The sequence below is a fragment of the Oncorhynchus gorbuscha genome, linkage group LG09 (genome assembly GCF_021184085.1).
Source record: "Oncorhynchus gorbuscha isolate QuinsamMale2020 ecotype Even-year linkage group LG09, OgorEven_v1.0, whole genome shotgun sequence".
NCBI lineage: Eukaryota > Metazoa > Chordata > Actinopteri > Salmoniformes > Salmonidae > Oncorhynchus > Oncorhynchus gorbuscha.
The window spans coordinates 1,424,546-1,496,634 of record NC_060181.1 but is presented as its reverse complement, the minus strand read 5'-3'; the positions used below and the strand labels follow the sequence as shown (position 1 = coordinate 1,496,634).

At 47.3% G+C, this 72,089-nt stretch overlaps 1 protein-coding gene across 5 annotated transcripts; it reads left to right on the top strand.

Moving 5' to 3' along the window:
• The first annotated feature begins 21,663 nt into the window (after positions 1–21,663).
• Positions 21,664–65,547, top strand: spire1a (spire-type actin nucleation factor 1a). 5 transcript variants are annotated; one of them, XR_006840273.1, is made up of 17 exons: positions 21,664–21,691; positions 26,031–26,300; positions 30,583–30,708; positions 33,354–33,428; positions 34,534–34,698; positions 38,909–38,992; positions 40,195–40,324; positions 46,526–46,671; positions 47,442–47,523; positions 54,058–54,200; positions 55,413–55,448; positions 55,809–55,946; positions 57,860–57,930; positions 60,188–60,215; positions 60,572–60,726; positions 61,980–64,853; positions 64,892–65,547. XR_006840273.1 is itself a non-coding variant. In XM_046361338.1 (16 exons), the coding sequence occupies exons 2-16, from the start codon at positions 26,052–26,054 to the stop codon at positions 62,224–62,226; spliced, it is 1,872 nt and encodes a 623-aa protein (XP_046217294.1). In that variant the 5' UTR covers positions 21,664–21,691; positions 26,031–26,051; the 3' UTR covers positions 62,227–65,547. The 5 variants fall into 5 exon arrangements, 4 of the variants coding, with proteins under 4 accessions (XP_046217294.1, XP_046217293.1, XP_046217295.1 ...); XM_046361338.1 differs by having other exon boundaries at positions 60,575–60,726; positions 61,980–65,547; XM_046361337.1 differs by having other exon boundaries at positions 61,980–65,547.
• The last annotated feature ends 6,542 nt before the right edge of the window (positions 65,548–72,089 follow it).

The window sequence follows — 72,089 nt, the reverse complement described above, 5'->3', positions numbered from 1 at the left end:
TATAGCAGTGAGGTTTTAATGGGTTAGTTGGTATAGCAGTGAGGTTTTAATGGGTTAGTTGGTATAGCAGTGAGGTTTTAATGGGTTAGTTGGTATTGCAGTGAGGTTTTAATGGGTTAGTTGGTATAGCAGTGAGGTTTTAATGGGTGTAGGGTTAGGTGGTATAGTGGGGAGGTTTTAATGGGTGTAGGGTTAGTTGGTTGCTCGAGACTGAGTTTCCACGGAGATGGAAGTCATGTCGGAGGACTGGACAAGGAAGAGGGCGGATGATGAGAAGAAGCAAGGCGGGAAGAGGGGCGCAAGCGTAAACCCAAACCCAAGACTAGTACTTTCTCCTTTTGGGTCAAGTACAGGGAAGAAAAATACATGTTATGTTTCTGAAGACCCTGAGCAGTCGATGGAGAGGAAACTTGATCCTGACAATAGTGAGGAGGGAAAACCTGCATGGTGAGGTGAGCCAGACTCACCCCAATGATCAGGAAAATGCCTGAGATGACTCTGGCCCAATGAGAGTACGATTCTTGTAGAAAGTGGATCCATGTTCTTCTGGCTGATCCTCTCTGTGGTATCAGACTGGGTGAAGGAGTTGATCATCTCTGTGGTATCAGACTGATGAAGAAGGAGTTGATCCTCTCTGTGGTATCAGACTGATGAAGAAGGAGTTGATCCTCTCTGTGGTATCAGACTGGGTGAAGAAGGAGTTGATCCTCTCTGTGGTATCAGACTGGGTGAAGAAGGAGTTGATCCTCTCTGTGGTATCAGACTGGGTGAAGAAGGAGTTGATCCTCTCTGTGGTATCAGACTGGGTGAAGAAGGAGTTGATCCTCTCTGTGGTATCAGACTGGGTGAAGAAGGAGTTGATCCTCTCTGTGGTATCAGACTGGGTGAAGAAGGAGTTGATCCTCTCTGTGGTATCAGACTGGGTGAAGAAGGAGTTGATCCTCTCTGTGGTATCAGACTGATGAAGAAGGAGTTGATCCTCTCTGTGGTATCAGACTGGGTGAAGAAGGAGTTGATCCTCTCTGTGGTATCAGACTGGGTGAAGAAGGAGTTGATCCTCTCTGTGGTATCAGGCTGATGAAGAAGGAGTTGATCCTCTCTGTGGTATCAGACTGGGTGAAGAAGGAGTTGATCCTCTCTGTGGTATCAGACTGGGTGAAGAAGGAGTTGATCCTCTCTGTGGTATCAGGCTGATGAAGAAGGAGTTGATCCTCTCTGTGGTATCAGACTGGGTGAAGAAGGAGTTGATCCTCTCTGTGGTATCAGACTGGGTGAAGAAGGAGTTGATCCTCTCTGTGGTATCAGACTGGTGAAGGAGTTGATCCTCTCTGTGGTATCAGACTGGGTGAAGAAGGAGTTGATCCTCTCTGTGGTATCTGGCTGGGTGAAGGAGTTGATCCTCTCTGTGGTATCAGGCTGGTGAAGGAGTTGATCCTCTCTGTGGTATCAGACTGGGTGAAGAAGGAGTTGATCCTCTCTGTGGTATCAGACTGATGAAGAAGGAGTTGATCCTCTCTGTGGTATCAGACTGGGTGAAGAAGGAGTTGATCCTCTCTGTGGTATCAGACTGGGTGAAGAAGGAGTTGATCCTCTCTGTGGTATCAGGCTGATGAAGAAGGAGTTGATCCTCTCTGTGGTATCAGACTGGGTGAAGAAGGAGTTGATCCTCTCTGTGGTATCAGACTGGGTGAAGAAGGAGTTGATCCTCTCTGTGGTATCAGGCTGATGAAGAAGGAGTTGATCCTCTCTGTGGTATCAGACTGGGTGAAGAAGGAGTTGATCCTCTCTGTGGTATCAGACTGGGTGAAGAAGGAGTTGATCCTCTCTGTGGTATCAGACTGGTGAAGGAGTTGATCCTCTCTGTGGTATCAGACTGGGTGAAGAAGGAGTTGATCCTCTCTGTGGTATCCGGCTGGGTGAAGGAGTTGATCCTCTCTGTGGTATCAGACTGGGTGAAGAAGGAGTTGATCCTCTCTGTGGTATCAGACTGGGTGAAGAAGGAGTTGATCCTCTCTGTGGTATCAGGCTGATGAAGAAGGAGTTGATCCTCTCTGTGGTATCAGACTGGGTGAAGAAGGAGTTGATCCTCTCTGTGGTATCAGACTGGGTGAAGAAGGAGTTGATCCTCTCTGTGGTATCAGGCTGATGAAGAAGGAGTTGATCCTTTCTGTGGTATCAGACTGGGTGAAGAAGGAGTTGATCCTCTCTGTGGTATCAGACTGGGTGAAGAAGGAGTTGATCCTCTCTGTGGTATCAGACTGGTGAAGGAGTTGATCCTCTCTGTGGTATCAGACTGGGTGAAGAAGGAGTTGATCCTCTCTGTGGTATCCGGCTGGGTGAAGGAGTTGATCCTCTCTGTGGTATCAGACTGGGTGAAGAAGGAGTTGATCCTCTCTGTGGTATCAGACTGGGTGAAGAAGGAGTTGATCCTCTCTGTGGTATCAGGCTGATGAAGAAGGAGTTGATCCTCTCTGTGGTATCAGACTGGGTGAAGAAGGAGTTGATCCTCTCTGTGGTATCAGACTGGGTGAAGAAGGAGTTGATCCTCTCTGTGGTATCAGGCTGATGAAGAAGGAGTTGATCCTCTCTGTGGTATCAGACTGGGTGAAGAAGGAGTTGATCCTCTCTGTGGTATCAGACTGGGTGAAGAAGGAGTTGATCCTCTCTGTGGTATCAGACTGGTGAAGGAGTTGATCCTCTCTGTGGTATCAGACTGGGTGAAGAAGGAGTTGATCCTCTCTGTGGTATCCGGCTGGGTGAAGGAGTTGATCCTCTCTGTGGTATCAGACTGGGTGAAGAAGGAGTTGATCCTCTCTGTGGTATCAGACTGGGTGAAGAAGGAGTTGATCCTCTCTGTGGTATCAGACTGATGAAGAAGGAGTTGATCCTCTCTGTGGTATCAGACTGGGTGAAGAAGGAGTTGATCCTCTCTGTGGTATCAGACTGGGTGAAGAAGGAGTTGATCCTCTCTGTGGTATCAGGCTGATGAAGAAGGAGTTGATCCTCTCTGTGGTATCAGACTGGGTGAAGAAGGAGTTGATCCTCTCTGTGGTATCAGACTGGGTGAAGAAGGAGTTGATCCTCTCTGTGGTATCAGGCTGATGAAGAAGGAGTTGATCCTCTCTGTGGTATCAGACTGGGTGAAGAAGGAGTTGATCCTCTCTGTGGTATCAGACTGGGTGAAGAAGGAGTTGATCCTCTCTGTGGTATCAGACTGGTGAAGGAGTTGATCCTCTCTGTGGTATCAGACTGGGTGAAGAAGGAGTTGATCCTCTCTGTGGTATCAGGCTGATGAAGAAGGAGTTGATCCTCTCTGTGGTATCAGACTGGGTGAAGAAGGAGTTGATCCTCTCTGTGGTATCAGACTGGGTGAAGAAGGAGTTGATCCTCTCTGTGGTATCAGGCTGATGAAGAAGGAGTTGATCCTCTCTGTGGTATCAGACTGGGTGAAGAAGGAGTTGATCCTCTCTGTGGTATCAGACTGGGTGAAGAAGGAGTTGATCCTCTCTGTGGTATCAGACTGGTGAAGGAGTTGATCCTCTCTGTGGTATCAGACTGGGTGAAGAAGGAGTTGATCCTCTCTGTGGTATCAGACTGGTGAAGGAGTTGATCCTCTCTGTGGTATCAGACTGGTGAAGGAGTTGATCCTCTCTGTGGTATCAGACTGGGTGAAGAAGGAGTTGATCCTCTCTGTGGTATCAGACTGATGAAGAAGGAGTTGATCCTCTCTGTGGTATCAGACTGGGTGAAGAAGGAGTTGATCCTCTCTGTGGTATCAGACTGGGTGAAGAAGGAGTTGATCCTCTCTGTGGTATCAGACTGATGAAGAAGGAGTTGATCCTCTCTGTGGTATCAGACTGGGTGAAGAAGGAGTTGATCCTCTCTGTGGTATCAGACTGGGTGAAGAAGGAGTTGATCCTCTCTGTGGTATCAGGCTGATGAAGAAGGAGTTGATCCTCTCTGTGGTATCAGACTGGGTGAAGAAGGAGTTGATCCTCTCTGTGGTATCAGACTGGGTGAAGAAGGAGTTGATCCTCTCTGTGGTATCAGGCTGATGAAGAAGGAGTTGATCCTCTCTGTGGTATCAGACTGGGTGAAGAAGGAGTTGATCCTCTCTGTGGTATCAGACTGGGTGAAGAAGGAGTTGATCCTCTCTGTGGTATCAGACTGGTGAAGGAGTTGATCCTCTCTGTGGTATCAGACTGGGTGAAGAAGGAGTTGATCCTCTCTGTGGTATCCGGCTGGGTGAAGGAGTTGATCCTCTCTGTGGTATCAGACTGGGTGAAGAAGGAGTTGATCCTCTCTGTGGTATCAGATTGGGTGAAGAAGGAGTTGATCCTCTCTGTGGTATCAGACTGGGTGAAGAAGGAGTTGATCCTCTCTGTGGTATCAGGCTGGTGAAGGAGTTGATCCTCTCTGTGGTATCAGACTGGGTGAAGAAGGAGTTGATCCTCTCTGTGGTATCAGACTGGGTGAAGAAGGAGTTGATCCTCTCTGTGGTATCAGGCTGATGAAGAAGGAGTTGGGTTTTTGTAAATTTGGTCAAAGCATCCAGAGGTTGTCTTTTTTTGTTGTCTGCTGACCCAGAGTGTGCTGTGCATTTCCAGATTTAAAATCAAATAAAATGTTATTTGTCACATAGTCAATGTGGAGGCTATATACAGGAGGTACCGGTGCAGAGTCAATGTGGAGGCTATATACAGGGGGAACTGGTACAGAGTCAATGTGCGGGGGTACAGGTTAGTAATGAGGCTATATACAGGTGGTACCGGTGCAGAGTCAATGTGGAGGCTATATACAGGTGGTACCGGTGCAGAGTCAATGTGGAGGCTATATACTGGGGGTACCGGTGCAGAGTCAATGTGGAGGCAATATACAGGGGGTACCGGTACAGAGTCAATGTGGAGGCTATATACAGGGGGTACCGGTACAGAGTCAATGTGGAGGCTATATACAGGGGGTACTGGTACAGAATCAGTGTGGAGGCTATATACAGGGTATTACGGTACAGAGTCAATGTGGAGGCTATATACAGGGCGTACCGGTACAGAGTCAATGTGGAGGCTATATACAGGGGGTATCAGTACAGAGTCAATGTGGGGGCTATATACAGGGTATTACGGTACAGAGTCAATGTGGAGGCTATATACAGGGGGTACCAGTACAGAGTCAATGTGGAGGCTATATACAGGGGGTACCAGTACATTTACATTACATTTAAGTCATTTAGCAGACGCTCTTATCCAGAGCGACTTACAAATTGGTACAGAGTCAATGTGGAGGCTATATACAGGGGGTACTGGTACAGAGTCAATGTGGAGGCTATATACAGGGGGTACCGGTACAGAGTCAATGTGGAGGCTATATACAGGGGGTACCGGTGTCAATGTGGAGGATATATACAGGGGGTACCAGTACAGAGTCAATGTGGAGGCTATATACAGGGGGTACTGGTACAGAGTCAATGTGGAGGCTATATACAGGGGGTACCGGTACAGAGTCAATGTGGAGGCTATATACAGGGGGTACTGGTACAGAGTCAATGTGGAGGCTATATACAGGGGGTACCGGTACAGAGTCAATGTGCGGGGGTACAGGTTAGTAATGAGGCTCTATACAGGTGGTACCGGTGCAGAGTCAATGTGCGGGGGTACAGGTTAGTTGAGGTAATTGTTAAAGTGATTATGCATAGATAATAAATAGAGAGTAGTACCAGCGTAAAAGAGAGGGTGGTCAATGCAAATAGTCTGGGTAGCCATTTGATGAACTGTTCAGCAGTCTTATGGCTTGGGGGTTAAGGAGTCTGTTGGTCCAAGACGTGGCACTCCGGTACCGCTGGCTGTGTGGTAGCAGAGAGAACCGTCTAGGACTTGGGTCTATTTGGGGCCTTCCTCTGACAAGCCTATTATATAGGTCCTGGATGGCAGGAAGCTTGGCCCCAGTGATGTACTGGGCCGTACGCACTACTCTCTGTAGCGCCTTTTAAATTGTTTTTCAAACATTTCATTTAACTAGGCAAGTCAGTTAAGGAAGAAATTCTTATTTTCAATGATGGCCTGGGAACCGTAACTGCCTTGTTCAGGGGCAGAACTACAAATTTGAACTTGCAACCTTTCGGTTACTAGCCCAACGCTCTAACCACTAGGCTACCCTGCCGCCTTTTCGTCAGATGCCGAGCAGTTGCCATACCAGGCGGCGATGCAACCAGTCCAGATGCTCTCGATGGTGCAGCTGTAGAACCTTTTGAGGATCTGGGGACCATTGCCAAATCTTTTCAGTCTCTTGAGGGGGAAAAGGTGTTGTTGTGCCCCCCCTTTGTTTTTACACTGCTGCTGCTCGTTGTTTATTATCTATGCATAGTTACTTTACCCATACCTACATGTTCAAATTACCTTGTATATAGCCTCGTTACTAACCTGTACCCCTGCACACTGACTCGGTACCCCCTGTATATAGCCTCGTTACTAACCTGTACCCCTGCACACTGACTCGGTACCCTCTGTATATAGCCTCGTTACTAATTTGTACCCCTGTATATAGCCTCAATACTAACCTGTACCCCTGCACACTGACTCGGTACCCCCTGTACATAGCCTCGTTACTAATTTGTACCCCTGTATATAGCCTCAATACTAACCTGTACCCCCAACACACTGACTCGGTACTCCTTGGATATAGCCTCAATCCTAACCTGTATCCCCTGTATATAGTCTTGTTATTTTATTGTTACTTTTTATTTTATACTTTATTTTATTTAGTCTTTCTTCAACTCTTTCTTTCTTTCTTTTTACCTGTTTTTCTCCCAATTTCCTGGTTTCCAATTGGTAGTAATTACTGTCAACTCCCGTACGGACTCGGGAGAGGCGAAGGTCGAGAGCCGTGCGTCCTCCAAAGCACAACCCAACCAAGTCACACTGCTTCTTGACACAATGTCCACTTAACCCTGGAGGCCAGCCGCACCAATGTGTCGGAGGAAACACCGTACACCCGGCGACTGTGTCATCGTGCACTGCGCCCGGTCCCCCACAGGAGTCGTTAGTGCAGGATGGGACAAGGACGTACCTTCCCCTAAATGGGTTTCTCGGTCGCAGCCAGCTGCAACAGAGCCCGGGCTCCAACCCAGTATCTCTGCGCCATTCGGGAGGACAATTTAACTCTATTTCTTGAACTGCATTGGTTAAGGGCTTGTAAGTAAGCATTTCACAGTAAGGTTGTTGTATTCGGCACATGCGCCGCCAACACTACCGCAAAATTTGTTGACATTTTGTTGAAGACCCCTTTCATTCTCTGGGGTACAAGGAAAATGTGCGAATTAAAACCGAGGGTCGACTTCTGCCTGAGATCAGTTTCATGAAGATGGATGAAAAGGAGAGGGCATTTGTTAAAGGAATATAAGAATTCCTATAACAATTCCAATATGTGTTCATTAACAAATTAAATTTAAATCACTCTGTCTGATTCTATGAATTCGTAAGATCCTTATTTGCATAAAACGGACAGAGACCAGTCTACCAAGATTAGCCAATAGCATTTATTCTCGAGAGTGCTGCTCATAATACCATGTACATTAGTTTATATATCTCACATTTCATCATAAATGTCTCTCCTCCTCTCCGATACAATGGCAATATAGTTCACAAGCCTTCTCACATTGTTTAACAGGTGGTAGACAATCTACCACAAGCCCAAGGTCTCTCCCCTCCCTGGGTAGAGACAGAATGTCCTGTAAGGAACACAGTATAGCCCAAGGTCTCTCCCCTCCCTGGGTAGAGACAGAATGTCCTGTAAGGAACACAGTATAGCCCAAGGTCTCTCCCCTCCCTGGGTAGAGACAGAATGTCCTGTAAGGAACACAGTATAGCCCAAGGTCTCTCCTCTCCCTGGGTAGAGACAGAATGTCCTGTAAGGAACACAGTATTCCAGCCGGTCTGACGTTAGCTCCATTTGTTTCTAACAAGGAACAGAAAGTCCTTGTTCTAATTCTTGACTAAAACTACACATTATATTCAGTATTATGATTATAATAAAGATTCATACAGTAACAGAGTAGTAATTCTGTTTAGTTTTAGTTCTAAGTTAAATGTATACATAATTTAGTCATTATTCATAAAAATCCCATAACAGCATTCAATACCAATTGGTATGAAAAGTATAGCTGGTTAACAGGGAGCCTTTCATCAAGTCGCGTTTATTGCTGGCCTTGCCTGCTTTTTGGAATTGGCTAAAGGGGTGGGGGGGTACAGTGACCTGAAGAACATGGATCGTTCAGCTAAACGGCAAAACACAAACAGGGAATAAATGCCCACATCAGATTCAAGCTTCAGGCCAAAAGCCGCGTCGATCAAACAGGGAATAAATGCCCACATCAGATTCAAGCTTCAGGCCAAAAGGGATCAAACAGGGAATAAATGGATTCAAGGTACAGGCCAAAAGCCGCGTCGATCAAACAGGGAATAAATGCCCACATCATGGATCGTTCAAACAGCTAAAGATTCGGCCAAAAGCATCAAACAGGGAATAAATGCCCACATCAGATTCAAGCTTCAGGCCAAAAGCCGCGTCGATCAAACAGGGAATAAATGCCCACATCAGATTCAAGCTTCAGGCCAAAAGCCGCGTCGATCAAACAGGGAATAAATGCCCACATCAGATTCAAGCTTCAGGCCAAAAGCCGCGTCGATCAAACAGGGAATAAATGCCCACATCAGATTCAAGCTTCAGGCCAAAAGCCGCGTCGATCAAACAGGGAATAAATGCCCACATCAGATCATGACAAAGGTCTCAAACAGGGAATAAATTCAAACAATGTAAGAAGAACCAGGCCAAAAGATAACAAAGGTCTACGTATTCAAACAATGTAAGAAGAACCAGGGATAAACCCAAGCGGCTTATCAACACCATTCATTTTGGGCCTGAAACAACTGGATTTTAGAGGACTTGACGAGAGTGAAAGTTCCACTAACAAGGGCAACTACAAGGAGCTTGCAGCGCTCACGTTACGATGCTTCCTGAAGCTTTCTACTGTCTTTTCTGGGATGTCTAAAATCAATTCAGAATGATTCGATAGCTTCCATCGCATCATCCATTTAAAAGTTACATAAAAGAGATGAGGTCGATGCGTAATTTAGTAAAGATGATAACACACAGGACAGACACAAGTAAAAACATAATCCAGAAATGCTTCACCTAAACATTAGAGATCTGACCTCCTGTATGGGATGAAAACGAGACCCTTTTTCAGTCTGATCAACTGTAGGCCACTAATGAGAGCAGCTGCATACAGCCTATGTGTGCTCTCCATTTGGTCCAGGGTAACTAATTAGTAACGTTATGTATTTATAGTTCATTTGTGTGTCAAATTTGGTTAATATTTAAAAAAAAATTGGGCTGGCTAGGCTGCCTATACGTTTCCAATCCAAATTGGAATGAATCATTAAAAACCTTCTAGTGATGACAGATGTGTTTTTATAAGGCCTACAGTGGCCTGCATGATGAAAACATACGTAAATCAAGTACAGCCCTGTGTTCTATTGTCTATCAGTTGTCTCTGTTTCTGGGTAGAGGAAATGCCCCTCCTGATCTAGTCTCTGGGACCTATGATGTTGCTACCAGTCTGACCACTCTGGGACCTATGATGGTGCCACCAGTCTGACCACTCTGGGACCTATGGGGCCACCAGTCTGACCACTCTGGGACCTGCCACCAGTCTGACCACTCTGGGACCTGCCACCAGTCTGACCACTCTGGGACCTATGGTGCCACCAGTCTGACCACTCTGGGACCTACGGTGCCACCAGTCTGACCACTCCGGGCTGGAGACACGCACCTCAAGGCAAGTGTCGAGGAGCAGGAACAGGGCGTACTGGACCCTGGAGGCGCACTGGAGGCCTGATGCATGGTGCCGGAACTGGTGGTACCGGGCTGGAGACGAGCACCTCAGGGTGAGTGCGGAGAGGAGGCACAGGATACACTGGACCGTGGAGACGAGAACATAGAGCTGGATCAATACGTCCTGGCTGGATGCCCATTCTAGCCCGGCAAATGCGAGGAGCTAGATTAGAGCACACCGGGCTAAAATAGCACACTGGAGACACCGTGCTCTCCACCTGACCAGTAACACACTCCCCACAGTAAGCACGAGGAGTTGGCTCAAGTCTCCAGTCTCCGACCTGACTCATGTCATCTCAGAACGCTCTGATCAACCAGTGCGCTCTCTGAACACCCCGAGAGCGAGAACGCACTGAATTTATAAACTGACAAGGCTCTGAATTTATAAACTGACAAGGCTCTGAATTTATAAACTGACAAGGCTCTGAATTTATAAACTGACAAGGCTCTGAATTTATAAACTGACAAGGCTCTGAATTTATAAACTGACAAGGCTCTGAATTTATAAACTGACAAGGCTCTGAATTTATAAACTGACAAGGCTCTGAATTTATAAACTGACAAGGCTCTGAATTTATGAACTTCCCAGATCACACTCTGGCACTCCAGACTGAATTTACAAACGCACCATATGATTGGCGGTAAAGATGGTTTATTATATTGACAAGATACCCGAGTGACCGCCCTAACAATGGAAATGCATGTCCTCAATGGGTGAAGAAAAGTAAGATCAGGTGGGACCATTCTAGCCAATGAGTGGGCAGATATGTGTGTGAACAACAGGTAAGTCGTTTTTCTCAAAGTTGCCGGAATGACACGTCTCCACTTATATCAGTACATTTGTAAAAAGCTAAACATTACGAAACGTATATTCAATAAAATAAGCCTAATGTAATTCGATACACTATAATAGCACTCCATACAAAAAAAGGCTTATCTCACGCGGACAGATTTTGGGCAGAGTTTATCCTCTCGCTTCTCCTCTTCCTCTCTACTGGCGGCTATAATACATTGCTGTACGTGGACTCAGTGGACGAGACAGTTGAGGAATACGGACATCACAACGCGGTTCGACGTTTATTTCGTTCTGTAGCGATACCTGTTTCGTACGCCTAAATACATATTTATTTTCTGTCGAAGACTGCCATTATTTACGTGGCTATAATAATGGTGTGAAGGTGGATAAACGGCCGGGGACCAACGCTTCTCCAAGATTTCGGCGTTAATCAGTATCTGAACGCCGGTGCCGTGAACATGGATATCGACGATGGAGCAGAGGAGTTTTCCTTGGAGGAAATCTTATCGTTGTACAGCCAGCCGATCAATGAAGAGCAGGGATGGGCTGTTTGTTACCAATGTTGCAGAACGTTGGTTCAGAAACACCGGAGGATTAATTCCAAGACCTCCAGCGCTTCAGTTTGGGATTTACCGAGAAGGATCGAAGGACCTGGCGATGTACGGATTCTGAGAGATGGAACCGTTCAATTGTACCACCAAGACAGCACAGGTAAACAACACAATGTCTGACAAAAGCGGACCTACTTTGAAGCTTATCTAGGCTCCCCTATTTGCATGGTTCACTGAAGTGAACATAACTAATGGGTTAGGATACACACGTGTATAGACGCCATGCTTCTCAGAGATTGGATCGGATTTCCACTTTTTTACTGTGGCAGAGGCCTAAACTTGTCAATTCACTGATATTACACATGGAGCTTGAATATACAGTATTTAGGCCTACATATTTGTATCGTTCATATTTGTATCGTTACTAACAGCCTTAGTAATGCCTGTTAATTATGAATGTAATTATTTGTTCATGATTAAACACTGTATCAATCATTTTTGATTACAAACATATGATTTGATTACTAGGCATATTGCAAACAAGGCCTTTGGTCAGGATCCATCGCTCAACGGGTATTTGGCCAGAGGTTGGCTGCATCCCAATCTCTCCTTTCACCCGCAGAGTTGACTTGTTCACTTCCTTTCATTTGATTTTAAAGGAAATGACTGGTATCTGGAAACTTCCTGTAGGCTAGCTGATGCCTACACCATGCTTTTCCATGTGTGGGGAGTAGTGAACGAGTGCACACTTCGGGAGGAAGGAGAGATTATTGGGACGCAACTGTGGAGGTAGAGCGGCTGCTTACCTGTGTAGTGGAGGTAGAGTGGCTGCTTACCTGCGGCTGAGCCTGTGGCAGAAAGCTGTAGTCTGTCTAGCATATGTTTTAATGTCTGAGTAGGTAAGGGGAAGTAGTTGACACCACAGCCGCTGGCACTGGGTTTGATTTCCTTTTCACTGTTTATCTTATTACCCTCTGCCACACACACACGCACAACCTCTACTCTCTCTCACTGTCGGAGGCCATTAGATGCTGATAAGTAATGGGCCCCTGGCTGGGATCGGTTGTGTTCTGGTTTGGTTTGTCAAACCTGTGTAACGTCACATTAATGTGTCTCACACTTCTCATCAGGAAATGCAAAAACAACCCTCCTGTTTGACTGAATCAGAACTTGAGTGGTTGGGTCCTGCAGATTTATAAGGTGAGGTATTTTGGGAAAGAAGGTCTGCCTGTCCTGCCTCTTATGGCGGGATGGCAAACACGTGAGGTCTATTAGGCTGATGGGGAGCTTACCACCGGAGGGGAGTGTTGTGCTTAGGTATTGGGCCTTAGACCTATCTGACCAATGACATACTCACTGGCTGTCACTGCAAAGGCCTGTCGTTCAGACAGAATAAGGCAGTGTTTGGTCCAGTTCCCGCTGGCCTGAATCAGAATGCGATCAGCCTTGCAGTTTCTTCCAGTAGTATGGCAGTATGTAGTGATGTAATGAATGTGTACACATATAGCTGCTCTGTAGCTCAGTCTGGATAATAACTACTACCAACCAAGCCGCTCCATTTGGAGACGTTATTAATGGAGACTTTATTTCATTAAGAAATACATTGAGGATCTGATGAACACAAGGCTTCAAGGCCTGGTTCCTTTTCCATGAGTAGTGTTGTGTTTTTCATCACAGAAATGCATAGACAAACAGTAGATGTATGTACGTAGTATGGTTACAACGAAATGATAGGGGAGGTTCCCTAGTGGGCTAAACCGATATGACAGTTTGGTGGACAAAGGGGAGTGGGTGTGGACAAAGGGGAGTGGGTGTGGACAAAGGGGAGTGGGTGTGGACAAAGGGGAGTGGGTGTGGACAAAGGGGTGTGGACAAAGGGGTGTGGACAAAGGGGAGTGGGTGTGGACAAAGGGGAGTGGGTGTGGACAAAGGGGAGTGGGTGTGGACAAAGGGGAGTGGGTGTGGACAAAGGGGAGTGGGTGTGGACAAAGGGGAGTGGGTGTGGACAAAGGGGAGTGGGTGTGGACAAAGGGGAGTGGGTGTGGACAAAGGGATCACTACACACAGTTGATTATATGAATTGAAATGCTAATCCTTTGCATATAGACGCTCACTCATTCGGGAATAATCGATTTGTATATTTACACCCAGGTGTGATCTTCTCTGGTGGAATCCAGTCTGGAGTTCATCAGTGTCTCTCTCTCTCTCTCTCTGTCTCCTCTCTGTTTCCCTGAAATATTTTGTGGTTATAATGGATACTTCACTGTACCATTCAGAAATATTCTCATAGAAAGATGTTTTGTCGGTATTCCCGTCTCAGGTTGACCTCATTTCTAGCTCTACTTCCGGCGCCGACAGAGATGGCCGCCTCGCTTCGCGTTCCTAGGAAACTATGCAGTTTTTTTTTTTTACGTGTTATTTCTTACATTAGTACCCCAGGTCATCTTAGGTTTCATTACATACAGTCGAGAAGAACTACTGAATATAAGATCAGCGTCAACTCACCATCAGTACGACCAAGAATATGTTTTCCGCAATGCGGATCCTGTGTTCTGCCTTACAAACAGGTCAACGGAATTGATTCCATGCAGCGACCCCAAAAAACGACTCCGAAAAAGAGGGAAACGAGGCGGTCTTCTGATCAGACTCCGGAGACGGGCACACCGTGCACCACTCCCTAGCATTCTTCTTGCCAATGTCCAGTCTCTTGACAACAAGGTTGATGAAATCCGAGCAAGGGTAGCATTCCAGAGGGACATCAGAGACTGTAACGTTCTTTGCTTCACGGAAACATGGCTCACTGGAGAGACTTTATCCGGGGCGGTGCAGCCAACGGATTTCTCCACGCATCGCGCTGACAGAAACAAACATATTTCTGGTAAGAAGAGGGGCGGGGGCGTATGCCTCATGACTAACGAGACATGGTGTGATGAAGAAACATACAGGAACTCAAATCCTTCTGTTCACCTGATTTTAGAATTCCTCACAATCAAATGTAGACCGCATTATCTACCAAGAGAATTATCTTAGACTATAATCACAGCCGTATATACCCCCCCCCCAAGCAGACACATCGATGGCTCTGAACGAACTTTATTTAACTCTTTGCAAACTGGAAACCATTTATCCGGAGGCTGCATTCATTGTAGCTGGGTATTTTAACAAAGCTAATCTGAAAACAAGACTCCCTAAATTTTATCAGCATATCGATTGCGCAACCAGGGGTGGTAAAACCTTGGATCATTGTTACTAACCCTAACTTCCGCGACGCATATAAGGCCCTGCCCCGCCCCCCTTTCGGAAAAGCTGACCACGACTCCATTTTGTTGATCCCTGCCTACAGACAGAAACTTAAACAAGAGGCTCCCACGCTGAGGTCTGTCCAACGCTGGTCCGACCAAGCTGACTCCACACTCCAAGACTGCTTCCATCACGTGGACTGGGACATGTTTCGTATTGCGTCAGATAACAATATTGACGAATACGCTGATTCGGTGTGCGAGTTCATTAGAACGTGCATTGAAGATGTCGTTCCCATATCAACGATAACATCCCTAACCAGAAACTGTGGATTGATGGCAGCATTCGAGTGAAACTGAAAGCGCGAACCACTGCTTTTAATCAGGGCAAGGTGTCTGGTAACATGACCGAATATAAACAATGCAGCTATTCCCTCCGCAAGGCTATTAAACAAGCTAAGCGTCAGTACAGAGACAAAGTAGAATCTCAATTCAACGGCTCAGACACAAGAGGCATGTGGCAGGGTCTACAGTCAATTGCGGACTACAAGAAGAAACCCAGCCCAGTCACGGACCAGGATGTCTTGCTCCCAGGCAGAATAAATAACTTTTTTGCCCGCTTTGAGGACAATACAGTGCCACTGACACGGCCTGCAACGAAAACATGCGGTCTCTCCTTCACTGCAGCCGAGGTGAGTAAGACATTTAAATGTGTTAACCCTCGCAAGGCTGCAGGCCCAGACGGCATCCCCAGCCGCGCCCTCAGAGCATGCGCAGACCAGCTGGCCGGTGTGTTTACGGACATATTAAATCAATCCCTATACCAGTCTGCTGTTCCCACATGCTTCAAGAGGGCCAGCATTGTTCCTGTTCCCAAGAAAGCTAAGGTAACTGAGCTAAACGACTTCCGTCATCATGAAGTGCTTTGAGAGACTAGTCAAGGACCATATCACCTCCACCCTAGACCCACTCCAATTTGCTTACCGCCCAAATAGGTCCACAGACGATGCAATCTCAACCACACTGCACACTGCCCTAACCCATCTGGACAAGAGGAATACCTATGTGAGAATGCTGTTCATCGACTACAGCTCGGCATTCAACACCATAGTACCCTCCAAGCTCGTCATCAAGCTCGAGACCCTGGGCCTCGACCCCGCCCTGTGCAACTGGGTACTGGACTTCCTGACGGGCCGCCCCCAGGTGGTGAGGGTAGGTATCATCTCCTCCCCGCTGATCCTCAACACGGGGGCCCCACAAGGGTGCGTTCTGAGCCATTTACATTACATTTACATTTAAGTCATTTAGCAGACGCTCTTATCCAGAGCGACTTACAAATTGGTGCATTCACCTTATGACATCGAGTGGAACAGTCACTTTACAATAGTGCCTCTAAATCTTAAAGGGGGGGGGGGTGAGAGGGATAACTTATCCTATCCTAGGTATTCCTTAAAGAGGTGGGGTTTCGGGTGTCTCCGGAAGGTGGTGATTGACTCCGCTGTCCTGGCGTCGTGAGGGAGTTTGTTCCACCATTGGGGGGCCAGCGCAGCTAACAGTTTTGACTGGGCTGAGCGGGAGCTGTACTTCCTCAGTGGTAGGGAGGCGAGCAGGCCAGAGGTGGATGAACGCAGTGCCCTTGTTTGGGTGTAGGGCCTGATCAGAGCCTGGAGGTACTGAGGTGCCGTTCCCCTCACAGCTCCGTAGGCAAGCACCATGGTCTTGTAGCGGATGCGAGCTTCAACTGGAAGCCACAATCATCTCCTTAGTTTTGTTGATGTTGAGTGTGAGGTTATTTTCCTGACACCACACTCCGAGGGCCCTCACCTCCTCCCTGTAGGCAGTCTCGTAGTTGTTGGTAATCAAGCCTACCACTGTTGTGTCGTCCGCAAACTTGATGATTGAGTTGGAGGCGTGCGTGGCCATGCAGTCGTGGGTGACGCACGCCTCCAACTCAATCATCAAGTTTGCGGACGACACAACAGTGGTAGGCTTGATTACCAACAACTACGAGACTGCCTACAGGGAGGAGGTGAGGGCCCTCGGAGTGTGGTGTCAGGAAAATAACCTCACACTCAACATCAACAAAACTAAGGAGATGATTGTGGACTTCAGGAAACAGCAGAGGGAACACCCCCCTATCCACATTGATGGAACAGTAGTGGAGAGGGTAGCTAGTTTTAAGTTCCTCGGCATACACATCACAGACAAACTGAATTGGTCCACTCACACAGACAGCATCGTGAAGAAGGCGCAGCAGCGCCTCTTCAACCTCAGGAGGCTGAAGAAATTTGGCTTGTCACCAAAAGCACTCACAAACTTCTACAGATGCACAATCGAGAGCATCCTGGCGGGCTGTATCACCGCCTGGTACGGCAACTGCTCCGCCCTCAACAGTAAGGCTCTCCAGAGGGTAGTGAGGTCTGCACAACTCATCACCGGGGGCAAACTACCAGTAATGTACTGGGCCATACGCACTAACCTCTGAAGTGCCTTGCGGTCGAAGGCCGAGCAATTGCCATACCCGCCATTGATGCAACCGGTCAGAATGCTCTAGCTGTAGAACCTTTTGAGGATCTCTGGACCCTTGCCAAATCTTTTTTTGTTTCATGAGGGTGCCCTCTTCACGACTGTCTTGGTGTGTTTAGACCATTATAGTTTTGTTGATGTGGACAACAAGGAATTTGAAGCGCTCAACCTGCTCCACTACAGCCCCGTTGATGAAAATGGGGGCGTGCTCGGTCCTCCTTTTCCTGTAGTCCACAATCATCTCCTTAGTCTTGGTTACGTTGAGGGATAGGTTGTTATTCTGGCACCATCCGGCCAGGTCTCCCTATAGGCTGTCTTGTAGGTGATCAGGCCTACCACTGTTGTGTCGTCAGCAAACTTAATGATGGTGTTTGGCGTCGTGCCTGGCCATGCAGTCGTGGGTGAACAGGAACTACAGGAGGGGACTGCGCACGCACCCCTGGGGAGCTCCAGTGTTGAGGATCAGCATGGCAGATGTGTTGCTACATACCCTCACCACCTGGGGGTGGCCCGCCAGGGAGTCCAGGATCCAGTTGCAGAGGTGTTTAGTCTAAGGTTCTGTAGCTTAGTGATGAGCTTTGAGGGTAATATTGTGTTGAATGCTGAGCTGTAGTCAATTAATAGCATTCTCACATAGGTGTTATTTTGTGAGAGAGGGGAAGCCACTAGCTATACCCAAAAAGGGCCACTTCATGACCGTAGTATTCTTAATTATCTATGTTAAAGCTACAGCGGTATGTTACGAGGCCCCTGGTCTCAGCTATACAACTGAGAGATGGATGGATTGCACAGCAGGTGTAAGAAATGGGGTGTGGGAGGAGTCAGACCAATCTGCATAATAACATGCCATCTCTTTTTAACACCAATGGCTGGGCCTGGAGGGACCTCCTCCTTCAAGATAATGTCATTCTGACTGCCCTTGTTCTGAACACCTCCAAAACACTCTGGATAAGAGCGTCTGCTAAATGACTTAAATGTAAATGTAAATGTTTGGTAAGATCGCTCCTCTTTCACCCCCAGCTGCCAAACGGGTGTGATTACTACCTCTGAGGGTTTAGAGCTTGAGGTAGTCACCTCATACAAGTACCACCTAAAACTTCTCAACTGGGAATATTGAACCACCAGCTGATTCAGATGACTATCCTACCCATGCTAGATTACGGCGACGTAATGCTTATAGGACACATCACTGCGCTCTGTACTCCTCTGTAAACAGGTCATCCCCGTCGCAAGACCCACTGGTTGACACTTATTTATAAAACCCTCTTAGGCCTCACTCCTCCTTATCTCATACTGCAGCCCTCATCTTCCACATACAACATCCGTTCTGCAATCTGTCCCTCATACATTAGTCACCTAATCATCCCCAACTTACAATTGGCTCATTCACCTCCCATGTAACTACTCTCCAAGTTGTTGCTATAAATGAGAATGTCAGTCAACTTGCCTGGTAAAATAGACAATTTTAGCTCTTCTTGCCATAATAGGGACTTGGTCTTTTATCAAATAGGGCTGTGATCTGTATACCACCCCTACCTTGTCTCAACACAACTGATTGGCTCCAATGCATTAAGAAGAAAAAAAAATCCGCAAATTCACTTTTAACAAGGCACACCCATTAATTCAAATGCATTCCAGGTGACTACCTCATGAAGCTGGTTGAGAGAATGCCAAGAGTGTGCCAAACATGTGTTATTTTTTTTATATTTCTTTCTCCGTATGGAGTCGGGAGGTGAAGGTCAAGCCGTGCGTCCTCTGAAACACGACCCAACCAAGCCGCATTGCTTCTAGACACAATGCCCACTTAACCCGGAAGCCAGCCGCACCAATGTGTCGGAGGAAACACTGTGCACCTGGCGACCGTGTCGGCGTGCACTGCCCCTGGCCCGCCACAGGAGTTGCTAGTGTGCGACGGGAAAAGGAAATCCCTTCCTACCAAACCTGGATGACGCTGGGCCAATTGTGCGCTGCCCCATGCGTCTCCCGGTCGCGGCTGTCTACGACAGAGCCTGGGCTCGAACCCAGAATATCTAGTAGCGATGCAGTGCCTTAGACCACTGCGCCGGAGGTCCCTTCTTATTTCTTAGTTTTGATGTCTTTACTATTATTCTACAATTTAGAAATAAAGAAAAACCCTTGAATGAGTAGGTGTGTCCAAACATTTGACTGGTACTGTATGTATGAATGCTGCAGTGCTAGGGTCTACAGTTGAAGTCCGAAGTTCACATACACTTAGGTTGGAGTCAAAAAAACTAGTTTTTCAACCACTCCACACATTTCTTGTTAATTAACAAACTATAGTTTTGGCAAGTCGGTTAGGTCATCTACTTTGTGCATGACACAAGTCATTATTCCACCAATTGTTTAGACTGATTATTTTACTTATAATTCACTGCATCAGAAGTTTACATACATTAAGTTGACTGTGCCTTTAAACAGCTTGGAAAATTCCAGAAACTAAGCTTCTGATAGGCTAATTGACATCATTTGAGTCAACTGGAGGTCTACCTGTGGATGTATTTCAAGGCCTACCTTCAAACTCAGTGCCTCTGCTTGACATCATGGGAAAATCAGCCAAGACATCAGAAAAATAATTGTTGATCTCCAAGTCTGGTTCATCCTTGGGAGAAATTTCCAAACACCTGAAGGTACCACGTTCATCTGTACAAACAATAGTATGGAAGTATAAACACCATGGGACCATGCAGCCGTCATACCGCTCAGGAAGGAGACTCGTTCTGTCGCCTAGAGATTAACGTACTTTGGTGTGAAAAGTGCAAATCAATCCCAGAACAACAGCAAAGGACCTTGTGACGATGCTGGAGGAAACGGGTACAAAAGTATCTTTATCCACAGTAAAACGAGTCCTATATCGGCATAACCTGAAAGGCTGCTCGGCAAGGAAGAAGCCTCTGCTCCAAAACCACCATAAAAAAATCCAGACTACAGTTTGCAACTGCACATGGGGACAAAGATCATACTTTTTGGAGAAATGTCCTCTGTTCTGATGAAACAAAAATGGAACTGTTTGGCCATAATGACCATCGTTATGTTTGGAGGAACAAGGGAGATGCTTGCATGCTGAAGAACATCATCCAAACCATGAAGCACGGGGGTGGCAGCATCATGTTGTGGGGGTGCTTTGCTGCAGGAGAGACCGGTGCACTTCACATAATAGATGGCATCATGAGGTTGGAAAATGTATGTGGATATATTGATCCTCTATATGTCGTGTTGGAGGTCAATGGATTATGATTTTTCAACGCCGATACAGATTTATTGTAGGACTCCAAAAAAGCTGATACTGATTTAAAAAAATAATATATATATATATATATATATATATATATATATATATATATATATTAAAAAAAAAAAATCATTTTCTCTTTTTTAATTAAACTTATATATATATATTTTAATGAGAATTACAACAATACTGAATTATTATAATTATTGCTCTTACATTGCACAGCCTTCAATATTATGTGAAATTCTGGCAAACTAATCAATATCTTTGTTAGGAAGAAACACAGTTCGCAACGTGCCAGGCAGCCAAACTGCTGCCTGCCTGCTGCAGTTCACAACGTGCCAGGCAGCCAAACTGCTGCATATCCTGACTGCTGCAGTTCACAACGTGCCAGGCAGCCAAACTGCTGCATATCCTGATCCTGACCAGGCAGCCAAACTGCTGCATATCCTGACTTCTGCAGTTCACAACGTGCCAGGCAGCCAAACTGCTGCATATCCTGACTGCTGCAGTTCACAACGTGCCAGGCAGCCAAACTGTTGCATATCCTGACTGCTGCAGTTCACAACGTGCCAGGCAGCCAAACTGCTGCATATCCTGACTGCTGCAGTTCGCAACGTGCCAGGCAGCCAAACTGCTGCCTACTCCCTGACTGCTGCAGTTCGCAACGTGCCTGGCAGCCAAACTGCTGCATATCCTGACTGCTGCAGTTCGCAACGTGCCAGGCAGCCAAACTGCTGCCTACTCCCTGACTGCTGCACCGAACGCAAGAGAAGTGACACAATTTTCCTAGTTAATATTGCCTGCTAACATGCATTTATTTTAACAAAATATGCAGGTTTAGAGATATGTACTTCTGTGTATTGATTTTATGAAAGGCATTGATGGTTAGGTACATTCGTGCAACGAATGTGCTTTTTTTCCCGCAAATGAGTTTTTGGTAAATCATCATCCGTTTGGCAAAGTTGAAGTAGGCTGTGATTCGATGATAAATTAACAGGCACCTCATTGATTATATGCAACGCAGGACAAGCTAGATTAACTAATGATTATGTGAAGATTGATTGTTCAAAAAAATTTTTTTAATGCTAGCTAGCAATTTACCTTGGCTCATTACAGCCACAAGGTCCTTTTGACGAGGCACTCGCGTAGCGGGCGGTCGGCCTGCCGTAGCGGGCGGTCGGCCTGCCGTAGCGGGCGGTCGGCCTGCCGTAGCGGGCGGTCGGCCTGCCGTAGCGGGCGGTCGGCCTGCCGTGCAGTTTCCTCATGGTTTGCAATGTAATTGGCGTCCAAAAAGACAGATTACCGATTGTTATGATCTTGCAATCGGACCTAATTAATCGGCCATGTCAATTAATCGGTCGGCCTCTAGTGTATTTTTGACTAACTTTTTTTTCTATTTTTCCTAGATAAACCCAGACCTCCCAACACTTCCTTAGAGGTGAGTTACATATACCCTGTTCCCAGAACTGGGCCTTGTATTATGCTTTTACAGTAAGACTGTGGTGTATAACATTTAGCCAGGTGTGTTTCATGGAATGAGAAGCAACCCAACTACAAGGCCCGGTGCCCACCATGAAAACCATTATAAGCCATTTGTACCAGCCTAGCATGACCACTATGACCCAGTGGGGGTTTGTACCAGTCTAGCGTGACCACTATGACCCAGTGGGGGTTTGTACCAGCCTAGCGTGACCACTATGACCCAGTGGGGGTTGGTACCAGCCTAGCGTGACCACTATGACCCAGTCATAGTTTTTGATTTGGGGTTGGTACCAGCCTAGCGTGACCCAGTGGGGTTTGTACCAGCCTAGCATTATACTATGACCCAGTGGGGTTCTACACATGTTATTTCATAGTTTTGATGTCTTCACTATTCTACAATGTAGAAAATAATACAAATAAAGGAACCTTCTGAATGACTTGGTGTGCCAACTTTTGACTGGTACTGAGTGTGTGATACGGGACACAGTGTCTGTGATCTCCATGGTTGAACTGAGTGGTGTGATTGTTTTGTTTACCCAGAGATCAGTTCTCTTGCTGTTCTGATCTGGATGGTCTCTGATCATTTGATCTCTGTGTGGGGTGGACAGCGCGTTTCACAAGATTGGCCTTGGCAAGGTTCTGTGCAGAACTGGCTTCATCCCCGCGGCATGGGCCCGGCAGTCCCCGCGGCATGGGCCCGGCAGTCCCCGCGGCATGGGCCCGGCAGTCCCCGCGGCATGGGCCCGGCAGTCCCCGCGGCATGGGCCCGGCAGTCCCCGCGGCATGGGCCCGGCAGTCCCCGCGGCATGGGCCCGGCAGTCCCCGCGGCATGGGCCCGGCAGTCCCCGCGGCATGGGCCCGGCAGTCCCCGCGGCATGGGCCCGGCAGTCCCCGCGGCATGGGCCCGGCAGTCCCCGCGGCATGGGCCCGGCAGATCCCTAATGTTCACAATCGCTCTGTGGGATCGACTGCTCCACCTAAATAATAACCCGATAGTGTTGCCTCTCTGCGATTCAGCTGGTCCTTCTCCTCTAAACACCTTTCCCTCTGGGTCTAATTTGCCTCTCACTTGTGTGGATCCCTGACCCACTTTCACAGTCACCTCCTCTAATGTTGAAGACTGATGCAGCTTGGTTAGAACATGCATACAGAGGGAATGTTAAAACTATTCCTGAGCGACTAACCAACATTTAGTTTTTAAACTAATTGACATTTTGTTCAATTATTTGAATTCCATTACATTTATTAGTTTCTTAGTTAATTTAGAAGTCTGAACTGTGTGATGTTGTAGTTTCCAACAGGCCAATATTCTAAGAAGTTTTGCGCATAAAAAGTGGGAAGTAACTACAATGACCATGATCCATTGCATGATGCTGAGACTTGTCTGTTATGTGATGGAGAGGGATAGAAAGCAGTTGCTTACATGATCTAAGTGATTAATAGTTGGTATTCAGCAGTCATTAAAGTATGACTCATTTACTTTTAAGAACTACTAAATAGGCTACCCTGCCGCCCCATGGGAAACATGGGAATGACAGTAACCTTCCGACCAACGCTCTTACCACTAGGCTACCCTGCCGCCCCATGGGAAACATGGGAATGACAGGAACCTTCCGACCAACGCTCTTACCACTAGGCTACCCTGCCGCCCCATGGGAAACATGGGAGTGACAGTATTACCACTAGGCTACCCTGCCGCCCCATGGGAAACATGGGAATGACAGTATTACCACAAGGCTACCCTGCCGCCCCATGGGAAACATGGGAATGACAGTATTACCACAAGGCTACCCTGCCGCCCCATGGGAAACATGGGAATGACAGTATTACCACAAGGCTACCCTGCCGCCCCATGGGAAACATGGGAATGACAGTCTTACCACTAGGCTACCCTGCCGCCCCATGGGAAACATGGGAATGACAGTATTACCACAAGGCTACCCTGCCGCCCCATGGGAATGACAGTCTTACCACTAGGCTACCCTGCCGCCCCATGGGAAACATGGGAATGACAGTCTTACCACTAGGCTACCCTGCCGCCCCATGGGAAACATGGGAATGACAGTCTTACCACTAGGCTACCCTGCCGCCCCATGGGAAACATGGGAATGACAGTATTACCACAAGGCTACCCTGCCGCCCCATGGGAATGACAGTCTTACCACTAGGCTACCCTGCCGCCCCATGGGAAACATGGGAATGACAGTTTTGCACAGGAAAGCAGCAGTTGACTACTCCATTGTCGACACTTGACTCGAATCTATTGGCCTATTTCAATATCTTTAATACCATATGAGTATCGTTAGCTTTTATAACCTTCAGTCGGTTTTCTTTTATAACCTTCAGGATCAGATTGAAGCTCTTGCACCACTACCTATTGTTCCTGAGGATTCAACATCTTCATGAAATGTTTTCAGAATATATCTGCAGATAACTGCCAAAAAACAGTAAGAGCCTACCAGTATGTATGCAAATTAGGGAGCCCAATGTCTCTCTCCGATGCAATTCAGTTCCCGACGTTCTAAACGATTCGTCCAGAAAGAGCCGTTTGTTCGTGGATAACCCATCACTAGGCTACACGGACCAGTCACTAGTGATCACTGGCAAGTCTCGACACGGACCAGTCACTAGTGATCACTGGCAAGTCTCGACACGGACCAGTCACTAGTGATCACTGGCAAGTCTCGACACGGACCAGTCACTAGTGATCACTGGCAAGTCTCGACGGATCCAGTCACTACCAGTCACTATCACTGGCAAGTCTCGACACGGACCAGTCACTAGTGATCACTGGCAAGTCTCGACACGGACCAGTCACTGGTGATCACTGGCAAGTCTCGACACGGACCAGTCACTGGTGATCACTGGCAAGTCTCGACACGGACCAGTCACTGGTGATCACTGGCAAGTCTCGACACGGACCAGAGTCACTGGTGATCACTGGCAAGTCTCGACACGGACCAGAGTCACTGGTGATCACTGGCAAGTCTCGACACGGACCAGAGTCACTGGTGATCACTGGCAAGTCTCGACACGGACCAGAGTCACTGGTGATCACTGGCAAGTCTCGAACCAGAGTCACTGGTGATCACTGGCAAGTCTCGACACGGACCAGAGTCACTGGTGATCACTGGCAAGTCTCGACACGGACCAGAGTCACTGGTGATCACTGGCAAGTCTCGACACGGACCAGAGTCACTGGTGATCACTGGCAAGTCTCGACATGGGCTTGGAATCCAAGGAAACTACAAACGAGATCTTTGGTTTACTTGCTGAGATACCATGGACACATGCATTGAGTATTAATACCCCGTGATTTCACGTTGGCCTGGATTACAGCTTGAATAGATTTATTCTCTCAGACATCTACATATAATGCCAAAGTGAAAATGACATGTTTCTAGACATTTTTGCAATTTTATTGAAAATATAAATGCAGACCTGCATCTCATTTCCATAAGTAGTCACACCACAGGTGGCAGCATCATGCTTGGGGGGGGTGTTTGGAGGAAGTCAAGTGGTCAAAGTACTTCCTGAATGGGGGGGGGTTTAGTAAATAAACACACACAGGTCTTTTGACATTGCTCGTCCCAATATTTATTTCTATATTAATTCCTTTATTTGATGTTTTTTAGATAGGAACACAAGCGCCTGCATTAACGTCTGCTAAATGACTTTAATGTAATGTAAAGGTGCTGCTCTTGGAGATAGGAACACAAGCGCCTGCATTAACGTCTGCTAAATGTGTGTATGTGATCAATAACATGTGATTTGATATCCTTAATTCTAGTGGGAGAAGGCTATAGACTTATCTGACTAGTGGATGTAAGCCTTTTTTTAAAGAAGCCTAGTTCATTTATGAAGTGGGGAAAAAGTCCGATAACTGTCTGACAATGAGTCTGTTATCAGATGTTTTTACCTGGCCTGTGCTGCCTGTCAATCACGCTCCTCCACATGCCCACCCTGGTGCCCAGGGAGACGCGGATTAGGTTACATAATACTAAAACACTTCTGATTTATTTTAGTCACCACATAGACAGATTTGTTATTTGTGTTCAGGAACTATTTTTGTCATGGTTTCACTTGGGGTCATGGAATGTTACTTTGTGTGTCAGTTATTGAGGAGTTGGATATCACCCTGATCTGGTCTTGGATGGCCAATCTGATACAGTGTTTGTCTGGACTGGTCTTCATATTGTGTCATTGGGGAATCCTAATGGTAGTAGGAGTTGGGAGCAGCGTCTACTGGCTCCGTATGTGGGTGAATAACGGCCTGTTGTTTTTTTGTCCTGTAGGTGATTGAATCTCTGGGAATCATGATCTACAAGGCATTGGACTACAGTCTGAAGGAGAGCGAGGAGAGAGAACTCAGTCCGCCTCTGGAGCAGCTCATCGACATGATGACCAACGTGGCAGAGAAGGAGAGGGACCCCTGCCCTGATGAAGGTTACGAGGCCACAGAGGAGGAGAGGGACCCCTGCCCTGATGAAGGTTACGAGGCCACCGAGGAGGAGGAAGACCCAAACACTGTCTGTAATATTAAAAGATTCAGAGACGTCCTCACGGTATGTCCTGTCTGACTGTCTCTACTACATAGTTACCTGTAACATGTTATAATGTTACTGGTCTGACTGTCTCTACTACATAGTTACCTGTAACAACATGTTATAATGCTACGTCCTGTCTGACTGTCTCTACTACATAGTTACCTGTAACATGTTATAATGGTACTGGTCTGACTGTCTCTACTACATAGTTACCTGTAACATGTTATAATGGTACGTCCTGTCTGACTGTCTCTACTACATAGTTACCTGTAACATGTTATAATGGTACTGGTCTGTCTCTACTACATAGTTACCTGTAACATGTTATAACGGTACTGATCTGACTGTCTCTACTACATAGTTACCTGTAACATGTTATAATGGTACTGGTCTGTCTCTACTACATAGTTAACTGTAACATGTTATAATGGTACTGATCTGACTGTCTCTACTACATAGTTACCTGTAACATGTTATAATGGTACTGGTCTGTCTCTACTACATAGTTAACTGTAACATGTTATAATGGTACTGGTCTGTCTCTACTACATAGTTACCTGTAACATGTTATAACGGTACTGGTCTGTCTCTACTACATAGTTACCTGTAACAACATGTTATAATGGTACTGGTCTAATTACTAGCCTGAGTGCCAGTCCTTTGTGCTGTCATACCAAACTGTTTGTTTGGGTTTACAATGAGCAATTGAGTAGGCAAGATCTGGGTCCAGGCTATAGCAGGAGACTTCAGATCTGGGTCCAGGCTATAGCAGGAGACTTCAGATCTGGGTCCAGGCTATAGCAGGAGACTTCAGATCTGGGTCCAGGCTATAGCAGGAGACTTCAGATCTGGGTCCAGGCTATAGCAGGAGACTTCAGATCTGGGTCCAGGCTATAGCAGGAGACTTCAGATCTGGGTCCAGGCTATAGCAGGAGACTTCAGATCTGGGTCCAGGCTATAGCAGGAGACTTCAGATCTGGGTCCAGGCTATAGCAGGAGACTTCAGATCTGGGTCCAGGCTATAGCAGGAGACTTCAGATCTGGGTCCAGGCTATAGCAGGAGACTAAATCAAATCAAATCAAATTTATTTATATAGCCCTTCGCAGGAGATCTCAGATGCTGGGAAACCAGGCTAAAACCCCAGACAGCAGATCTGGGTCCAGGCTACGGTGGCAGGAGAAACTAAATCAAATCAAATCAAAGGAACCGGGCTTTATATGGGGTGGCCAGCCCTTCTGGCTGTCAGCTAGATATCTCATGACCAAGATGTTCTGTTCAGAAACCCAGCCTAAAACCCCAAACAGCAGCAGCAATGCAGGTGGACTGGGGAAAAGCATCATGTCAGGTAGTCTAGGAAAAACTCCTAGGGCTCAGGTCCTCCGAGGAAGAAACCTAGAGAGGAACCGAGGCATATGTGGGGTGGCCAGTCCTCTTCTGGCTGTGCCGGGTGGAGATTATAACAGAACATGACCAAGATGTTCAAATGTTCATAAATGACCAGCATGGTCAAATAATAGTAAGGCAGAACAGTTGAAACTGGAGCAGGAGCATGGCCAGGTGGACTGGGGACAGCAAGGAGTCCTCATGTCAGGTAGTCCTGGGACATGGTCCTAGGGCCCAGGCCAGTTGAAACTGGAGCAGCAGCATGGCCAGGTGGACTGGGGACAGCAAGGAGTCATCATGTCAGGTAGTCCTGGGGCATGGTCCTAGGGCTCAGGTCCTCCGAGAGAGAGAAAGAAAGAGAGAAGGAGAGAATTAGAGAACGCACACTTAGATTCACACAGGACACCTGAATAGGACAGGAGAAGTACTCCAGATAAACAAACTGACCCTAGCCCCCCGACACATAAACTACTGCAGCATAAATACTGGAGGCTGAGACAGGACCACAGGTCTGGGTCCAGGCTATAGGAGGAGACCACAGGTCTGGGACCAGGCTATAGGAGGGGACCACAGGTCTGGGACCAGGCTATAGGAGGGGACCACAGGTCTGGGACCAGGCTATAGGAGGGGACTCTTGTAGGGCTGTGTCTCTCTCTCTCTCTCCAACCTTCCATTCTGCTCTTCTTGTAAGGGGCATCAGTATGTATAGGTCTCTAGTAGGGCTGTGTGTCTGTCTGTCTGTCTGTAGCCTTCCCTTCTGCTCTTCTTGTAAGGGGCATCAGTATGTATAGGGCTGTGGCGGTCATGACATTTCTTCAGCCGGTGATTGTGAAGCAAATAACTGCCGGTATCACAGTAATTCACCATTAGTTACCATGGATGATCTACGATTAAGACTATCTAACAGGACATTAAACTGTAATATCTCATGTTGCGAGACGTGGCTGAACGATGACTCTGGTCCATTTGACTGGGTTTTCCTTGCATCGGCAGGACAGAACAGCTACGTCTGGTAAGGGGTTGTGTGGAGTACCTCAAGCTGTAGACCACACTACCAATAGTTCTCATCTGTATTATTGTAGCAGTCTATTTACCACCGCAGACCGATGCTGGCACTAAGACCGCACTCAACAAGCTGTATCAGGCCATAAGCAAACAAGACCATGCTAATCCAGAAGCGGTGCTCCTAGTGGCCACGGACTATAATGCAGGCAAATTTAAATCCATTTCACCTCATTTCTACCAGCATGTTAAATGTGCAACCAGAGGAAAAATAACTCTAGACCACCATTACTCCACACACAGAGGCACGTACAAAGCTCTCCCTCGCCTTCCATTTGGGAAATAATTACCATAATTCTATCTTCCTGATTCCTTATTACAAGCAAAAACTAAAGCAGGAAGTACCAGTGACTCTCTCAATACAGAAGTGGTCAGATGACGCGGATGCTACACTACAGGACTGTTTTGCAGCACAGACTGGAATATGTTCCGGGTTTCATCTAATGGCATTGAGGAGTACACCACCTTCGTCATCGCCTTCATCAATAAGTGCATCGATGACGTCATCCCCACAGTGACTGTACGCACATATCTCAACCAGAAGCCATGGATCATAGGCAACATCTGCACTGAGCTAAAGGCTAGAGCTGCCGCTTTCAAGGAGCAGGACTCTAACCCGGCAGCTGATAAGAAATCCTGCTATGCCCTCCGAACCATCAAACAGGCAAAGCTGCTCCACTGGCTCTGCTATGCCCTCCGAACCATCAAACAGGCAAAGCTGCTCCACTGGCTCTGCTATGCCCTCCGAACCATCAAACAGGCAAAGCTGCTCCACTGGCTCTGACGCAGATCGGATGTGGCTTCAACTATTACGGACTACAAAGGGAAACCCAGCCACGAGCTGCCCAGTGACGCGAGCCTACCATGCTTACCTCGATGCAAGCATAAAAAAAAGCAACACTGACGCATGCATGAGAGCACCAGCTGTTCGGGACGACTGTCTGATCACACTCTCCGTAGCCGACATGAGCAAGACCTTGAAACGGGGTCAACATTCACAAAACCGCAGGGCCAGACGGTTCACACATGCTTTCAGTACACAACTGGCAAGTGTCTTCACTGACATTTTCAACCTCTCCCTAACCGAGTCTGTAATACCAACATGTTTCCAGCAGACCACCATAGTCCCTGTGCCCCAGAACACTAAGGTAACCTGTCTAAATGATTACTGCCCCGTAGCACTCACGTCGGTAGCCATGAAGTGCTTTGAAAGGCTGGTCATGGCTCACATCAACATTGTTATGCCAGAAACTCTAGACCTCCTCTAATTTGCATACCGCCCCAACAGATCCACAGATGACGCAATCTCAATTGCACTCCACACTGCCCTTTCTCACCTGGACAAAAGGAATACCTATGAGAGTGCTATTCATTGACTACAGCTCAATGTTCAACACCACAACACCATAGAGCCCTCAAAGCTCATCACTAAGCTAAGGACCCTGTATATAGCCTCGTTACTAACCTATTATACTAACCGTATAATAGCCTCATTATTGTTTTGTAAATTGCTTGTTACCTTTTTTTTTCTTTTGAAGTTTAATCAACTATTTTTCTTGAACTACATTGTTGTTTGAGAGCTTGGTAAGTAAACATTTCAGTCAGATTGTATTCAGTGACAAGTACAATTTGGGGTCTGAATACTTTCCTAATGTATTGCATGTTTTATGTGTGTTGTCCTGATAATGGATTACTTCCTAGAGCCCGTTGCTAGGGAACATCATCCATCAACAACCTCTCTCCGTCACACTCTGTTCTGAGCTGTCATCTCAAGCTCCTTCCTCTAATGATCTGTGTATACATTTAAATTATCAGTATATGACCTTGTCTGTCTGCCGTCCCTCCTCCCTCCAGCTGTGTACGTCCCACCTGCCCAGCCCCTCTGATGCCCCTAACCACTACCAGGCTGTGTGTCGGGCGCTCTACGCCGAGACCAGAGAGCTACGCAGCTTCCTGGAGAAGATCAGGAGTGCCAAAGAGGTGAGAACGCCCCTGACACGTTTATTAACCAATCCCTTACTCACTAAGAGGTGAGAACGCCCCTGACACGTTTATTAACCAATCCCTTACTCACTAAGAGGTGAGAACGCCCCTGACACGTTTATTAACCAATCCCTTACTCACTAAGAGGTGAGAACGCCCCTGACACGTTTATTAACCAATCCCTTACTCACTAAGAGGTGAGAACGCCCCTGACACGTTTATTAACCAATCCCTTACTCACTAAGAGGTGAGAACGCCCCTGACACGTTTATTAACCAATCCCTTTTACTCACTAAGAGGTGAGAACGCCCCTGACACGTTTATTAACCAATCCCTTACTCACTAAGAGGTGAGAACGCCCCTGACATGTTTATTAACCAATCCCTTACTCACTAAGAGGTGAGAACGCCCCTGACATGTTTATTAACCAATCCCTTACTCACTAAGAGGTGAGAACGCCCCTGACATGTTTATTAACCAATCCCTTACTCACTAAGAGGTGAGAACGCCCCTGACATGTTTATTAACCAATCCCTTACTCACTAAGAGGTGAGGACGCCCCTGACATGTTTATTAACCAATCCCTTACTCACTAAGAGGTGAGAACGCCCCTGACATGTTTATTAACCAATCCCTTACTCACTAAGAGGTGAGAACGCCCCTGACATGTTTATTAACCAATCCCTTACTCACTAAGAGGTGAGAACGCCCCTGACATGTTTATTAACCAATCCCTTACTCACTAAGAGGTGAGAACGCCCCTGACATGTTTATTAACCAATCCCTTACTCACTAAGAGGTGAGAACGCCCCTGACATGTTTATTAACCAATCCCTTACTCACTAAGAGGTGAGAACGCCCCTGACATGTTTATTAACCAATCCCTTACTCACTAAGAGGTGAGAACGCCCCTGACATGTTTATTAACCAATCCCTTACTCACTAAGAGGTGAGAACGCCCCTGACATGTTTATTAACCAATCCCTTACTCACTAAGAGGTGAGAACGCCCCTGACATGTTTATTAACCAATCCCTTACTCACTAAGAGGTGAGAACGCCCCTGACATGTTTATTAACCAATCCCTTACTCACTAAGAGGTGAGAACGCCCCTGACATGTTTATTAACCAATCCCTTACTCACTAAGAGGTGAGAACGCCCCTGACATGTTTATTAACCAATCCCTTACTCACTAAGAGGTGAGAACGCCCCTGACATGTTTATTAACCAATCCCTTACTCACTAAGAGGTGAGAACGCCCCTGACATGTTTATTAACCAATCCCTTACTCACTAAGAGGTGAGAACGCCCCTGACATGTTTATTAACCAATCCCTTACTCACTAAGAGGTGAGAACGCCCCTGACATGTTTATTAACCAATCCCTTACTCACTGAAGAGCTGAGGTACCTGACATGTTTATTAACCAATCCCTTATTCACTAAGGTGAAGTACCTGACTCTGCAGCAGCTGATTAGTTTGACATAGTCTGTGTTGGAGAGGCCCGGAGTCTGATCAACAGCTCTAACAGTAGAAGTGTTTAAATGATCAATGAGCAAGAATGATCCCATATTCTGCTACCTGCTCAGAATGAGGCTCTTAACCAGGCAAGGTACATCTCCAAAAGGAGACAAAGCTGCTTGGTGTCGGTTTATCCATATTTGACCAGAAAGAACTGTCCAGGTTTCTCCCTATTCAGAAAGGGTTCCTGGTCCAAACTAATTAGCCTAGTTACTGCGAGACCATTTACATTAGTTCACTGATTAATTTGAGTTTCAACAGATTAATGATTCACAAGGGAGCGTTTCAACGGGGTCGAGTCCACCACACAGTCAGCAGCCAGTCCGAGGGAAGCCCAAGGCATGCTGGGATGACTGCAAGGGACTGGCTGGTTTAACTGGGTCAGTGAGGCAAAGGACACTGGGAGGTCTCTATGCTGTATCTAAGTAGTCTACAGTGGCTTCCTCTCCTTCCCTACACCATTTGTAACCTGGCTGCTGTGACTGCAGTCGGATTAAGCTACTACTTTCTTCTCCTTTACCTTACATCTCTCCCCTCTCCTCCCGCCATCCCTCTCTCCTCCCGCCATCCCTCTCCTCTCCTCCCGCCATCCCTCTCCCTCCCGCCATCCCTCTCCTCTCCTCCCGCCATCCCTCTCCTCTCCTCCCGCATCCCGCCATCCCTCCCGCCATCCCTCTCCTCTCCTCATCCCTCTCCTCTCCTCCCGCCATCCCTCTTCTCTCCTCTCCTCCCGCCATCCCTCTTCTCTCCTCTCCTCCCGCCATCCCTCTTCTCTCCTCTCCTCCCGCCATCCCTCTTCTCTCCTCTCCTCTCCTCCCGCCATCCCTCTTCCCGCCATCCCTCTCCTCCCCTCCCGCCATCCCTCTTCTCCCTCCTCTCCTCCCGCCATCCCTCTCCTCCCGCCATCCCTCTCCTCCCGCCATCCCTCTCCTCTCCTCTCCTCCCGCCATCCCTCTTTTCTCCTCCAGCCAGACATACAACAGATAAATAACACTGCCCATGACCTTCTGGTGTTGACCCAGAGCTCTGTTTCTAGTGCACAGCAAAATAGCAACTTAACTCCTGTATTAAACATATCACCTCTCACGCTCTCCATTTCTGTCTTCCCCCTGTACCTTGTAGAACCTGCGGCGGATGGAGCGAGACACTGGAGAGGAACCAATCAGAGATGTCAACGAGCTACAGAACGCTGACTGGGTAAGCGTGACCTAAAGTAGCGGGCGCAAAAAGTCCCCGCATCACTTTTTCTCAGGGGAAACAGAAGTTAGCTTGACTATACTGTATCCCTGAGAACCAGAAGAATCCGCCGCGGACGGTGTGGTAAGACGGACTGCGGACGGTGTGGTAAGACGGACTGCGGACGGTGTGGTAAGACGGACTGCGGACGGTGTGGTAAGACGGACTGCGGACGGTGGTGGTAAGACGGACTGCGGACGGTGGTGGTAAGACGGACTGCGGACGGTGGTGGTAAGACGGACTGCGGACGGTGGTAAGACGGACTGCGGACGGTGTGGTAAGACGGACTGCGGACGGTGGTGGTAAGACGGACTGCGGACGGTGTGGTAAGACGGACTGCGGACGGTGTGGTAAGACGGACTGCGGACGGTGTGGTAAGACGGACGGTGTGGTAAGACGGACGGTGTGGTAAGACGGACGGCGGACGGTGTGGTAAGACGGACGGTGTGGTAAGACGGACGGTGGTAAGACGGACGGCGTGGTAAGACGGACGGCGTGGTAAGACGGTGGTAAGACGGACGTGGTAAGACGGACGGCGTGGTAAGACGGACGGCGTGGTAAGACGGACGGCGTGGTAAGACGGACGGCGTGGTAAGACGGACGGCGTGGTAAGACGGACGGCGTGGTAAGACGGACGGCGTGGTAAGACGGACGGCGTGGTAAGACGGACGGCGTGGTAAGACTGACGGCGTGGTAAGACGGACGGCGTGGTAAGACGGACGGCGTGGTAAGACGGACGGCGTGGTAAGACGGACGGCGTGGTAAGACGGACGGCGTGGGACGGCGTGGTAAGACGGACTGCAGACGGTGTGGTAAGAAGGACCATAATTATCTTATCGCTCAACACAGGAACAGTTCTGATACTTGACACCTAGATACTGTAAAGATCTAAATGTTGATACTATTGTCTGTGGTTGGTTGCTGGGCAACCAGTCAATTTAAATTCAAGAAGTACACTGAAAGTTGCATTCCAATTCTGTAAAATGAGAAAAATGTAGAATTGAAATTTGGTTTACTTTCTGAATTGAAATGAACCCCAACCCTGCTATTATCCTGTGTCCCTCAGGCTAAGTTCTGGATGCAGGTGATGAGTGACCTGCGTAACGGGGTCAAGCTGAAGAAGGTCCAGGAGAGACAGTACAGCCCTCTACCTGTAGAGTTCCAGCTCACACCTTATGAGATGCTGATGGATGACATCCGCTTCAAACGATACAAACTACGGAACGTCATGGTGAGGGACTTGAACATGAAGAATATCACCTTAGAGGAATGATTGATCATGGTTTTTTTAAGTCATTGTGAAGGGAGGGTCTCATCTGTTAGCCTGGTCCCATGTCGCTGAGTTCATATTCATTAAACGTTGCAGAGTCCTGCTCTGATTTAGTTGCCTTTCAGATCATAATGGTCCTTCTGTAGCTCAGTTGGTAGAGCATGGCGCTTGTAACGCCAGGGTAGTGGGTTCGATCCCCGGGGCCACCCGTACGTAGAATGTATGCACACATGACTGTAAGTCGCTTTGGATAAAAGCGTCTGCTAAATGGCATATATTAATAAGATTGGCTGGACAGGAGGAGCTCATGCTATTTTCGTGTAACTGTTAGTCTACACCTGTTTATGAAGCGTGTGGCCTATGATTGGATCCTGGGTCAGCTTTTCTACTCTTCAGATGCTTTCTGGGTCAGCTTTTCTACTCTTCAGATGCTTTCTGGGTCAGCTTTTCTACTCTTCAGATGCTTTCTGGGTCAGCTTTTCTACTCTTCAGATGCTTTCTGGGTCAGCTTTTCTACTCTTCAGATGCTTTCTGGGTCAGCTTTTCTACTCTTCAGATGCTTTCTGGGTTTTGATGTTTTTCATACATTCTGAAAGTATTCAAGGCCCCTTCCCTTTTTCCAAATGTTGTTACGTGACAGCCTCTAAAATTGATTTAAATAATTGTTTTTCCCTCATCAATCTTTTACATTTTATTTAACCTTTATTTAACCAGGTAGGCAAGTTGAGAACAAGTTCTCATTTACAATTGCGACCTGGCCAAGATAAAGCAAAGCAGTTCAACACATACAACGACACAGAGTTACACATGGAGTAAAACAAACATACAGTCAATAATACAGTATAAACAAGTCTATATACGATGTGAGCAAATGAGGTGAGATAAGGGAGGTAAAGGCAAAAAAGGCCATAGTGGCAAAGTAAATACAATATAGCAAGTAAAACACTGGAATGGTAGATTTGCAGTGGAAGAAAGTGCAAAGTAGAAATAAAAATAATGGGGTGCAAAGGAGCTAAATAAATTAAATACAGTTGGGAAAGAGGTAGTTGTTTGGGCTAAATTATAGGTGGGCTATCTACAGGTGCAGTAATCTGTGAGCTGCTCTGACAGCTGGTGCTTAAAACTAGTGAGGGAGAAGTGTTTCCAGTTTCAGAGATTTTTGCAGTTCGTTCCAGTCACTGGCAGCAGAGAACTGGAAGGAGAGGCGGCCAAAGAAAGAATTGGTTTTGGGGGTGACCAGAGATATACCTGCTGGAGCGTGTGCTACAGGTGGGAGATGCTATGGTGACCAGCGAGCTGAGATAAGGGGGGACTTTACCTAGCAGGGTCTTGTAGATGACATGGAGCCAGTGGGTTTGGTGACGAGTATGAAGCGAGGGCCAGCCAACGAGAGCGTACAGGTCGCAATGTTGGGTAGTATATGGGGCTTTGGTGACAAAACGGATGGCACTGTGATAGACTGCATCCAGTTTGTTGAGTAGAGTGTTGGAGGCTATTTTATAGATGACATCACCGAAGTCGGGGATCGGTAGGATGGTCAGTTTTACGAGGGTATGTTTGGCAGCATGAGTGAAGGATGCTTTGTTGCGATATAGGAAGCCAATTCTAGATTTAATTTTGGATTGGAGATGTTTGTGAGTCTGGAAGGAGAGTTTACAGTCTAACCAGACACCTAGGTATTTGTAGTTGTCCACATATTCTAAGTCAGAACCGTCCAGAGTAGTGATGTTGGACAGGCGGGTAGGTGCAGGTAACGATCGGTTGAAGAGCATGTATGTAGTTTTACTTGTATTTAAGAGCAATTTGAGGCCACGGAAGGAGAGTTGTATGGCATGGAAGCTCGCCTGGAGGGTTGTTAAGTGTCCAAAGAAGGGCCAGAAGTATACAGAATGGTGTCTTCTGCGTAGAGATGGATCAGAGACTCACCAGCAGCAAGAGCAACCTCATTGATGTATACAGAGAAGAGTCTGTCCAAGAATTGAACCCTGTGGCACCCCCATAGACTGCCAGAGGACAGCAGACCCTCCGAATCTACACACAATACATTTCCACTCGTTAAACACTATGTCCATCTCACACACACACACACACACACACACACACACACACACACACACACACACACACACACACACACACACACACACACACACACGCGCGAAAGGTGTAAGAACAGTAATAATACCAGAGCAGCGGTTCAGATCTTGAGGGGTGCTGATGAATTTGTCTGCTCCTATAGGAGGGAACATCTTCAATATGGTCCTGTCATCAACCCTGTTTCTCCCTAAAAAAAATAAAAAAGTTAATCAATCGACACACTACCCTATAACGACAAAGCGAAAACATGTTCAGAAATGTTTGCAAATGTATTAAAAATAATTAGTTAGCAAAGGGTGTGAATACTTATGTAAGGTCCCACAGTTGACAGTGCATGTCAGAGCAAAAACCAAGCCATAAGGTCGAAGAGCTCCGAGACAGGATTGTGTCGAGGCACTCCACACTGCCATTGACTACAGCTCAGCGTTCAACACCATAGTGCCCTCAACTCATCACTAAGTTAAGGACCCGGGGATTAAACACCTCCAGCAACTGGATCCTGGACTTCCTGATGGGCCGCTCCCAGGTGGTAAGGGTAGGTAACCACACATCTGCCACGCTGATCCTCATCACAGGGGCCCCTCAGGGGTGTGTGCTCAGCCCTCTCCTGTACTTCCTGTTCACCCACGACTGCACGGCCAGGCACAACTCCAAAACCATCAAGTTTGCTGATGACACAAGTGGTAGGCCTGATCTCTGACAACAACGAGACAGCCTATAAGGAGGAGGACAGACCCGGCCGGGTGTTGCTAGAATAACAACCTCTTCCTCAACGTTATTAAGACAAAAGAGATGATTGTGGACTTCAGGAAAAAGAGAACTGAGCACGCCCCTCTTCGACACGGCTGCAGTGGAGCAGGTTTAGCGCTTCAGGTTCCTTGGCGTCCACATCACCAACAAACTAACATGGTCCAAGCACACCAAGACAGTTGTGAAGAGGGCACGACAAAACCTATTCCCCCTCAGGAGACTGAAAAGATTTGGCTTGGGTCCTCAGATCCTCAAAAGGTTCTACAGCTGCACCATCGAGAGCATCCGGACTGGCTATGGCAACTGCTCTGCCTCCGACCGCAAGGCACTACAGAGGGTAGTGCGTACGGCCCAGTACATCACTGAGGCCAAGCTTCCTGCCATCCAGGACCTCTGTACAAGGCGGTCATCGGAAAGCCCTAAAAATTCTCAGGCTCCAGCCACCCTAGTCATAAACTTCTCTCCGCTACCAAGCTCTACCAGAGCGCATATTCTAGGTCCAAAACAGGTTTCTTAACAGCTTTGATGGGGCACAACCTTCCAAATGCGCTGCATGTCTAGTGTTACATTACCCTCTCTCCCTCAGTGACATATCCTTGCATAATGTAAACGTTATACATTACCCTCAGTGACATATCCTGGCATAATGTAAACGTAATACATTACCCTCAGTGACATATCCTGGCATAATGTAAACGTAATACATTACCCTCAGTGACATATCCTGGCATAATGTAAACGTTATACATTACCCTCAGTGACATATCCTGGCATAATGTAAACGTTATACATTACCCTCAGTGACATGGGTAGAGATCTTAGAAACGAACAGTATAAAAGATAGGCTTCCCTGCACTCAACACATTCCAAGCTTTGTTGCACCCACAATATACCTTCCTCCTCTAACCCTTAACTAGTGGTCTAGACCCTCTGCTATATATCTTCCTCCTCTAACCCTTAACTAGTGGTCGAGACCCTCTAACCCTTAACTAGTGGTCGAGACCCTCTAACCCTTAACTAGTGGTCGAGACCCTCTAACCCTTAACTAGTGGTCGAGACCCTCTAACCCTTAACTAGTGGTCGAGACCCTCTAACCCTTAACTAGTGGTCGAGACCCTCTAACCCTTAACTAGTGGTCGAGACCCTCTAACCCTTAACTAGTGGTCGAGACCCTCTAACCCTTAACTAGTGGTCGAGACCCTATATGAACATCTCAAGACATGCTAACCTCTCTCCATTACAATAACAACTGACGTTAGCATTTTGTGTGTGTGTGTGTGTGTGTACTCATTACCTCTCCTGTTCTGATGCGTTGTTACTCCAGCTGAATGGAGACGTCCCTCCCAGGGTAAAGAGTGCTCATGAGGTCATCCTGGACTTCATCCGCTCCAGACCACCTCTCAACCCTGTGAGTACTGACCTGGTCTCTGACCACCTCTCAACCCTGTGAGTACTGACCTGGTCTCTGACCACCTCTCAACCCTGTGAGTACTGACCTGGTCTCTGACCACCTCTCAACCCTGTGAGTACTGACCTGGTCTCTGACCACCTCTCAACCCTGTGAGTACTGACCTAGTCTCTGACCACCTCTCAACCCTGGGAGTACTGACCTGGTCTCTGACCACCTCTCAACCCTGGGAGTACTGACCTGGTCTCTGACCACCTCTCAACCCTTGGGAGTACTGACCCGGTCTCTGACCACCTCTCAACCCTTGGGAGTACTGACCTGGTCTCTGACCACCTCTCAACCCTTGGGAGTACTGACCCGGTCTCTGACCACCTCTCAACCCTTGGGAGTACTGACCCGGTCTCTGACCACCTCTCAACCCTTGGGAGTACTGACCCGGTCTCTGACCACCTCTCAACCCTTGGGAGTACTGACCCGGTCTCTGACCACCTCTCAACCCTTGGGAGTACTGACCCGGTCTCTGACCACCTCTCAACCCTTGGGAGTACTGACCCGGTCTCTGACCACCTCTCAACCCTTGGGAGTACTGACCCGGTCTCTGACCACCTCTCAACCCTTGGGAGTACTGACCCGGTCTCTGACCACCTCTCAACCATTGGGAGTACTGACCCGGTCTCTGACCACCTCTCAACCATTGGGAGTACTGACCCGGTCTCTGACCACCTCTCAACCATTGGGAGTACTGACCCGGTCTCTGACCACCTCTCAACCATGGGGAGTACTGACCCGGTCTCTGACCACCTCTCAACCATGTGAGTGCTGTTCAATTATGTATATTATAAACAATATGCATGCTTTCACATTTCATGCCTGATGCAGTCCTATTTCACATTGGTCGTGATTTTTAGATAGTCTAGTGAGTCAGACCCAGCTGCTGTCCTACGACAGACACGATGAGGCGGATGAATTGGGAAGATGGTGTGTCTGGCAGCCTCCTATTGCTACGACTGAGAGCACAGTTGTACACTCTAGACTGTAATTATTGCCCTTGTGACGCCTTCTTGCTCCTAAGGGGATGAATCCAGTTTTGTTGAATTGAAAGGAAGGGCAGCTGCTTCAGTATGTTGCTTCATGTTTTTATTGTGGATGGTTGATGAGCCTCCTGCACAGAATTCATTATCTGCTTGTCTGTCTACTTGTAGGTTACTGGAAGGAAGTTGAAGCCTCACCCTGCGTGGCCGCAGACTCTACATGAGCGTCTCTTAGAGGGCATCAAACAGGAGAGGAAGCTACGGCCTGTTTCACCTGACGTGACCCGACGCAACCGCCTGGGTGAGCAGGGCACGCAGCCGGGACGCGGCCCGGCTCGGCCGGTGTTACACAAAAGTTGACCCTCAATCCATTTCATTCCCACATATGACACATTATTATATTAGTGTCACAGATTATAAATTGTATACCTGGTAGGTTCCTTGATAATCTGTGAGATTGAGGGCATCTAGTTTAGATTGTAGAATGGCCAGGGTGTTAAGCATATCCCAGTTTAGGTCACCTAGCAGTGCGAACACTGAAGATAGATGGGGGGGGGCAGGCAATCAATCAATTCACATATGGTGTCCAGGGCACAGCTGGGGGCTGACGGGGGGTCTGTAACAAGCGGCAACAGTGAGGATTATTTCTGGAAAGGTAGATATTTAAAAGTAGAAGCTCGAATTGTTTGTGCACAGACCTGGATATCATGACAGGCATTCTCTGCAGTAGATTGCAACTCCGGCCCCTTTGGCAGTTCTATCTTGTCGGAAAATGTTGTAGTTAGGGATAGAAATTTCAGGATTTTTGGTGGCCTTCCTAAGCCAGGATTCAGACACGGCTCGGACACCCGGGTTGGCGTAGTGTGCGAAAGCAGTGAATAAAACAGAGGGAGGAGGATTCTGATGTTAACATGCATGAAACCAAGGCTTTTGCGCTTATAGAAGTCAACAAATGAGAATGCCTGGGGAATAGGTGTAGTACTGGTGGCTACAGGGCCTGGGTTAACCTCTACATCACCAGTTGAGGAGAAGAGTACGGCTAAAGGATAAAAGAACTGGTCGTTTCGTGCGTTCAGAGCAGAGTAAAAGTAGCAGATTTCTGGGCGCGGAGGAATAGATTCAAGGCATAATGTACAGACATGGGTATGGTAGAATGTCAGTACAGTTGAAGGTAAGCCTAGGCATTGAGTGACGATGAGAGGTTTTGTCTCTAGGGGCACCAGTTAAGCGAGGTGAAGTCACGGCATGTGTGGAGGGTGGAACAGAAAGGCTAGCTAAGGCATATTGAGCAGCGCTGGAGGCTCTACAGTGAAATAACACAAAAAATCACTAACCAAAACCGCAATAGACAAGGCATAATGACATTAGAGAGAGGCATGTGCAGCCGAGTGATCATAGGTTCTAGTGAGTAGCAAGGTGAGCAGGAGGCACAGCGATTCACACCGCTAGCAGGCTCCCAGGCTAGCAGTGAGTTAGTGGAGCTAACATGATGCAGCCCAGACTCCCAGTACAGGCTAGCAGTGAGTTAGTGGAGCTAACATGATGCAGCCCGGACTACCAGTACAGGCTAGCAGTGAGTTAGTGGAGCTAACATGATACAGCCCAGACTCTCAGGCTAGCAGTGAGTTAGTGGGGCTAACATGATGCAGTCCAGACTCCCAGGCTAGCAGTCAGTTAGTGGGGCTAACATGATGCAGCCCAGACTCCCAGGCTAGCAGTGAGTTAGTGGGGCTAACATGATGCAGCCCAGACTCCCAGTGCAGGCTAGCAGTGAGTTAGTGGAGCTAACATGATACAGCCCAGACTCCCAGTACAGGCTAGCAGTGAGTTAGTGGGGCTAACATGATGCAGCCCAGACTCCCAGTGCAGGCTAGCAGTGAGTTAGTGGAGCTAACATGATACAGCCCAGACTCCCAGTACAGGCTAGCAGTGAGTTAGTGGGGCTAACAAGATGCAGCCCAGACTCCCAGTGCAGGCTAGCAGTGAGTTAGTGGGGCTAACATGATGCAGCCCAGACTCCCAGGCTAGCAGTGAGTTAGTGGAGCTAACATGATGCAGCCCAGACTCCCAGTGCAGGCTAGCAGTGAGTTAGTGGAGCTGACATGATGCAGCCCAGACTCCCAGTACAGGCTAGCAGTGAGTTAGTGTAGCTAACATGATGCAGCCCAGACTCCCAGTGCAGGCTAGCAGTGCGTTAGTGGAGCTAACATGATGCAGCCCAGACTCCCAGGCTAGCAGTGAGTTAGTGGGGCTAACATGATGCAGCCCAGACTCCCAGGCTAGCAGTGAGTTAGTGGGGCTAACATGATGCAGCCCAGACTCCCAGGCTAGCAGTGAGTTAGTGGAGCTGACATGATGCAGCCCAGACTCCCAGTACAGGCTAGCAGTGAGTTAGTGTAGCTAACATGATGCAGCCCAGACTCCCAGTGCAGGCTAGCAGTGAGTTAGTGTAGCTAACATGATACAGTCCAGACTCCCAGGCTAGCAGTGAGTTAGTGGAGCTAACATGATGCAGCCTAGACTCCCAGGCTAGCAGTGAGTTAGTGGGGCTAACATGATGCAGCCCAGACTCCCAGTACAGGCTAGCAGTGAGTTAGTGGGTTAACATGATGCAGCCCAGACTCCCAGGCTAGCAGTGAGTTAGTGGGGCTAACATGATGCAGCCCAGACTCCCAGGCTAGCAGTGAGTTAGTGGACCTAACATGATGCAGCCCAGACTCTCAGTGCAGGCTAGCAGTGAGTTAGTGGACCTAACATGATGCAGCCCAGACTCCCAGTGCAGGCTAGCAGTGAGTTAGTGGAGCTGACATGATGCAGCCCAGACTCCCAGTGCAGGCTAGCAGTGAGTTAGTGGAGCTGACATGATGCAGCCCAGACTCCCAGTGCAGGCTAGCAGTGAGTTAGTGGAGCTGACATGATGCAGCCCAGACTCCCAGTGCAGGCTAGCAGTGAGTTAGTGGAGCTGACATGATGCAGCCCAGACTCCCAGTGCAGGCTAGCAGTGAGTTAGTGGAGCTAACATGATGCAGCCCAGACTCCCAGGCTAGCAGTGAGTTAGTGAAGCTAACATGATGCAGCCCAGACTCCCAGGCTAGCAGTGAGTTAGTGGAGCTAACATGATGCAGCCCAGACTCCCAGGCTAGCAGTGAGCTCAGTTGGTAGAGCATGGCACTTGTAACGCCAGGGTAGTGGGTTCGATCCCCGGGACCACCCATACGTAGAATGTATGCACACATGACTGTAAGTCGCTTTGGATAAAAGCTTCTGCTAAATGGCATTTTTCTTTTCTTTTATGATGCAGCCCAGACTACCAGGCTAGCAGTGAGTTAGTGTAGCTAACATGATACAGCCCAGACTCCCAGGCTAGCAGTGAGTTAGTGTAGCTAACATGATACAGCCCAGACTCTCAGGCTAGCAGTGAGTTAGTGGGGTTAACATGATACAGCCCAGACTCCCAGGCTAGCAGTGAGTTAGTGGAGCTAACATGATGCAGCCCAGACTCCCAGTGCAGGCTAAGTGGAGCAGGCACACTTACGAACTCTAATTCAGTAAGTCAAATCACCTATTCCCTTGTGTCCATTAAATTACTCTGACAATAACACCACCCATCTGATTAATGTCATGTTCAGACCCAAACACAGACAGACAGACGTGATGGTTGGGTGGGGTGATGGTTGGGTGGGGTGATGGTTGGGTGGGGTGATGGTTGGGTGGGGTGATGGTTGGGTGGGGTGATGGTTGGGTGGGGTGATGGTTGGGTGGGGTGATGGTTGGGTGGGGTGATGGTTGGGTGGGGTGATGGTTGGGTGGGGTGATGGTTGGGTGGGGTGATGGTTGGGTGGGGTGATGGTTGGGTGGGGTGATGGTTGGGTGGGGTGATGGTTGGGTGGGGTGATGGTTGGGTGGGGTGATGGGGTTCTGTAGCTCAGTTGGTAGAGCATGGCGCTTGTAAAGCCAGGGTAGTGGGTTCGATCCCCGGGACCACCCATACGTAGAATGTATGCACACATGACTGTAAGTCGCTTTGGATAAAAGCGTCTGCTAAATGGCATATATTATGGTTGGGTGGGGTGATGGTTGGGTTCTACTAGGGTTATATTATGGTGGGGTAGGGTTATATTATGATTAGGTATGGTTAGTGCAGTGCTGACTAAAGTGCTTCCTACAGGGGACAGATTACCCTGTAATACTGAAGGCTGCCTGCCTGGCCTGTCCGTCACCATGATTCACTATGGTATACAGTGCCTTGGGAAAGTATTCAGACCCCTAGACTTTTTCCACATTCTGTTACAACCTTTTTCTAAAATGGATTAATTTGTTTTTTCACTCATCAATCTCTATACACAATACCCCATAATGACAAAGCAAAAACTGAAATATTACATTTTCATAAGTATTCAGACCCTTTACTCAGTACTTTGTTGAAGCACCTTTGACAGCGATTACAGCCTGGAGTCTTAAGTATGATGCTACAAGCTTGGCAAACCTGTATTTGGAGAGTTTCTCCTTTTCTTCTCTGCAGATCCTCTCAAGCTCTGTCATGTTGGATAGGGAGTGTCGCTGCACAGCTATTTTCTGAGTTCTCCAGAGATATTCGATTGGGTTCAAGTCCGGGCTCTGGCTGGGCCACTCAAGCGCTCTGGAGCAGGTTTTCATCAAGAATCTTTCAATACTTTGCTCCATCTCTCCCTCAATCCTGACTAGTCTCCCAGTCCCTGCTGCTGAAAAACATCAACACAGCATGACGCTGCCACCACCATGCTTCACCGTAGGGATTGGGCCAGGTTTCATCCAGTCGTGACTCTTGGCATTCAGGCCAAAGAGTTCAATCTTGGTTTCATCAGACCAGAGAATCTTGTCTCATGTTATGAGAGTATTTAGGTGCCTTTTAGCAAACTCCAAGAAGGTTGTCATGTGTCTTTACTGAAGAGTGATTTTCATCTGGCCACTACCATAAAGGCCTGATTGGTTGAGTGCTGCAGAGATGGTTGTCTTTCTGGAAGGTTCTCCCATCTCCACAGAGGAACTCTAGAGCTCTGTCAGATTGACCATCATGTTATTGATCACCTCCCTGACCAAGGCCCTTCTCCCAGATTGTTCAGTTTGGCCGGGCGGCCAGCTCTAGGAAGAGTCTAGGTGGTTCCAAACTTCTTCACTTTAAGAATGATGGAGGCCACTGTGTTCTTGGGAACCTTCAATGTTGCAGACATTTTTTTTTGTCCCCAGATCTGTGCCTCGACACAATCCTGTCTTGGCGCTCTATAGACAATGGCTTGGTTTTTGCTCTGTTATGCACTGTCAAAGGATGGCAACTGGATGCACCTGAGCTCAATTTCGACTCTCATAGCAAAGGGTCTGAATACTTATATAAATAAGGTGTTTTTAAAAATAAAAACAATTATACATTTGCGAACATTTCTGAACATGTTTTCGCTTTGTCATTATGGGGTAGTGTTTTTTATTTTATTTTTAATATTGATGATGATTAGGGAGGAATACAGTGTTGATGATGATGATCCCTCCTATAGGAGCAGCCTAAGACCTGACTGTAACACAGACTGATGATTAGGGAGGAATACAGTGTTGATGATGATGTTCCCTCCTATAGGAGCAGCCTAAAGACCTGACTGTAACACAGACTGATGATTAGGGAGAAACAGGGTTGATGATGATGTTCCCTCCTATAGGAGCAGCCTAAAGACCTGACTGTAACACAGGCTGATGATTAGGGAGGAATACAGTGTTGATGACAGGACCATATTGAAGATGTTCCCTCCTATAGGAGCAGACAAATTCATCAGCACCCCTCAAGCTCTGAACCGCTGCTCTGGTATTATTACTGTTCTCACACCGTGTGTGTGAGATGATGTACATAGTGTTGGACTTGAATGAGAGAATGTATTTCAGAATACTACCAAATTGTATCTTTAAAATCAACTGTCTTTGTGGGCGCCTATTTGTGCCTTTACTGACGGTAGCATCAATATTTAGGTAAGTTTTCCTTCTCACAGTAATTGATGTTGCCTCGAGAGGTAAACCAGTTTAACCCAATGAGTCCCATCGTAATGCTGGTGCCTTTTTTAAACATTGTTTCAGTACTTAGAGCGTTTTATACAATTCCACTAAGCTATATGGAATTTAAAGGTCATACCAAAGATAATCTTCATTTAGAATTGTAGGACACCTTGAAGTATAAAAAATATATCCAGTATACATAATGATTTGATGAATGTGTTGGCCTTGCTGCTATTAGCCCGTACAAACGCCTTGAACAACAGAATTCCTCCCTGAAGTGTCTGTCAAATATCTGAGAGACATAAAGATCAGGAAACCATTTATTTATTTTTGTACATGCATTTAACCCCTTACTTTAGGCTTTGAACAGTCTCCAGTACGAGTCAAAAGTTTGGACAGACCTACTCAATGTTTTTTTTTCAAATATTTTCCTGTCTCCCTGTGACTAATGTTCTCCTTTTCCTCTGTCCTCTGACTCCTCCCACAGACTTGTCCACTCCAGATGCCCCCAGGAAGCACACCACCAGTACCCTGTCCTGTCCACCAGCTCCCGGGGTGGGAGGGGCTCTGCATCAGAGGAAGAGGCTCCTGAAGGCGCCCACACTGTCTGAACTGGAAAGCTCAGTGTCTGATGTACGTGTGTGGATAGAACGTGATTGTTATCCATACACCACTTACACAAAAGCCTTTTTTCTACAACGAGGAGTAAAAGAACTATTTTGACTTGCACACACAAACAAGTGTTTCTAGTCCTTTATCAGCCAATGTCCAGAGTGTCTAGTTGGCGTCGTCTAGTTGGCGTCGTCTAGTTGGCGTCGTCTAGTTGGCGTCGTCTAGTTGGCGTCGTCTAGTTGGCGTCGTCTAGTTGGCGTCGTCTAGTTGGCGTCGTCTAGTTGGCGTCGTCTAGTTGGCGTCGTCTAGTTGGCGTCGTCTAGTTGGCGTCGTCTAGTTGGCGTCGTCTAGTTGGCGTCGTCTAGTTGGCGTCGTCTAGTTGGCGTCGTCTAGTTGGCGTCGTCTAGTTGGCGTCGTCTAGTTGGCGTCGTCTAGTTGGCGGCGTCTAGTTGGCGGCGTCTAGTTGGCGGCGTCTAGTTGGCGGCGTCTAGTTGGCGGCGTCTAGTTGGCGGCGTCTAGTTGGCGGCGTCTAGTTGGCGGCGTCTAGTCGGCGGCGTCTAGTCGGCGGCGTCTAGTCGGCGGCGTCTAGTCGGCGGCGTCTAGTCGGCGGCGTCTAGTCGGCGGCGTCTAGTCGGCGGCGTCTAGTCGGCGGCGTCTAGTCGGCGGCGTCTAGTCGGCGGCGTCCAAGGTGTCTATAGAGGCAGAAATTATCATGTTTGCTGAGGAGCAGGTTAGTCTCTTGTGTAATGGTAGTCTGTCTCCATCAGTAATGTGCATCTCCTCATTAACAGGATGAGCCCAGTCACAGCTCCTCCAGTTGGTCTCCATCCGTGTTGGACGCCTCGTCTCCTGAATCTGTCCTTGGGAAGAACGGTAAGATACTTTCGCTCTTTTTATTTTATGAATTCATAGTGAACATTTTATAAACTGTTCCATATTCCACGAAAACATGCACATTATTGAATGGTAAAGTACATAACACATTTACATTACATTAAAGTCATTCAGCAGACGCTCTTATCCAGAGCGACTTACAAATTGGTGCATTCATCTTATGACATCCAGTGGAACAGCCACTTTACAATAGTGCATCTAAATCTTTTAAGGGGGGGGTGAGAAGGATTACTTTATCCTATCCTAGGTATTCCTTAAAGAGGTGGGGTTTCAGGTGTCTCCGGAAGGTGGTGATTGACTCCGCTGTCCTGGCGTCGTGAGGGAGTTTGTTCCACCATTGGGGGGCCAGAGCAGCGAACAGTTTTGACTGGGCTGAGCGGGAACTGTACTTCCTCAGTGGTAGGGAGGCGAGCAGGCCAGAGGTGGATGAACGCAGTGCCCTTGTTTGGGTGTAGGGCCTGATCAGAGCCTGGAGGTACTGAGGTGCCGTTCCCCTCACAGCTCCGTAGGCAAGCACCATGGTCTTGTAGCGGATGCGAGCTTCAACTGGAAGCCAGTGGAGAGAGCGGAGGAGCGGGGTGACGTGAGAGAACTTGGGAAAGTTGAACACCAGACGGGCTGCGGCGTTCTGGATGAGTTGAAGGGGTTTAATGGCACAGGCAGGGAGCCCAGCCAACAGCGAGTTGCAGTAATCCAGACGGGAGATGACAAGTGCCTGGATTAGGACCTGCGCCGCTTCCTGTGTGAGGCAGGGTCGTACTCTGCCGATGTTGTAGAGCATGAACCTACAGGAACGGGCCACCGCCTTGATGTTAGTTGAGAACGACAGGGTGTTGTCCAGGATCACGCCAAGGTTCTTTGCGCTCTGGGAGGAGGACACAATGGAGTTGTCAACCGTGATGGCGAGATCATGGAACGGGCAGTCCTTCCCCGGGAGGAAGAGCAGCTCCGTCTTGCCGAGGTTCAGCTTGAGGTGGTGATCCGTCATCCACACTGATATGTCTGCCAGACATGCAGAGATGCGATTCGCCACCTGGTCATCAGAAGGGGGAAAGGAGAAGATTAATTGTGTCGTCTGCATAGCAATGATAGGAGAGACCATGTGAGGTTATGACAGAGCCAAGTGACTTGGTGTATAGCGAGAACAGGAGAGGGCCTAGAACAGAGCCCTGGGGGACACCAGTGGTGAGAGCGCGTGGTGAGGAGACAGATTCTCGCCACGCCACCTGGTAGGAGCGACCTGTCAGGTAGGACGCAATCCAAGCGTGGGCCGCGCCGGAGATGCCCAACTCGGAGAGGGTGGAGAGGAGGATCTGATGGTTCACAGTATCAAGGCAGCCGATAGGTCTAGAAGGATGAGAGCAGAGGAGAGAGAGTTAGCTTTAGCGGTGCGGAGCGCCTCCGTGATACAGAGAAGAGCAGTCTCAGTTGAATGACTAGTCTTGAAACCTGACTGATTTGGATCAAGAAGGTCATTCTGAGATAGCGGGAGAGCTGGCCAAGGACGGCACGTTCAAGAGTTGGAGAGAAAAGAAAGAAGGGATACTGGTCTGTAGTTGTTGACATCGGAGGGATCGAGTGTAGGTTTTTTCAGAAGGGGTGCAACTCTCGCTCTCTTGAAGACGGAAGGGACGTAGCCAGCGGTCAGGGATGAGTTGATGAGCGAGGTGAGGTAAGGGAGAAGGTCTCCGGAAATGGTCTGGAGAAGAGAGGAGGGGATAGGGTCAAGCGGGCAGGTTGTTGGGCGGCCGGCCGTCACAAGACGCGAGATTTCATCTGGAGAGAGGGGGGAGAAAGAGGTCAGAGCACAGGGTAGGGCAGTGTGAGCAGAACCAGCGGTGCCGTTTGACTTAGCAAACGAGGATCGGATGTCGTCGACCTTCTTTTCAAAATGGTTGACGAAGTCATCTGCAGAGAGGGAGGGGGGGGAGTGGGAGGAGGATTCAGGAGGGAGGAGAAGGTGGCAAAGAGCTTCCTAGGGTTAGAGGCAGATGCTTGGAATTTAGAGTGGTATAAAGTGGCTTTAGCAGCAGAGACAGGAGGACAATGTAGAGAGGAGGGAGTGAAAGGATGCCAGGTCCGCAGGGAGGCGAGTTTTCCTCCATTTCCGCTCGGCTGCCCGGAGCCCTGTTCTGTGAGCTCGCAATGAGTCGTCGAGCCACGGAGCGGGAGGGGAGGACCGAGCCGGCCTGGAGGATAGGGGACAGAGTCAAAGGATGCAGAAAGGGAGGAGAGGAGGGTTGAGGAGGCAGAATCAGGAGATAGGGAGAAGGTTTGAGCAGAGGGAAGAGATGATAGGATGGAAGAGGAGAGAGTAGCGGGGGAGAGAGCGAAGGTTGGGCCGGCGCGATACCATCCGAGTAGGGGTAGTGTGGGAAGTGTTGGATGAGAGGGAAAAGGATACAAGGTAGTGGTCGGAGACTTGGAGGGGAGTTGCAATGAGGTTAGTGGAAGAACAGCATCTAGTGAAGATGAGGTCGAGCGTATTGCCTGCCTTGTGAGTAGGGGGGGAAGGTGAGAGGGTGAGGTCAAAAGAGGAGAGGAGTGGAAAGGATGAGGCAGAGAGGAATGAGTCAAAGGTAGACGTGGGGAGGTTAAAGTCGCCCAGAACTGTGAGAGGTGAGCCGTCCTCAGGAAAGGAGCTTATCAAGGTATCAAGCTCATTGATGAACTCTCCGAGGGAACCTGGAGGGCGATAAATGATAAGGATGTTAAGCTTGAAAGGGCTGGTAACTGTGACAGCATGGAATTCAAAGGAGGCGATAGACAGATGGGTAAGGGGAGAAAGAGAGAATGACCACTTGGGAGAGATTAGGATCCTGGTGCCACCACCCCGCTGACCAGAAGCTCTCGGGGTGTGCGAGAACACGTGGGCGGACGAAGAGAGCAGTAGGAGTAGCAGTGTTGTCTGTGGTGATCCATGTTTCCGTCAGTGCCAAGAAGTCGAGGGAGGCATAGGCTGAGATTAACTCTGCCTTGTTGGCCGCAAATCGGCAGTTCCAGAGGCTACCGGAGACCTGGAACTCCACGTGGGTCGTGCGCGCTGGGACCACCAGATTAGTGTGGAGCGTTTGTATGGTCTGCAGAGAGGAGAGAACAGGGATAGACAGACACATAGTTGACAGGCTACAGAAGAGGCTACGCTAATGCAAAGGAGATTGGAATGACAAGTGGACTACACGTCTCGAATGTTCAGAAAGTTAAGCTTACGTAGCGAGAATCTTATTGACTAAAATGATTAAAATGATACAGTACTGCTGAAGTAGGCTAGCTGGCAGTGGCTGCGTTGTTGACACTACACTAATCAAGTCGTTCCGTTGAGTGTAATAGTTTCTACAGTGCTGCTATTCTGTAGACGGTGGACGTTTGCTAGCTGGCTAGCTGCTGGGCAGATAGCAGTGTAGACTATTTTAGGACGACGAAATATGATAATTATGCAATTCTTTGATACAAAGACGGCTATGTAGCTAGCTAAGAAGAAATTGCTAAGATTAGACAAATCAAACCGTTGTACTATAATGAAATGTAATGAAATGTAACGAAAAGTTATACTACCTGTGGACCGAAGTGCGGATGCGACCGCTCGCTCCAACCTGGAAGTTGTTAACACAATGTATACTAGCTAGTACACTAGATCCGTCCACTCTTTGAAGGACACTACTTGTGCATTCCAAATGGCACCCTATTCACTAGATAGTGCACTACTGTTTTTATCAAGCTATTTTTATTTGACAGATTATACAGACGACACACCCCTCATGCACCAACAGAGCTCAGACTTTAATTAAACATTATATAGATATACAGTTGAAGTCAGAACAACCTTCGCCGAATACTTTAATTAAACATTATATAGATATACAGTTGAAGTCAGAACAACCTTCGCCAAATACATTGAAACTCAGTTTTTCACAATTCCTGATATGTAATCCTGGTAAAAAAAATCCCTGTTTCAGTTCAGTTAGGATCACCACTTTATTTTAAGAATGTGAAATGTCAGAATAATAGTAGAGAGAATGATTTATTTCAGCTTTTATTTCTTTCATCACATTCCCAGTGGGTCAGAAGTTTACATGCACTCAATTAGTATTTGGTAGCATTGCCTTTAAATTGTTTAACTTGGGTCAAACGTTTTGGGTAGCCTTCCACAAGCTTGCCACAATAAGTGGGGTGAATTTTGGCCCATTCCTCCTGACAGAGCTGGTGGAACTGAGTCAGGTTTGTAGGCCTCCTTGATCGCACACGCTTTTTCAGTTCTGCCCACAAATTTTCAAAGGGATTGTGGTCAGGGCTTTGTGATGACCACTCCAATACATTGACTTCTTTGTCCTTAAGCACTTCAGCCACAACTTTGGAAGTATGCTTGGGGTCATTGTCCATTTGAAAGACCCATTTGTGACCAAGCTTTAACTTCCTGACTGATGTCTTGAGATGTTGCTTCAATATTGACAACATGGCCAATGTATTCTACCTTTTCTAGCCTATGATGTTGAGTGTTTATCCCTTTAAGCTTGGAAAAGAGACACTTGGACCACACCAACCACTCCACTGAATATCAGGTTAGTTATTGCTTTGCAACATTAATCAATCAATCAATCAATCAAGCAATCAAATGTATTGATGAAGCCCTTTTTACATCACTTGACGTCAAAGTGCAATACAGAAACCAGCATTCTGTGGTGGTTAATTTCTTTACTATCAAATGAGGAGACACACGTATCACGTCAGTTTTTTACTGAAACAATATCTTTATTCACTTATAAATAAGGGAGCAGGTTAATACAGTGTGTGTGAATCGATTGAGTGCTCTACGATAACTGGTCAACGAATCACGCTCCCATGATTCGTTGAGACCAAAGTACTTTTATAGCCAAGATACACCCCCTCCAGTCTACTTGACGAACAACTGATGAATTGGGGCGGCAGGGTAGCCTAGTGGTTAGAGCGTTGGACTAGTAACCGAAAGGTTGCAAGTTCAAATCCCCGAGCTGACAAGGTACAAATCTGTCGTTCTGCCCCTGAACAGGCAGTTAACTCACTGTTCCTAGGCCGTCATTGAAAATAATAATTTGTTCTTAACTGACTTGCCTAGTAAAATAAAGGTAAAATAAAAAATAAAAATAATGGGTCACAAGGTTAATATTTGTATGGAAGATACTTATACTTTACACCAGACACAGTATCTGCTGTAAAAACCGTACTCTTTGTGTAGAGACCAGGGTCTGTCCCTGGGGTCGTTTCTCCCTGGTACCTTATGGAACAGAAAAATGTACGAATGCGGTCTCTTTAGGTTTTATCACCCAAAAGACATCCTAGATCTCCTGTCAGTGTTAAATCTCCCAGAGGCCCATCCTCAGTAGAACACACACAGATGAGCGTTCTAACAACCCCTTATTCTGTGGCAGTTAACAACCATTTGATGCTATAACAGCATTATAACACAGTCTTGTTATTTCCACCATTGGTGCAACTCTGAAAAAAGCAATGAAGATTCTATTCATCTTGTCTCTGCTTTAAGTATGAAGGAAAATAGTTTTGTGAGCCAATGCTAACTTGCGTTAGTCATGACTGGGGGCATGCTAGCTGATACCATAGACTTTGTCATTGTGCTAACGCTACTTAGCATCTTCCTTTAAACTGCATGCAGAGACATTTAAAATGGTGTCCACGAGTTCATCAGAGTCGAAGGAAAGTAGATAAAAGGCTTCATTGCCAGAATCCTGAAGTATCCTTTCAAACACGTTGTTTTCAAAACTGTTGCAGCTTCAGACAGACAAGCAGTTCTGATGAGAATGGATGTGTTGTCCTCTGGGGGTGTGTTACTGTGTGTTGTCGTCTTGAAGCTGTGTGGTTACTGTGTGTTGTCGTCTTGAAGCTGTGTGGTTACTGTGTGTTGTCGTCTTGAAGCTGTGTGGTTACTGTGTGTTGTCGTCTTGAAGCTGTGTGATTCTACACTTCGTGGCTGGTAAATTCCCTACGAGCCGACATGATGAAGGTGGAGTTAACATGAGGCAACAGAAAACCCAGGAGGGGAGAAATTACAATTAGCTGTTGTCAAAACTGCAAAATGTACCATCTCCACATGCAGAAGGGTTCTTGTACCAAATCCAAGAGTTTGGGGCATGTTCAAGAGTAGCAGGAGTGATGCTGCACTACTTTAGTCCTCTTGGCCCTGGTCAAATGTAGGGCACTACTTTAGTCCTGTATGGGCCCTGGTCAAATGTAGGGCACTACTTTTCTCTGTATGGGCCCTGGTCAAATGTAGGGCACTACTTTTGTCCTGTATGGGCCCTGGTCAAATGTAGGGCACGACTTTAGTCCTGTATGGGCCCTGGTCAAATGTAGGGCACGACTTTAGTCCTGTATGGGGCCCTGGTCAAATGTAGGGCACGACTTTAGTCCTGTATGGGGCCCTGGTCAAATGTAGGGCACGACACTATCAAACTGCCTTTCTCAACTCTCGCTCTCCTTCCTCCTGAGCTCTAATCTCACTGTTCTCTCTCTCCCCTCCAGCACCCCCTAGGTTCCGGTCCATCTCCATGACTCCCCAGCCTGACAGTCGCCCCTCCCCTCAGAGGGGACACTCCATTGAGAAGGAGCCCCCCACCAGCATACGACCCTTCACAGCCCCCACCAGACAGAGCTCCAAGTCTCTGGTATGTCACTATTGTGTGCTGCATGGTATTATAGTGGACACTACTTCACTACTGTTTGCTGCATGGTATTATAGTGGACACTACTTCACTACTGTTTGCTGCATGGTATTATAGTGGACACTACTTCACTACTGTTTGCTGCATGGTATTATAGTGGACACTACTTCACTACTGTTTGCTGCATGGTATTATAGTGGACACTACTTCACTACTGTGAAGAGGCAAATAAAAAGCCATATCTCAGACTGGCCAATAGAAATAAAATATTAAGATGTGCAAAAGAACACTGAGACTGGACAGAGGAACTCTGCCTAGAAGACCAGCATCCTGGAGACACCTCTTTACTGTTAAGGCTGAGACTGGACAGAGGAACTCTGCCTAGAAGACCAGCATCCTGGAGACACCTCTTTACTGTTAACGCTGAGACTGGTGTTTTGCGGGTTCTATTTAATGAAGCTGCCAGTTGAGGACTTTGTCATCTTCAGAGGCAGATGTAATGATAGAATGGTGTTCTGGAGGAGTCTGTAGAAGTGCTGTCAGTAATACTGAGGAGTCTGTAGAAGTGCTGTCAGTAATACTGAGGAGTCTGTAGTGGTCCTGTCAGTAATACTGAGGAGGAGGAGGAGTCTGTAGTGGTCCCGTCGGTAATACTGAGGAGGAGGAGTCTGTAGTGGTCCCGTCGGTAATACTGAGGAGGAGGAGTCTGTAGTGGTCCCGTCGGTAATACTGAGGAGGAGGAGTCTGTAGTGGTCCCGTCGGTAATACTGAGGAGGAGTGTAGTGGTCCCGTCGGTAATACTGAGGAGGAGGAGGAGGAGTGTAGTGGTCCCGTCGGTAATACTGAGGAGGAGGAGGAGGAGTGTAGTGGTCCCGTCGGTAATACTGAGGAGGAGTCGGTAGTGGTCCCGTCGGTAATACTGAGGAGGAGGAGTCGGTAGTGGTCCCGTCGGTAATACTGAGGAGGAGGAGGAGTCGGTAGTGGTCCCGTCGGTAATACTGAGGAGGAGGAGGAGTCTGTAGTGGTCCCGTCGGTAATACTGAGGAGGAGGAGTCTGTAGTGGTCCCGTCGGTAATACTGAGGAGGAGGAGTCTGTAGTGGTCCCGTCGGTAATACTGAGGAGGAGTCTGTAGTGGTCCCGTCGGTAATACTGAGGAGGAGGAGGAGTCGGTAGTGGTCCCGTCGGTAATACTGGGCTGTTCTATTTCCTGTCAGGTGGAAAACCCCGCCCCCAGCAGTGGTGCTAAGGTGGTACGTCATGGATGTGTTATTCCACTCTAACTATGGATGCGTTCCAGGTCATCACCACATTGATGTATAATATAACAATATTCAGAGATTATTGGACCACAGACTGCAAAAATGACAACCTGGAACGCACCCAATTACATCATCAATGATCACTTAATACAACTTTTAGTCTTAAACCTAACACTGTTTAGGAACACATTTTAGACTTTGTACACCAACTGACTACATGACTCACTGGGTGTTAAGATGTCCTCAGAACTGCTGTGTTGTTCAATTCTGTCTGGGCATGCTCTGTGTGCTCCCTGGGAGTAATGTCCTGGTGGGGGTTTAATAACACAACGTGGGGGGGTGTTATTTCAGGAGGACTTCTACTACCCTGTAGAGTGTCTGGCTCTAACAGTAGAAGAGGTGATGCACATCAGACAGGTTCTGGTCAAAGCTGAGCTGGAGAAGTTCCAACAGTACAAAGACGTTTACAACGAACTGAGGAAAGGAAAGGTGAGAGCTGGGCCTGTCTAGATACTGTACTAGTGGGGCTGGGCCTGTCTAGATACTGTACTAGGGGGGCTGGGTCTGTCTAGATACTGTACTAGGGGGGCTGGGTCTGTCTAGATGCTGTACCAGCGGGGCGGGGCCTGTCTAGACGCTGTACCAGCGGGGCGGGGCCTGTCTAGACGCTGTACCAGCGGGGCGGGGCCTGTCTAGACGCTGTACCAGCGGGGCGGGGCCTGTCTAGACGCTGTACCAGCGGGGCGGGGCCTGTCTAGACGCTGTACCAGCGGGGCGGGGCCTGTCTAGACGCTGTACCAGCGGGGCGGGGCCTGTCTAGACGCTGTACCAGCGGGGCGGGGCCTGTCTAGACGCTGTACCAGCGGGGCGGGGCCTGTCTAGACGCTGTACCAGCGGGGCGGGGCCTGTCTAGACGCTGTACCAGCGGGGCGGGGCCTGTCTAGACGCTGTACCAGCGGGGCGGGGCCTGTCTAGACGCTGTACCAGCGGGGCGGGGCCTGTCTAGACGCTGTACCAGCGGGGCGGGGCCTGTCTAGACGCTGTACCAGCGGGGCGGGGCCTGTCTAGACGCTGTACCAGCGGGGCGGGGCCTGTCTAGACGCTGTACCAGCGGGCGGGGCCTGTCTAGACGCTGTACCAGCGGGGCGGGGCCTGTCTAGACGCTGTACCAGCGGGGCGGGGCCTGTCTAGACGCTGTACCAGCGGGGCGGGGCCTGTCTAGACGCTGTACCAGCGGGGCGGGGCCTGTCTAGACGCTGTACCAGCGGGGCGGGGCCTGTCTAGACGCTGTACCAGCGGGCGCTGTCTAGACCCAGCGGGGCGGGGCCTGTCTAGACGCTGTACCAGCGGGGCGGGGCCTGTCTAGACGCTGTACCAGCGGGCGGGGCCTGTCTAGACGCTGTACCAGCGGGGCGGGGCCTGTCTAGACGCTGTACCAGCGGGGCGGGGCCTGTCTAGACGCTGTACCAGCGGGGCGGGGCCTGTCTAGACGCTGTACCAGCGGGGCGGGGCCTGTCTAGACGCTGTACCAGCGGGGCGGGGCCTGTCTAGACGCTGTACCAGCGGGGCGGGGCCTGTCTAGACGCTGTACCAGCGGGGGGCGGGGCCTGTCTAGACGCTGTACCAGCGGGGCGGGGCCTGTCTAGACGCTGTACCAGCGGGGCGGGGCCTGTCTAGACGCTGTACCAGCGGGGCGGGGCCTGTCTAGACGCTGTACCAGCGGGGCGGGGCCTGTCTAGACGCTGTACCAGCGGGGCGGGGCCTGTCTAGACGCTGTACCAGCGGGGCGGGGCCTGTCTAGACGCTGTACCAGCGGGGCGGGGCCTGTCTAGACGCTGTACCAGCGGGGCGGGGCCTGTCTAGACGCTGTACCAGCGGGGCGGGGCCTGTCTAGACGCTGTACCAGCGGGGCGGGGCCTGTCTAGACGCTGTACCAGCGGGGCGGGGCCTGTCTAGACGCTGTACCAGCGGGGCGGGGCCTGTCTAGACGCTGTACCAGCGGGGCGGGGCCTGTCTAGACGCTGTACCAGCGGGGCGGGGCCTGTCTAGACGCTGTACCAGCGGGGCGGGGCCTGTCTAGACGCTGTACCAGCGGGGCGGGGCCTGTCTAGACGCTGTACCAGCGGGGCGGGGCCTGTCTAGACGCTGTACCAGCGGGGCGGGGCCTGTCTAGACGCTGTACCAGCGGGGCGGGGCCTGTCTAGACGCTGTACCAGCGGGGCGGGGCCTGTCTAGACGCTGTACCAGCGGGGCGGGGCCTGTCTAGACGCTGTACCAGCGGGGCGGGGCCTGTCTAGACGCTGTACCAGCGGGGCGGGGCCTGTCTAGACGCTGTACCAGCGGGGCGGGGCCTGTCTAGACGCTGTACCAGGACTAAACCGTTCTCCTCCTCTCTCCTGTAGCTGTGTTTCTCCTGTCGGACTAAAAGGTTCTCCTTCTTCAACCGGTCCTACACCTGCCAATTCTGCAAAAGGTACATTTATAGTACAGTATTTATAGTACAGTTGTAGACATTTTATATTTATTTTGCAGTCAGGGGTTGGAACCCAAATCATTTTCCAATCGTTCCGTTCTGAACAGAATGTAATTGTTTTTGGTTCCGTCCTGCAAAATAAAGTTCTGAACCGATTTGTTGTTACTTTCTCTTCTGTTTTAAGCCTCTGAAATCATTCATTTTTTAAATTCATTTGCTTGACATTAAATTACATTATTACTTCCAATCAGTGCAGATAGAGCAGCTTGCTATGGACATTGGGCAAGCTATAGTTGTTTTGTCCTATGCATATTTATATGTACAAATTCTTATGAATTCCTTTACATTTGTGTGTGTGTATGTATAAAGTAGTTGTTGTTAGATTACTTGTTAGATATTACTACATTGTCGGAACTAGAAGCACATGCATTTCGCTACACTCGCATTAACATCTGCTAAACATGTGTGTGACCAATAACATTTGATTTTGCAGGTAGTGCATGGATACTCTATAGTTAGGTTAGTTAGTAGGCTATAGTTATTTACATGTGCAATGGACAGACAAGTGTAGGGCGTGAGATGCAACTGAAATTTTGTTGGTGTGAGAGCGCGAAAGAGGGAGGAGGAGGCGTGACTTGAAATGCTGGGAATCTTGTTATGACATGTATTATCTGCCCACAGAATTAAACGAAGGAGCGGCTTCCATTTTTTTATTATTTATTTCACATTTTTTAAATTAGATTTATTTCACCTTTATTTAACCAGGTAGGGCAGTTGAGAGCAAGTTCTCATTTACAACTGCGACCTGGATAAAGCAAAGCAGTGCGACACATACAACACATGAGAGAAAGTTAAAGTTCCTCTATGGAGAAGCTTTTGAATGGCTGAACTTCAGAGAGTTGTCTTAAAGTTCGACCAGAGCAAGTTAACAAGCTTGTGTGTGCAGAGCGGCACCAGAATTTAAAAAAACACGTCTTACCTTTTTGTAGTTAATGAATCCAATGTGAAACTTGATAACTATAGTATCCGCAACTAGCATTGAAACGTTAATACATTCTTCTCTAATTAAAAATCTCTTCCTAATTTCTGAATCACGCTTGTAACGTCAGTGCAGTAGCCTATGCTACGGAGGATCAGGTTGCCTTCACACACTGGCAAAAATGTTCAGCTGACAGGCAGACACTGGAATACATTTCTAAGTGACAGAGTAAGGGCTTTACTTAGGCGCCTTGTGTTTTTTGTGGGATGTTAGGGGGGGGGGGGATGAAGGTAAATTAATGTTATTAACTGGTTCCCGTGCTTTTAAAACAACTGTTCTGTTCCGGAGCAGTATAGATCACTTTCGTTCTTGGTTCTCTTTCTGTTCCTCAACTGTAAAAGAACAACATTTTGGTTCTGTTCCGGAGCAGTATAGATCACTTTCGTTCCTGGTTCTCTTTCTGTTCCTCAACTGTAAAAGAACAACATTTTGGTTCTGTTCCCCGAACCGGTTCCAATCCCTGATGAGTTATATTTTACTAAAGTAAATTTCACCCCAAAACAATCTTATCATAGTGGCAGTATTTCTGTATTTTTTAAGTTATATATAGGTGCTTTTACACCTGCATTGTTTGCTGTTTGGGGTTTCAGGCTGGGTTTCTGTACAGCACTTTGAGATATCAGCTGATGTACGAAGGGCTATATAAATAAATTTGATTTGATCTATCTTAACTTGATTGCTGACATGACAAACAGTTTGGTACTATATCAACAATGGACCAAAGATACAAATACCAAAAGTAGAGTGTGTGGAATTTTTGTTCAAAGACATGCTCCAGGATTTTGATGACTACGAAGTATTTTTCAAACCTCCCGCTTTGGGCTGGATGTATCAACGTATAGTTCATACATGCAGAATTACTGTCTAACCTCACAAAATCTCTAGTTTTAAGTGACTGTTTTTCTGGGAGCTGTGCTGCACCATATTTCCTACATTTTCCCCCACATAGGCCAGCCCTCTTAGGAATTCGAATTCTAGCCAATGAGCTTCAGCCCTTCACCATTTTGAGTGACAGATAGCAAGATGCACACACAGCAGAGAGAGGGAGAACAATGACGTATCTGTACGTGTGTGTGTGGTCAATTTTCGTTGACCACTTTTGGCACTTAAACACTTCAGGACAACTGGCTAAAGAGTATACAAAAGTACTGGAAAATATCTTAACATTAATCAGAATGAATGAGACTTGAGTGACTGAATATTTCTCTCTCTCTCCAGGCCTGTGTGCTCTCAGTGCTGTAAAAAGGTGAGCCAAAGTCCTCCTCGTCCACCCATTGACCACACTAGCCCTTTAGTTGTTGACAGATTAGATGTTCAGATCCTCTATATATCTGACCCTCCTGACTCTGTCCTGTTGTTTCCGGGAGAGACTTCCTTCCTCCTGACTCTGTCCCGTTGTTTCCGGGAGAGACTTCCTTCCTCTTGACTCTGTCCTGTTGTTTCCAGGAGAGACTTCCTCTTGACTCTGTCCTGTTGTTTCCAGGAGAGACTTCCTCCTGACTCTGTCCTGTTGTTTCCGGGAGAGACTTCCTTCCTCCTGACTCTGTCCTGTTGTTTCCGGGAGAGACTTCCTTCCTCCTGACTCTGTCCCGTTGTTTCCAGAAGAGTCTTCCATCTAAGCCGTATGCCAACCTGTCCATCTCCTCGCTGGGATCTACTACCACCATCCTACCCAGGGAGGAGGCTGGAGGGACATCAGCCTTGGACACCTCAGAGAAGCCCTCGTCCAGCCAGCGCCTGCGCCGGACTGTCTCCAGGTACACAATAACATCATTATTGGTCTTTGGGCTTAGGGGTGTGACGAATAACATTTATACTGCTCTTCCTTTTATTTCAGTTATTATTTTTATAAAATCACAATTCAGTTATGGTCCTGAGCATGACCACTAGGGGGTAGTACACTTCAATCTACCTCAGTCCTGACTACCTTCCAGACAGAGCAGTGCCCCACCCACTCAGCAACGTTGGTATTAATGCTGGTTCTCTGCTGTGTCCCCCTCCATGTTCTCAGTGGTCAGTACATGGGACTTCATGTCCCACTTCTCATCAATGTTCTCCTTGTTTGTTGTTGTTTGAGAGCTTGTGCTTTGTACTTGCAGAGCAATCATTGTACAATTTGCCCACCAGGGCTGTCAGTTCTTCAACATGGTATCTAGTAGTCTGGTTCTAGATATGCCATATGGGTGTTGAAGCAGACTTATTCTACCCCCCTAGTTACATTACATCATTCCAGTGACAGACTGGGAGTTGATTGACTCCAATGTTGTCCCTGAGAGAACAACTAAACCAAATGGACGGTTGAATTGACTGATTTCAGTTAAAACCTTGTTGGTCAGAAGGCTACAGGGCTAGGTGGTTGGTAAGGTACCTGGTCTTGTTACTCAGAAGGCTACAGGGCTAGGTACCTGGTCTTGTTACTCAGAAGGCTACAGGGCTAGGTACCTGGTCTTGTTACTCAGAAGGCTACAGGGCTAGGTACCTGGTCTTGTTACTCAGAAGGCTACAGGGCTAGGTACCTGGTCTTGTTACTCAGAAGGCTACAGGGCTAGGTACCTGGTCTTGTTACTCAGAAGGCTACAGGGCTAGGTACCTGGTCTTGTTACTCAGAAGGCTACAGGGCTAGGTACCTGGTCTTGTTACTCAGAAGGCTACAGGGCTAGGTACCTGGTCTTGTTACTCAGAAGGCTACAGGGCTAGGTACCTGGTCTTGCTACTCAGAAGGCTACAGGGCTAGGTACCTGGTCTTGTTACTCAGAAGGCTACAGGGCTAGGTACCTGGTCTTGTTACTCAGAAGGCTATAGGGCTAGGTACCTGGTCTTGTTACTCAAGGCTATAGGGCTAGGTACCTGGTCTTGTTACTCAGAAGGCTATAGGGTTAGGTGGTTGGCGAGGTACCTGGCCTTCCTAAATAAAGGAAGTAGTAAAAAGGACCCTCTCATTGTAAATGTGAATTAGTTCTCAACTTACCCACCTGGTTAAATAAAGATTAATAAAATTCTCCTCTCCCAGGTTATCCAAACGCAAAATTGAGCGGTCTAGTGACGAGCTGGATCTTCCCAAGGAGCTGACAGAGGATTGGTGTACCATGGAGGTCTGCATCGACTGTAAGATGTTCATCTCTGAGATCATCTCCAGCAGCAAGCGCTCTCTGGCCACCAAGCAAGCCCATCTGAAGAGGAAAACCCAGTCCTTCCACATATCTTCAGCTAACACAAACTACTGCAGACCCTCTGTGAGGAACGTCAACGAGGTTTAACTTTAGGGTCAGACCTCTCTCTGTCCACTCCTTGGGGGCGTCTCAAATCCAAATTGTATTTGTCACGTGCTCCTAAAAACAGCAGTGAAATGCTTCTATTTCATGAAAAACTTCTCCATATAGGGCTGCACTTTGACCAGAGCTCAAAGGGACCAGGCTGTTTGTTGGCCAGCTAGCTGTGTGATGTATTTATCATGACTCTGCTCACCCTGGCTAACACTCTATGGACTCTGGTCTAAAGTAGTGCACCAGATAGGGAATACGGTAGGTACCCTTTTGAGACAGTCATACTCTCTCAGCTCTTTGCTGCTCATCACTGTGTTATAATGATATAGGTGACCGTTGTAGAAGATGTTCAGTGTGTTAGTATATACTACCTACCTGGATGGATGATTCTAGACATTTGTTGAATAGACAGCATGGGTTCTCTTCCCCTAACCGCTAGTGTCAGGAACGATTGAGTTTAGTGTACAGCTGTGGGTGGACTATTTAACCATTTCCTATTCTCTCACGTTCTGTGATTAACCCTAATATACTGAACAAACGCAACATGCAACACTTTCAAAGAGTTTACTGAGTTACAGTTCAGGAAATCAGTCAATTGGAATAAATTCATTAGGCCCTCATCGATGGATTTTCACATGACTGGGCAGGTTGCAGTCATGGGTGGGCCTTGGAGGGCATAGGACCACCCACTGGGGAGCCAGACCCACCCACTGGGGAGCCAGACCCACCCACTGGGGAGCCAGACCCACCCACTGGGGAGCCAGACTCACCCAATCAGAATGAGTATATACTCACAAAAGGTCAGACAGAAATACTCCTCAGCACCCCCCAGATGATCCAGAAGATGAAGAAGCTGGATGTTGAGGTCCTGGGTTGGCGTGTTTTTTTGTGGTCTGCGGTTGTGAGGCCGGTTGGATGTACTGCCCAAATTGTCTAAAGTGACGTTGGAGGCGGTTTATGGTAGAGAAATAAACATTGAATTATCTGGCAACAGCTCTGCTGGACATTCCTATAGTCAGCATGCCAATTGCACGCTCCCTCAAAACACAAGACATCTGTGGCTTTGTGTTGTGACAAAACTGCACATTTTAAGTGGCATTTTATTATCCCCAGCACAAGGTGCACCTGTGAAATGATCATGTTTGTTTATCTTCTTGATATGCTAAACCTGTCAGGTGGATGGATTATCTTGGCAAAGGAGAAATGCTCACTATCAGGGATGTAAACTAATTTGTACATATGGAACATTTCTGGAATCTTTTATTTCAGCTCATGAAACATGTGACCAACACTTTACATGATGCATTTTATATTTTGGTCAAGTGAATTAGGGGGACCATTCAAATAGCTGCTGAGACCTCTCGTCCCCGTCCAGAGATAATATATATATATTTAACAGTAGTGTGGTCGGTCGGTGAGACCTCTAGTCCCCGTCCAGAGATAATATATATATATTTAACAGTAGTGTGGTCGGTCGGTGAGACCTCTTGTCCCCGTTTAGAGATAATATATATATTTAACAGCTGTGTGGTCGGTCGGTGAGTTTCCATAGGCATAACCACTCTAGGCATTTTATTTCTAAGGGAGTCTCTTCCCAGCCAATAAAATCAAACCAAATGTTATGCCTATGGTAGTCTCTGCCCCTCCCCAGCCAATAAAATCAAACCAAATGTTATGCCTATGGTAGCCTCTGCCCCTCCCCAGCCAATAAAATCAAACCAAATGTTATGCCTATGGTAGCCTCTGCCCCTCCCCAGCCAATAAAATCAAACCAAATGTTATGCCTATGGTAGCCTCTGCCCCTCCCCAGCCAATAAAATCAAACCAAATGTTATGCCTATGGTAGTCTCTGCCCCTCCCCAGCCAATAAAATCAAACCAAATGTTATGCTACTCCAAATTTTTTGCCAGGTTTTTTTTGTCATCTAAAATTGGATTGGCTGGAAAACAGGGTAAGGTCAGAGGTCAAATGATTTGGTCTGTTCTAGCCACTTGTTTACTATGATGTATTTGGACCATTTCTGTGCCTGGTGCCATGTCATTCTATGGACCTGTAGCATATTGGCAAGAACTTGATCAGGAATTGATATGGGGATTCTAGAAGCAGTTTTTTTTTTTTTTGCTTCCTAGCTGACCAATAGGATCTCAGAATGGTGGGATGTGATTGTGTGCATGCTGTATCTAACACCATCCATTATATTCTAGTATATATAACAATGTTTTTCCAGGAATATTATCTTAAAGATTTTTATTTCTTTTGTATGTAATATTGACTATCTCCTGTCCGGATTAGAATAGATCACATAGATGGACCTCCTAGACCAGTTAGGTCTGGATCAGACCAGATAGATGGACCTCCTAGACCAGTTAGGTCTGGATCAGACCAGATAATGGACCTCCTAGACTAGTTAGGTCTGGATCAGACCAGATAGATGGACTTCCTAGACTAGTTAGGTCTGGATCAGACCAGATAGATGGACCTCCTAGACCAGTTAGGTCTGGATCAGACCAGATAGATGGACCTCCTAGACCAGTTAGGTCTGGATCAGACCAGATAGATGGACCTCCTAGACCAGTTAGGTCTGGATCAGACCAGATAGACGGACCTCCTAGACCAGTTAGGTCTGGATCAGACCAGATCGTCCTTCTCGACCAGTCAGGTCTGAATAGCACTTTTACTGTACCAATGTATTGTTGTTTTGAAGTTCCTTCTTTACTCATTTAATTTAAATTCTTAAATATTTTGTTCCACGTCGTGAAGTTAGTGTGGTGTAATGGTATCCTAGAGTTAATCGTGTGTGTTTAGAGCTTGGGGTTTGGAAGCAGGTGTCAGCAAAGCACATCTTTCTGAATGTACAGGGTATAATGGTTTTAAAATATCTTATTTCAAGTGCAATCTAAGTCTATATACAAATAATTTTAATGCCCCCTTAAAATAATTATTTATTCACGCACAATATCCATACACGGTCTGCCTAGAGACAACACATGGATGCATTATCATTCATACACATAAATCCTACAGACACACACCGAATCTGCGATTTTTCTAATTTATTTATTTTCTGACCCCTTGTACCAGCTGTGGTAGAAAGATCAGATTTATAACAAGTTTGACTAACGTCAATATCAACCTCATTAAATGTTCATTTGGACCATACGGATATAGTGAGGAAGGAATGGTGTGTATGCTATAATTTGTTTATTTTTTTAATGACAATAAAATTATCTCTTTTCAATTCTGTATTGTAGTATTTCTGCTCTGCACACAACAGGGTTGAAATGAAGTATTCCTTTAATAGATTACAGTATTGTGTATGACCGGTGTCAGCTCAACAGTAGAAAAACAACAACAATATATCCTAATTTGAGATGTACACAACTGATAGAAACTACCTATCAGCCATGGATATCACCAGTCGGATCAACACTCCAAACAGCCCACCAGACCGCTCGGAGGCGTCCGCGTGGTCCTAAAGCACATCGTTGCACCGTTTTGTATCGCATTCCAACTGGGCCACTCAGACATTCTGAACCTGATCGAACATCTCTGGAGAGACTTGAAAATAGCTGTGCAGCGACGCTCCCTATCCAACCTGACAGACTTTGAGAGGATCTGCTGAGAAGATCGGGAGAAACTCTCCAAATACAGGTGTGCCAAGCTTATAGCGTCATACCCAAGAAGACTCGAGACTGTAAATGCTGCCAAAGATACTTCAACAAAGTATGTAAATAAGGTAGGTAAAGCTCCGCCTTATCTCAGTTCACTGGTCACGATGGCAACACCCATCCATAGCACGCGCTCCAGCAGGTGTATCTCACTGATCATCCCTAAAGCCAACACCTCATTCGGCCGCCTTTCGTTCCAGTACTCTGCTGCCTGTGACTGGAACGAATTGCAAAAATCGCTGAAGTTGGAGACTTTCATCTCCCTCACCAACTTCAAACATCAGCTATCTGAGCAGCTAACCGATCGCTGCAGCTGTACATAATAAATTGGTAAATAGCACACCCATTTTCACCTACCTCATCCCCACAGTTTTTATTTATTTACTTTTCTGCTCTTTTGCACAAGAATATCTCTACCTGTACATGATCATCTGATCATTTATCACTCCAGTGTTAATATGCAAAATTGTAATTATTCACCTACCTCCTCATGCCTTTTGCACACATTGTATATAGACTCCCCTTTTTTTCTACTGTGTTATTGACTTGTTAATTGTTTACTCCATGTGTAACTCTGTGTTGTCTGTTCACACTGCTATGCTTTATCTTGGCCAGGTCGCAGTTGCAAATGAGAACTTGTTCTCAACTAGCCTACCTGGTGAAATAAAATAAAACGTGTTTTTCTTAATCTGATATTTCTGGGGGGTTTCTTTATACATTTGCAAAAATCTCTAAAAATCTGTTTTTGCATTGTAATTATGGGCTATTGTGTGTAGATTGAAGAGAAGAAACAATTAAATTTGGAATAAGGCTGTAATGTAACAATGTGTTTTGAGTAATTTACCAATGCGCTGAACATATTACCATTAAAACAAAGAGGACCTGTCCATCCTCAAGGACCGAGACTCCCCACTGTGTAAAAGCACACGGCTGTTACAAGCTGCACCTCAGCACTCGGCGCAAAGTTGTAGCGGGCTGCTCCGCTGATTGAAGGAGACGAGGTCCAGCTTTCGGAGTATCTCCTGTTTTCCTGCCCCATCACTTGTGAGTCAGAAACGGGCTCAGGCTGTTGAGAATATGCGTGTTTATATCCACCAAACCGTCTACGCGTTCAGCGCTGCCGGTTAAATTGGAGCGCAACAATCTGCTGAATAGCAGACATATGCTGTATTACTGACTGTTGTTGAACTGACGTCTGACAATTTAATGACTTCTAGTGTTCCATGTTTCCATTTTCCACTGGATAAAATTAATCTTGGTATAAAATGAATCTTGACAAAATGTTACAAATGCATATTTTAGATACTGTATTACATTAGATCCTATACCTGACTCAAATTAAACACTTACCATCTTATGATCATGTCCATTTCCACAAAACGCTGATGCATTGTTTTAGAATGATATCTTGTGAGGTAAGGCAGAAAATAAGCCTATTTGGGAAACTCCTTGGCTATGAAAGATGCATCCTAAGATTGTTCTAACAATGATTTAATAAGTAGTACTTTTAAGTATTTTTACTTAAGTAGTTTTGGGGGGTATTTGTACTTTACTTTGTATATTATCGACAACTTTATACTTAAGAAAATTCTGTTCTTTTTAATCTGTACATTTCCCAACACAAAAGCACTCATTACATTTTGAATGCTTTGCAGGACAGGAAATGGTCTAATTCACCCAATTATCAAGAGAACATAAGGATTAAACAAAGATTTATGTGTATATATATATATGTATATATATATGTATATATGTGTGTGTAGTTTAGCAATTACATTTACTTTTGATACTTAAGTATATTTAAAACCAAATATTTTTTTACCTTCACTAAAGATTTTACTGGGTGACTTTTACTGGAGTAATTTTCTATTAAGATATCTCTACTTTTACTCAAGTATGACAGTTAGACGCTTTTTAAACCATGACAGTTAGATGCTTTTTAAACCACTGCTTTTCCGGGATAATACTGACAATCCGGAGTGCCAATACTTTGGCCAATGTAGCAACTGTTTGCTTGCGGAGGAATACAGGAATGAGGTGACTATTCTACGTGAATTTATGGTAGAAAAAATTGAACTTTCTTGTTCTCAACTCCTGTGGCTGGGCTACACTAGGGCCTGATGGATGTATCCCCCCCTGCCTTGTCATCTGTCCCTATCTGAATGGCCTGTGCTACCTGGAACTAGCCTGCCAAGGAAGTTGTCTCCATCTGCTTCTCCTCCTCCATCTGGTAGCGAAGTAGACGGAGAACAGCAAGAATAATGTTCCAATCAACGCTGGTTCCATGTCACAAGTCGTTGAAATGGCTGTCGGCATAAGCTGACTGGACTTTCTGCGAGAGGTCCGCAGCAGATTGACATGAGTAGCTTCGCTGCACTGGAGCCTGGTCTACTTGTACCTTCATAGCTAGGACGGCCTGTGTCTGCAACGGCTGTGCTGACTCCAACTACGCTGACTCCAGCAGCGGCTTCGTCATCGAGTTCGTCTCCTTTCCCCCTCTCTGGATCTGACTGGGCTCAGCAGCGGCTTCGTCATCGAGTTGGTCTCCTTTCCCCCTCTCTGGATCTGACTGGGCTCTGCAGCGGCTCCGTCATCGAGTTGGTCTCCTTTCCCCCTCTCTGGATCTGACTGGGCTCTGCAGCGGCTTCGTCATCGAGTTGGTCTCCTTTCCCCCTCTCTGGATCTGACTGGGCTCTGCAGCGGCTTCGTCATAGAGTTGGTCTCCTTTCCCCCTCTCTGGATCTGACTGGGCTCTGCAGCGGCTCCGTCATCGAGTTCGTCTCCTTTCCCCCTCTCTGGATCTGACTGGGCTCTGCAGCGGCTCCGTCATCGAGTTCGTCTCCTTTCCCCCTCTCTGGATCTGACTGGGCTCTGCAGCGGCTTCGTCATCGAGTTCGTCTCGGTCCTCTGGAGCAAGAAACTTTGTCCAGGAGCACGAGTACAGAACATCAATAAGCTGCTCCCAAATAGGAAATTGAGTCTGCGGGATACAATGAGATTATGAAGCGCAGCTCAGAACAGCTGAAGATGGATTTTAAATAACTAATTGGTTCTCTGCTTGACACCAACAAACGACCCTTTTCTATCTGGCCCTCCCTACATTGTGGCATTGAACGTTTCAACAGACTTTTATCCCTCTATAACTGGCTACGAGACTATTGCAGTTCTGTGGGTGTAACATTTATTGACAATTTTCATACCGTCTGGAAACAAAGCTTGTATTGGGTTCCTGGATCCTTTCACCGCATAATAAGGCTGCGTTGAGACAATGACTTATCAATGACCCAAGACCAGCTCAGTTAATCCCTACCGTTGAGACAATGACTTATCAATGACCCAAGACCAGCTCAGTTAATCCCTACCGTTGAGACAATGACTTATCAATGACTCAAGACCAGCTCAGTTAATCCCTACCGTTGTGTCGCTGAGTCATAATATATAATATAATATAATAATAATATATGCCATTTAGCAGACGCTTTTATCCAAAGCGACTTACAGTCATGTGTGCATACATTCTACGTATGGGTGGTCCCGGGGATCGAACCCACTACCCTGGCGTTACAAACGCCATGCTCTACCAACTGAGCTACACAGGACCAGTCATCATAATGCCTCAGTAAATGTACATTATACCAGTGGCGTTGGTAGACACAATGTAAGTAACCTATTTTATGTTTATGTTTTTCATCCCTTTATTGAACCATATAAACATTCGCAGGGTGGAAGAAGCCTTTAAATAACAGGTTGACCCTCCTTTGGAGCGATAACCTCAACCAAATGTTTTCTGTAGTTGCAGATCAGACCTGCACAATGGTCAGGAGGAATTTGGGCAATTCTCTTTTGCAAAACTGTTTCAGTTCAGCAATATTTTTGGGATGTCTGGTGTGAACTGCTCTCTTGAGATCATACCACAGCATCTCAATCGGGTCAGGACTCTGACTGGGCCAGCAATGTTTTTTTTTTGGACTGCAATGGAGATACTTTTGTTACTTTCCATGGTGTCCTCCCATGAACACCATTGTTGTACGTATCGTAGACTCGTCAAAATATATTTATAGACAATTTCTCTTACCGTGGACTGATTAACATCAAGGCTTGTAGAGATACTTTTGTTACCCTTTCCAGCTTTATGCAAATGTCCTCCTGACTACTACTTTTACTCCTCCTCCCACTACTACTACCCCCTCCTCCTCCTATGACTCCTCCCACTACTACTACCCCTCCTCCTATTACTCCTCCCACTACTACTACCCCTCCTCCTATTACTCCTCCCACTACTACTACCCCTCCTCCTATTACTCCTCCCACTACTACTACCCCTCCTCCTATTACTCCTCCCACTACTACTACCCCTCCTATTACTCCTCCCACTACTACTACCCCTCCTCCTATTACTCCTCCCACTACTACTACCCCCTCCTATTACTCCTCCCACTACTACTACCCCTCCTCCTATTACTCCTCCCACTACTACTACCCCTCCTCCTATTACTCCTCCCACTACTACTACCCCTCCTCCTATTACTCCTCCCACTACTACTACCCCTCCTCCTATTACTCCTCCCACTACTACTACGACTAAAAAGGTTGAATAATGAAACAAAATGATGTAATCCAAACAGTTGGAATGGTCAGTGGGTCCTTAAAGAACAATTGTCAGATCAGTTGTTGTTTTGGGATCTCATTAAGGATGCTATAACAACTTTATCTCTCAATGTGTATATTTCCCAGTTGTCAGGTTTACATCCAACCGTTGTGGAACTTATAGGATTAAATATGAAACTATTTGTGAGAAGACGAAATGTGATCTTGGCTCTCTAAATGAGAATGTTTTTTCAGGTAAAGTTTATCCAGTCAGTAACCCCGTCCACATGAGCACAGACACAATGCCAAACGTAATGAAATGCCATTTTTTTCCCCCAGTGTTTAAAAAGACCCGCTGAAGAACTCTCTAGAGACCAGTTATGTTATCTCTCTAGAGACCAGTTATGTTATCTCTCTCGAGACCAGTTATGTTATCTCTCTCGAGACCAGTTATGTTATCTCTCTAGAGACCAGTTATGTGTTCTCTCTCGAGACCAGTTGTGTGTTCTCTCTCGAGACCAGTTGTGTGTTCTCTCTCGAGACCAGTTGTGTGTTCTCTCTCGAGACCAGTTGTGTGTTCTCTCTCGAGACCAGTTGTGTGTTCTCTCTCGAGACCAGTTGTGTGTTCTCTCTCGAGACCAGTTGTGTGTTCTCTCTCGAGACCAGTTGTGTGTTCTCTCTCGAGACCAGTTGTGTGTTCTCTCTCGAGACCAGTTGTGTGTTCTCTCTCGAGACCAGTTGTGTGTTCTCTCTCGAGACCAGTTATCTCTCTCTAGAGACCAGTTATGTGTTCTCTCTCTCGAGACTAGTTCTCTCTCTCTAGAGACCAGTTATGTGTTCTCTCTCTAGAGACCAGTTATGAGACCAGTTCTCTCTCTCGAGACCAGTTCTCTCTCTCTCTAGAGACCAGTTATGTGTTCTCTCTCTCGAGACCAGTTCTCTCTCTCTAGAGACCAGTTATGTGTTATCTCTCTCTCTCGAGACCAGTTATGTGTTCTCTCTCTCGAGACCAGTTCTCTCTCTCTAGAGACCAGTTATGTGTTATCTCTCTCTCTCGAGACCAGTTATGTGTTCTCTCTCTCGAGACCAGTTCTCTCTCTCTAGAGACCAGTTATGTTTTATCTCTCTCTCGAGACCAGTTATGTGTTCTCTCTCTCGAGACCAGTTCTCTCTCTCTAGAGACCAGTTATGTGTTCTCTCTCTCGAGACCAGTTCTCTCTCTCTAGAGACCAGTTATGTGTTCTCTCTCTAGAGACCAGTTATGTGTTCTCTCTCTCGAGACCAGTTCTCTCTCTCTAGAGACCAGTTATGTGTTATCTCTCTCTCGAGACCAGTTATGTGTTCTCTCTCTCGAGACCAGTTCTCTCTCTCTAGAGACCAGTTATGTGTTCTCTCTCTCGAGACCAGTTCTCTCTCTCTAGAGACCAGTTATGTGTTATCTCTCTCTCGAGACCAGTTATGTGTTCTCTCTCTAGAGACCAGTTCTCTCTCTCTAGAGACCAGTTATGTGTTATCTCTCTCTCGAGACCAGTTATGTGTTCTCTCTCTCGAGACCAGTTATGTGTTATCTCTCTCGTTCTCTCTCTCGAGACCAGTTATGTG

What these genes read in the sequence shown, in the direction of transcription:
- spire1a (XM_046361337.1), top strand. Translation starts at nt 26,052, where the DNA reads ATGATCTACAAGGCATTGGACTACAGTCTGAAGGAGAGCGAGGAGAGA. An exon ending in GATTCAGAGACGTCCTCACG is followed by an intron (nt 26,301 to 30,582) that starts GTATGTCCTGTC and finishes TCCTCCCTCCAG; the next exon opens with CTGTGTACGTCCCACCTGCC. An exon ending in CCAGCAGTGGTGCTAAGGTG is followed by an intron (nt 55,449 to 55,808) that starts GTACGTCATGGA and finishes GTGTTATTTCAG; the next exon opens with GAGGACTTCTACTACCCTGT.